The sequence below is a fragment of the Tachypleus tridentatus genome, chromosome 2 (assembly GCF_004210375.1).
Source record: "Tachypleus tridentatus isolate NWPU-2018 chromosome 2, ASM421037v1, whole genome shotgun sequence".
In the NCBI taxonomy this organism is placed as follows: domain Eukaryota; kingdom Metazoa; phylum Arthropoda; class Merostomata; order Xiphosura; family Limulidae; genus Tachypleus; species Tachypleus tridentatus.
Window position 1 is genome coordinate 83,058,960 of NC_134826.1, and position 60,948 is coordinate 83,119,907.

The following is a 60,948-nucleotide window of genomic DNA, read 5'->3' on the forward strand; positions in this document are numbered from 1 at the left end:
CGGGTTCTCCATCTTGTAACTTATACTTTTCTTGTACCTCATTATAAATTAATATGTTCATTCTAAATTGATAGTAAATAATATATTTAACAAAACACTACTACAAAGTTACCTCACTTTAGCTCCCCCACCCTAATAGTACAGTGGCAATTTCTAATGATTAGAGTGCAAAAACTAACAAAAACATGTGGTGGGCATAGGAGAGATGAATAACCCTTCTATAGCACTGTACTTAACTACAAACAAAAAACAAACCATTCTAACACGATTGATGTATTCAATGAAATCCGATAATTTATAATCAATGTTTTCCATAGTGAAATAACGAATACATTCGCTCTAGCTCGGGGGCCTGGCATGGCCTATCGCGTTAAGGCGTGCGCTTCGTAATCTGAGGGTCGCGGGTTCGCGCCCGAGTCGCGCCAAACATGCTCGCCCTCCCAGCCGTGGGGGCGTTATAATGTGACGGTCAATCCCACTTTTCGTTGGTAAAAGAGTAGCCCAAGAGTTGGCGGTGGGTGGTGATGACTAGCTGCCTTTATGCGAAATTCAAAACAAACGCTCTAGCTCGACATAATTAATACGAAACCCAAAGAGTTTTCTACTGCTTCCCAATATTTATCGTTCACCAACAACAGTCGTTATCTTCACAATAAAAATACGATACCGTAAATAAACAATATCTGTTATCTTCACAATAAAAACAAGATACCGTAAATAAACAATATCTGTTATCTTCACAATAAAAACAAGATACCGCAAATAAACAATATCTGTTATCTTCACAATAAGAACAATACAACCAACAGCTTTACAGTAAATGCATAATACCTATCTTAACAATATAACCAATAGCTTTACCTCAAATAAACAATAACTTTTATCCTCAGAATAAGATCAAGATAGCCAGTAGTTTTACCATAAATAAATAATATCTGTTCTCTTCACAATAAGAAAACGATAACCAGTAGCTTTTCCGTTAATAAACAATAGCTGTTATCTTCAAAATAAGAACAAGATAATCAGTATCTTTACCGTAAATAAAGAATATGTTTTATCTCCGATATAAGAACATAACCAGTAACTTTACCGTAAACACTCAATAGCTGTTATCTTCACAATAAGAACACGATAACCAGTAGCTTTACCGTAAATAATCAATACGGTTATCTTCACAATAAGAAATCGATAACTAGTAGCTTTACCGTAAATTAACAATGGCTGTTATATTCACAATAAAAACAAGATAACCAATAGCTTTACTGTAAATAATCAATAGCTGTTTTCTTCACAATAAGAACATGATAACCAGTAGCTTTATCATAAATAATCAATAGCTGTTATCTTCACAATAAAAACACGATAACCAGTAGCTTTACCGTAAACAAACAATAGCTGTTATCTTCACAATAACAACACATTATCCAGTAGCTTTACCGTAAATAATCAATAGCTGTTATTTTCACAATAAGAACACGATAACCAGTAGCTTTTCCGTAAATAAAGAATATGTTTTATCTCCTATCTATGAAGATAACCAGTAACTTTACCGTAAATAATCAATAGCTGATGTCTTCACAATAAGAACACGATAACCAGTAGCTTTATCGTAAATAATCAATAGCTGTTATCTTCACAATAACAAGATAACCAGTAGTTTTACCGTAAACAAACAATAGCAGTTATCTTCACAATAAGAACACAATAACTAGTAGTTTTTACCGTAAATAAACAGTAGCTGTTATCTTCACAATAAGAACATGATAACCAGTAGCTTTTCTGTAAATAATCAATAGCTGTTATCTTTAAAATAAGAACATGACAACCAGTAGCTTTACCGTAAATAATCAATAGGTTTTATCTTCACAATAAGAACATCATAACCAGTAGCTATACCGTAAATAAACAATAGTTGTTATCTTCACAATAGAGGGCTGTAATCACTATTTCCATAACATTCTGACATTAAGTAATGTCTTCTGTGTATCAGAAAAGGATATCTTTAACTGTAACCTAACAGTAATTAACGCTTACACTATAACATGACAATAATCAATACAACTTAAAAGGAATAACTTCGTTACGGTATCCGTAAAATGACAAATGGTTTGTGAAAGTAAAACCTTAACTAATTGTCTACTGGAAGAGACTGAATGTTATTTAGTTTATCAGCATTCGTTGTAAAAGCGTAAATATTTATCAGATTATCAAATGAAAAGCCGTATATTTCTACAGTAGTTTGAACTTCTTTTATAAATTAATTTTATTTAGTTGTTGGTGTTGTTAAAAGAAATTAATTGTTGAGGAAAAATCAATCGTAGGATTTCGAACATGAATCCCATTTTGTTTTTACAAGTGATAATTTTACTGTTCTTATATGAATCGTAAGTTTGAAACTTTAAGATAATTGTTAATGTGGTTCTAACTGAATCTCTAAAGGGGATTTTAAGAATATGATTATTTTCATGAAACGATTTAACATCTCTCTAAACGTACTTCTAAAACTTAACACCAGGAAGAGTCAAATAACATATATTTTCCAACAAAGACCCCAGAAGAAGAACTGATACTAGAATGTTATAAGACAGTAGTTCACACTCTAGGAGAAATTTGTATAGTATTATTTCTCCGAGGGGGTAAAGGCCATCTAAAGTGGTCACCTGCTTTAATACCACTATACGGTAGTGTGGTCTGTCAGTCAGTCAGTAGACACTTAAATGACATCACACAAGGGATTCTTAACCTTGCAATTTATACTGTCATGACGTCATTAATACACGTAACTTCCATGAATTACGAGATAATTATGCAGGCTGTACGCTACAACCGAGCACGACATGCGAACTTCAATAGCAAGAAATAAAAATATTTGTTACTATTAATTTTGGTTTATTTTATTTTGGAAACAGAACACATTAGGTGCCCTGCAGAAGTATATGCAGTTTGATATTGGTATTGTATTTAGGTTTTAGTTGCTATATGAAATGTTAACAATTTTCGTAGTGTTTTAGACGTTTTGAGATCTTATTACTAATGGGAAATTTATTGTTGTTTTTTTAAATACCAAACAGTTCATTCATTTATACAGTAAATACAATAGAGGTTGAAATTGAGAGAACGGTGAAAATGGATAATAAAGAAAAACAGCTATTCGTATTTTCTGTGTCTTAATTTTAACAAAGCAGTCTTTATATTATTATTTATATATTCCCCTTCTCTGCCCATGCTACGTGTTTATATTATTATTTATATATTCCCCTTCTCTGCCCATGCTACGTGTTTATATTATTATTTCTATATTCTCCTTCTCTGCCCATGCTACGTGTTTGCTTTAGTGTCGACAAACATAAAAAGGAACGTTTTTATGTTTAAATAATTAAAACAACTTTTAAAGAAAACTCTAAAAGTATTAAGAGTCTACGCATACGTCTTCTCTATCACTGATTTAATAATTAATTGTTTAAAAACGTAGTAATATGTGTACATATAACTATGTACACTAGTTTTTACTTCATAGATGGATTTGCAGTAATTTAGTTTCCAAGTCATATACGTTTACCGGACTAGAAAGGAAAACATACTGTGTGTATTTCCTTCAATACGATACGATTAGCGCTAGATTATGCTCAATATACGGGCATTAAATGCCTTATCTGATACGAGACTTGTAGTGTATTTTCCCAGCGTATATAAAGCGTAATCATCTCTTCTATAACGGACAGTAGGAGGGTTTTAATGAACGCATGTTCCTGCAGTTGAACGTAAAGCGGATTCGCTTGAAAAAAAAAGAAAAAAAAGAGATGAGAAACAGACACTAAATAAAACATGTCTTTATAACTCAACCTGGTTTAGTTAAGCATTGAAATCCTATCATAATCGCTCTTAAAGCTACCTGTCGTGAACTATTCCATTCTGCCTCGTTTCCCCTAAGAGTGATCGACTCAGGTATTTACGGGTAAGCCTAACCATAGTGTATTCAGCCACCCCCTGCAGCTTTGGCTGCCTTTGTTTACGCCTATTGACCAATCGTTTTCCGGTGGCAGGATGACAATGCCGGCCGATACAAGAGGTAAAATAACCGATCACAATCTATGTTTCTTGCCCTGTGTTCACCACTGATGATCGTCAAGAGCCGATGAGAACGATTTGTCAACAGCCATTTTGCAGGGTAAATGATTTTCATTTGAAAACGACAATTGTTGTTCCAAACATGTTCATTTCCCTGCCCATGTCGTATAGCTTGGAAATCGAAACGCCATTTTTCTCTGCCAGAGAACAGGATATCACATAGTGGAATCACTGTATATGTTATCGAGGAAAATTGAGTCTAACCGTTGAAACTAGAGTTACGAGAGAATTACCCATATTTATTCAGTGTCTTTAAAGTTGAAAAGAGCCACTTGAACCAATAATATGAACCAGTCACTTTGACGAAATCCTTCCTTCTGTCGAGGGTACGCTCCGCGCCAATTTATCATCAGTTATATAAAAGCCAAAGACAGTTGGAGACATATGGCTGTTCCTAGGTGTGACAACGCAGCGTTTTGTCGTGAGGGTGGTTGTACAAAAAGTGTTCCCCCCTTTTCCAGTTTCCGATTATTGCCTTTCGCTGAGAGGAAGAGATGACCCCTGCAGTGGCTACTTTAGCTTTTCTAATGTTCTCCAATCTTTCCTGGAGTTTGCCTGTAACAGCGACTGAAAGCAGCTGTCTTTTCACTTCAAAACATTTCTTTGATAACTTCATCCTTATAAGAAACACTGACGTCAGTCGGCCGATGTATCGTTTAACAGCTTTTGGTTGATACAAATACTGACTAATTAGGGCTAATCCATCACCGACAAATTCGACTGGTGGTTATACAGAACATAATATAAAACTAATTTTAGAATGAATAATGGAAATCAATGCATAACGAGTAACATATTTCGAAGTTTTATATGAATGAACTTTTATATTCCTCTGCCGTTGATAAATATTTGCCATCACATTTGGTTAAACAGAAAGATGGCATAAACGTGGACTAATCAGTTAGTTTTAGAATTTTTAAAATTATGAAGACACGTGTGGCAGAAATTACCATTACCTGATTGAAACACACTTAAACACAACACATTATCTGAAATGCTCATAAATCTATTAGTTTTAACGTTAATTTTGCCACTGTAGTTCGGATTGAAAGTTTGACTAAGATTTTGACAAAGAAGGGAGTTGTGAAGTGATTTTGGGATAATAACAAAATTTAGATTATTCTAAACAGTCTGTTTGTTTCTTCGTAGCTAAGCGCAAAGCTATACAATGGATTTACTCTCTGTGTGTACTCACCACAGGTATCGAAACCCGATTTTTAGCGTTATAAGCTTTCAGACTTACCGCCAAGCTACTATGGAGCATTTCAAGTTAAATATCCGAGATGTTCAAGAAAAAAGAAATGCTTTTTAATCTTTAAATGAGTTAACGTTTGATTTACAGCCCATCATGGCCAGGTGGGTAGGGTGCTCAACTCGCAATCTGAGGGTCGCGGGTTCGAATCCCAGTCACACCAAACATGCCTTTTTAGCCGTGGGAACGATATAATGTGACGGTTAATCCAATTATTCGTTGGTAAAAGAGTAGCCCAAGAGTTGGCGGTGGGTGGTGATGACTAGCTGCCTTCTCTCTAGTCTTACACTGCTAAATTAGGGACGGCTAGCGCAGATAGCCTTCGTGTAGCTTTGCGCGAAATTCAGAAAGAAACAAACGTTTGATTTTTTTAACCATTAAAGGATGAAGTCGATGTTTAATTACATATGCACAATGAAAACAGAACTTCTATGTCCATACGTTCTTGTGTTGAAAAGAATTTTCCAGAATAATTTAAAACCATATAATGCGTACTTAAAATTCCCAGAAAAAAAATGAGACGATTATCTAATGAGTTTTCAATGTATGTGTACTCAATAAATTGTTTGATTTGAACAGTCACTTTATATCTCTGTTCCTGTTTACTTCGTGTCCATTGGTTTTGTTGGGTAAATAATGTCCTAAAGAATAATCGACTTTTTAACAATTAGTTTGTAAGTTAGTCATTAACTACTGAATTTAGAATTACTTTCTTCAAACAAATTAAAATAACTATTTTTTTATTGCGGTAGTCTAGTGGTTAAAGTAAAGAACTATAATATTCGTAGGTCTGTGGTTCATATTTTTAAGTATTCATTTTCATTCATGTTTCCCATCCAATAGTTTTTAAATGAAAAGACTAAAGTGTTCTAAACTAATTACTTCAACACCTGACGTATTAGGGTTAGTACGTGAGTTTATTATTCTGAGAGTTTTGTTTTCTTATTCGGACCTTCAAAGAACTATTTTTGGACTTTTTTCTTGATATGACAGTTTTTTGAATTGAAACATATTTGGCAGCTTCAAGGAACTCGAAATTCCAACAAAAATTTAAAAAAAAACACAACATATATAAACCATCGAAGATTTCCTTTCATATATAATTATGAACGTTACTAAATACAGCTAGGACACAACTGAAGTACTTATATCTAATACGGTTCCCAAAGAATACAATGATATTTATCTGAGAAGAACCCATACTTTGAGTTGCAGTAATATCATAAGTCAGCGAAATAAATAGTTACTTAAACTGCCAGCCAGACGTTACAACATACCACTACACACGTGTAGTTCCGGGGTTCGCCACACCAGCGCTTATAATAGGATATACGGTTCGATTATTTACATATTAATTAGCTTCCACGATCGAGAGTTTAAGTACATATATTGTGTTGTTTTCTTTTTGAAATACACACAACACATAAACATCCGCCTCCACATAACTTGGTGAAATTTGAAGTTGATCATTTTATCTCTCTATCAGCTCGCGAAGTAATCAGCTGGACAACAAACAATGTAATCATTTGCTGTTAATATTTTGTTGTCAATTTCAGTATCCCGTGTAGAACGTACGTGAATTACCGGAATACAGACAATCGTACCATCTGCTCTTCTTACAATACGGGAGATATTTAACATATTCACGAATGAAGCTAATACAGCTGCATTTCTTGAAGTTTTCAAAACTGAAATTCGTAGACTTTTTTTTAATTTCTCATTTATAATAAATAAAAGACAACATGTTGCTATCATTAAACGACGTAACGCAGTAACGAAAGTTTCTGGTTTTTAACGAGCTAAGTAAATAAAGAAATAGAACGATCAACTGAGACACGAATTTCCTGTTTTATATACAGCGTGTTAGTTTAACAATAGCTTATGATTCATCTATTTAGGGTATGTTACTAACCAATTCAAATTCGTGATGACGAGAAACCCACTTGAAGTAAAAATGTATTCTTAAGACGGCTGGTTAACTTGAAGATGACCTAAGAAGGTCAAAACGTTGTTCTATGCTTTATTTTAGTTATAATTTTAATATCCATACCAGTTAGGTATATATATGTATATATATTGGTACTTCAGCTAGTTATCTACATATATGGGTACTTCAGCTAGTTATATATATATACAGGTATTGCAGGTAGTTATACAATATACACAGATCGGAGTATCCATACCAACTAGGTATATATATGTATATACACACGGGTACTCCAGCTAGTTATATATATATACCGGTATTGCAGGTAGTTATACAATATACACAGATCGGGGTATTGCAGCTAGGTATATATAGACGGGTACTGCAGCTAATTATACAATATATATAGATACGGGTATTCCAGCTAGTGAAAAATAAATTACGAATAGTTAATCATGTAAAAACAATTTAGTTTCATTTTAACACTGATAAAAGAGGGTTTTTTTATTGGCTAATAATTGGTAAGATAAATTTAATTTTACAACTTCGACATCAGATGACAAAATTGCATCAAGGCTACAACTAGGGAAAAACTGGTAATCCAGGGGGAGGACGACTGGTTTTTCTCCTCTACTTGTTACATGGTAGTCATAACATGACGAAACTGTTTCAAACCTCACTTCTCCTTTGCTTGTTACATGGTAATAACAACGTGAAGAAACTGTTTCAAACCTCACTCCTCCTTTGCTTGCTACATGGTAATAACAACGTGAATAAACTGTTTCAAACCTCACTCCTCCTTTGCTTGCTACATGGTAGTCATAACATGACGAAACTGTTTCAAACCTCACTCCTCCTTTGCTTGTTACATGGTAATAACAACGTGAAGAAACTGTTTCAAACCTCACTCCTCCTTTGCTTGTTACATGGTAATAACAACGTGAAGAAACTGTTTCAAACCTCACTTCTCCTTTGCTTGTTACATGGTAATAACAACGCGAAGAAGCTGTTTCAAACCTCACTCCTCCATTGATTGTTACATGGTAATGTGAGCATATTAATTAACTAGATCACGCTAAGCTTTATGTTCTGAGGTCATTATCGCATCGGTAGTACGCATATTCTGTGCAAACCAATAGATAGTTTCGTTTAAGATGTATACGATCAAATTATTTATATAAATATAATTGAAAAAATAAAATGTTTTTCAGTTATAGAAACCACAACTGCAAAACCAGAACAGACGCTTAAAGTTATTTCCCTTTGCTATTATTCAACGAAGAAAACTAGACAAAGTTTGAACACAACCTGAAGAGATACTGTATGATACACATGTTGTTGTTGTTTTTTCCCGTTCACATATCAATTAAAATAATTATTATTGAACCATAGAGACCTACAGTACATGTGTTGGTAACAAGATGTGACAACCGTTAAATCTAATTTAATTTTCATTATGCTAGGTTTTAGGAATTCGACATCCTTTATTTTCGTGTAGCTTAATTTCATTTTATGGTCTCTTGTACGGTGCTCAATCAGGGGTATTATGAATGTTATTGTAATCCCTCCATTTGTTACCGCTTTTCAAGTGCATACATCTGTGTTCCGTTAATATATACAAGGCCTAAACATTCCAAAATAAAAATAATAGTCACTGTTTCGTTACTCCAGTGGGTTGCAAAGCATTTCGCTTTTCCGGAAAATAGCTACATTATCCAATGATATGGATGAATGATTACTATTTAACCGACATCCGTGCGCACGCGAAGGGATTGAGAGAAAAAGGAAGCGAGTTTAGTCAGTATAACTCACCTAGTCCCACGGACCACACGCATTTCTTACCTATGTCAATGCTGTTAAGCAACAATCCTTTGTAAGTAGAAGTCATAAAGAGTACTGAAACATAACAATATTTGGCAATTCCATGTGGATAAGATATGATAGAAGGAGGACAGTGTGAGAATCACCAAAGTCTTCGTGAGTCTTAAGCTAAGCCTATCAGGCTCTGTGGTGATCTACCACATCTGAACATTCTGAGATGTTAGTAAAACACGTAGGTTCAAGAAGTCTTGACAGAAATGAGTTAAAAAACCCTTATAACCCAAGCGCTTTCGAAAGGCAGGCTTTTCTTAAGAGACAAGACTGGTTTTCCAAATTTCAAAATCGTTCGGAATATAGGGTTTTTATTCATTCTGAGCATTCTGAGAGTTACCTTGTGCATACTATAATACGCCACCTAGGGGTGACTTTAAAACTATTCAAATTGGGACTGATTTTGAAGTAGTTTGACACTGTCGGTGACTTACTACTCAGCCATTTTGTTCTGACTGACCAATGTTCCGATTGACGAAATGGTGTAAACAGAAAACTTTCAGACATTAGTGAGAATCTAATTTGTTCAAATGTTTTAGCTGATTGCGTGTCTATTCGGAAGCCCTCGTTTCTAGTGTTTTCTTTAAACTATGTAATTAACGTTTATCAGAAAACGCCCAACAATACATTTGTTCGTTTTTGAAGTTAAGCACAAAGTTACACAATAAGTTATGTGTGCTCTGCTCACCACGGATCTCAAAACCAGATTTCTAGCGTTGTAAGTCTACGGGGGGTAACAATAAAAACGAGATAATTTGTCCCACAAACAAACAGAAAAGAATGTTTCGAGTTACACACACATACAATAAATATTGCGAAATATAATGTGCATAAATGTTCGTTTCATACTGAAAACCATAACCATTTTCTAGCAAGTGCATAAATGTTCAGTTTTTATGGAAGACTTCTACAAGAAAAAAGTTTGGGAATAATAATACTTGTTTAAGCATTTCTCTGGAAACGGAGAAATATGCCTGGCATGGCCAGGTGGGTTAAGGCGTGCGACTCGTAATCTGAGGGTCGCGGGTTCGCATCCCTGTTGAGCCAAACATGCTCGCCTTTTCAGCCGTGGGGGCGTTATAATGTTACGGTCAATATTCGTTGGTAAAAGAGTAGCCCAAGAGTTGGCAGTGGGTGTTGATGACTAGCTGCCTTCTCTCTAGTCTTACACTGCTAAATTAGAGACGGCTAGCGTAGATAGCCCTCGAGTAGCTTTGCGCGAAATTCAAAAACAAACAAACAAACACACATATATTCACTTGTAAATATAACTATAAAAACTATCTTAGAGACTTCTACTAAGTTATATATTTTAAACAATATTATCGCAGCAAACTAATAGTTATCTAATGAGTCGGAAGGGCTTCAAAGAAAATTCAAGCTTAAAGATGTACGACACATAAAGCGTGATAAGTTAAAGCTTTGTACGATTTTATAGCAGACACATTGGGCTATTTGCTGTGTCCACCAAGGTGCATCGAAACCCTAATTTCAGCATTGTAAATCCAAAGACTTACCGCTGTACCGTCGGGAGACTATAAAACAAAGGATTCTCAAAATGGCGTCTCAGAAGTCTTGGGGGGGAGGTACGTTCTATTTTATGCCAAAGTTACTAAGACCGTCCCGAATTTTGAACTGCTGATCAAAAAGGAGACAATCAGTTGGCAGTACCCACCGCCAACTCTTGAAGTACACTTTTATCAACGAAAAGTGGAATTGGCCGAAACATATAACGCTCACAAAGTCTTGTGTAGCAATCCTGTATAAAGGCGGTAAGAGTTAACTTCTAGCTTAGAAAATGACACAGAAACAGAAACTCAAAATGAGATTCGACGTAATGGCTTTATTGACAGTATGGTACATGAAAATTCTGCACGTACATACAGGACAGAAAATAACTTTAGAGTAAAAGTCAACGCTATAGGAAGACGAAATGCATGACACATTCATAACACTTAAATTTGAGGTTCGATATCAGCGGTGGGTGCAGCGAAAATAGTCCATTGCGTAGCTATGCACTTAAAAACAAACAAACAACTTCTAAATATTTATCTTACGAAACTATAAAACACTGGTTCGTGGTAAGCTATAGAGTAGGGCAGTTCGTGATACATCAGAAATAAGTCTACAAACTTACAATGTTAAAATCTTGGGTCAGATTACCCGCGTTGGACACTTCAGATAGCCCAATGGTGCTTTGCTTCAAAAGAAACAAAGAGACGAATCAATTTCCGCAAATACCATGGTAAGAACACTTAGTCCATACTAAGGTACGTTTAAGTTAACTCAGTTACAAATAAACAGGCTAGGACTAAAACATGTTAACGAAAGATAAATTATTTATAATAATATATCATAATAATGGTTTATAAGTTGATAATGCCGCGTGCAACGGAGTAGTGACAAAACAAAAACAAGTGTTATTTATTTAGGCGTGCATATATTATTACACGCTTATCGACCCTAGGTGATGATGTACTGTAGAGAAAGGTTTAGAAGATGCGCGATATGTCTCTGACCGTGTAAAATAATTTAATACAACGGTTTTTCCTCTTGGTGATATATGATTACATGGATATATTTTAACACCTGTCTCCACGTATAAACTTAACTTTGGGCAACAGATACAAGGTTTGGTGCTCAATCACTCAAAACTTGTATTATTGTTAAAAATAAATCTTTAGCATTGTTTATATTGAGAGAAATCGTTGTTTAGGCTTGCCTTTGAAAAGCTTATAAAATCTCTAATAGTAAACATAATCCATTCATATATATATAATTATAATACAGTAAAATTGAGGTAAATTTCAAGCACAGCTTTTCGTCGAAATACTGTTTATTTGTTTATGGTTTTCCAATATTACTATAAACTCTTAAGAGCAGAGTTCTGTGACACAGGAATATCGGATGTTCCGTAGGTCAAAGGTCAAAGACAATAGTGTCTTTGTTATATTACTACCAGGTCAAGGTTAAGGTCAATGTGACGTGCAGGTGTTGAGTAATTTGAAGCTTAGAGACAGTAATAGTTTTTCTATATCGCTACTAGATCCAGGTTAATACTAGGTAGAGTATAGTCCAGACACTAATGATTTTACAATATTGATTCTACTAAATTAGAGTTAATTTGGCACAGCGTTATTGGTCCATTTAAAGTTCAGAGACAGTAATAGTTTCTCTAATATCACTCTATATTACTTATGTTATCACTTGATCAAAGTTGCTGTAACGGATGCTAAATAACGCCGTTTAATTCGTTTGCGGTTGTTTTCAACCATTACCCTATAATCACTTGGTTGCTGTCTTAGGAGATGTAAATTGGGACAACCGACCATCATATTTTTAACATACGTTCTAAGCGAGAATTTTCATCATGCACGTCAGTGAGCTAACTCATTGACAGCACATTTATCGCGTGCTGCATGCACTGGGACGCGTGCATCGGAGAAACTTACGCCGGAAATAGTAGCAGTAATCACAAGTAAAAGAATTATATAAACAGATTTTTGGCTTTCTGTGAAATCGAAAATATTACGAGTGGTTTTACATCGACAGGTTTTAGTAAGGTGTTGGGAAAAATAAATAAAAAATAAATACAGGTACACGGTACAATGCTTAAAATTAAGGATAAAACTGCTTAACTGTGTATAGAAAATTAACAAATGCATTAACAACTATATATATTCTCAAGTGTTTGTCTGAACGTACAAAACGAGCACAAATCCCCAAAATGCTATTGTAAGCAAAACTCAACTATATTTCATGGTGATATTATAACAATTAGCAGAAGCGCCACCATACGTGCGTCTGTTTGTACTATTAATTATTAATCGTAGTATTCATACCTTATTGGAAAAAAAAAAGCAAAAGTGGGTATTTTCTAAAATAAGTGATTTTTTTTTTTCTGTGAAGTACTGCACAGGAAAAAAAATGTTCAGACTGTGCCTGTAGTCACAGGTAACTAGCTGTATCGAAATGATTCATTGTATAGAGACTACAATATTCACAAAGTTTAATGATATAAACTACAGTTTTTTATACATTAAAGGTGTTATCCTTTACTGAAAAAAATATGTTTTTAACGATTCAAAGTTTCATACTATGTTTACAAATTACACCAACAAAGATATAATGAAATCCTCACGAGGTACTTCCGTTTAAAATTGTGTAAAAGAAATGGTTGTTTTACATGCCGTAATTTTTTTTTTAATAGTCTGAACCTTGAATACCCAAAGTGTGGAATTTCTTATGGATTTTTGTTCATGGTGCCATTCAATAGACGGCACAAAAGTTTTGGTTACATACATAGATAGTGACATACACGTTACGTCTATTATTCATTTATTTAAATCAAAGTCACACTGGGGTAGCCACAGTGTAAACCGCGGAGAAGCGAACCTAGGATTTTAATGCTATAAGCCCGTAAACTTACCACTGTCTCCACTTGGGGTAACCGAACCTAGAATTTTAGTATTATAAGCCCGTAAATTTACCACTGTGTCCACCGGGAACGACAATAAACCTCCATGAACGGAAAAAAAAAGTGTATAATATGTTGACCTCACTGTATCTGATACGCTTTCGTCCAATACCAGAACTCTTCAGTACCGCTGGGATATGACACACACGTGCAGAGCTGAGATATTATCTGTATTAGCAACAATTATATTGATATAATGCATCTATTCGTTTTCCTTATGCCTTTATTACTTGTAATCTGCTCGATTTCACACAGATTTCTTAGCAATCAGACCTGATTTTTTCCATACCAAGTGACAATGACTTTCACAGCGAAAGTGAATATTCAACTATTATATCATGTTGTGGTTACAATACAATGATATATTTAAATCTTATTTACTGGTAACGTAATGGCGACTTACAGTTAGATGTGATTCTTAGCATGTTCTTATGCACCAAACTAGTGTTTCTAAAAGTGAAAGTCGAAAAGTCTTTTGAGGGACCACCATAAAATGAACCGAAAATAAAAATGCTGAATTAATTTTAATTCTAAATACAAGGTAAATTGATAAAAAAATACGTTAAATTAATTAAATGACAGAGCATGTCACTACAGATGTTATTATTTCTACCACAACACCGTGTTAAATTTATAGGTTGAGGGCCTCAAAATGTTTTTATTCACATCAAGAGAACCTCAGACTAAAAGAGTTTGAGAACCACTGCCCAAATTGATATGTTTTTTTAATTGTTTTATTTCAAACGTTAGTGCCTAATAGTGTAAACTGTACGTGTTTTTCTTATAGTAAAACCACAATGGGCCATCTGCTGTGTCTACCGAAGAGAATCGAACCCTTGACTTTAGCATTGTAAATCCGAAGACTTGCCGCTGTCCCACCGGAGGATCATTTTTTTATTTATCAATATCAATTTCTGGTATTACCTTATATTCAAATTTTCTTTATTTTATATTAATACTTCAATACAGTTTTGTCTGTTTTTTTCCGGTGCAAAACTATACAATCATCTATCCGTGGTTTGTCCTCCACGAGGAATCAAACCCTGGACTTTAACGTTGCAAGTTCATAAACTGACCCTGTTAACCGACTGTTTATCCGCGAATTTAAGAATATCTATTGTGAAAAATTACATTAACGCTAATCTTTCGAAGACCATACGTTATTTTGGAGGATTAGGTTTGGTTTCTTGCCAGACACATTAAATATTTTCCACCTTAAGAAAATGGTTTTAAGACAAACTGTTTAGGGAAAAGCTTTTATTTCTTGCGGTGTATGTTTCATTCTGGATGACTACTTTATTATATCTTGATATCCATTTGAGTTCAAACGTGTAATAATTAGTAACCGTTCCAATTCCAGAAATTAAGCTGACGTTATTAACATTTTCTGGCATGTAGCGGTTTAATTTAAAGTTTTGATTTATTATCTCGAATTAAACGCGAAGCTACACAATGGGTTATTTGTGTTCTGCCCACCACGGATATTGAAACCCTGTGTCTAGCAGTGCGAGTCTACAGGCATAAAGCTGCACCACAGGGGAAATTAAAGTGTGTAATTATTTTGGTGTGTAACAAGTTCAATGTCGATAATATCTAACTTGGTTTGTTTATATTTAGCGAAAACGCTGGTTTAAAAGAAATCGAAACTGATAGAAGTATTTTCGACTTTCAACAATTTATGAAATATTGTCAATTATTTTTATATAAATTTTCTACATGTTATTATTATCAAAGGTACCTATTTATTTACCCGATTACAAATATGTAAATGACCAGTGATAAAATTTTTCAAACTAAATTGTCTACACGCCATTGGCTACTAAATATTTATTTAAGCAACCGGATCTACTAAACATTCCGGTTGTAGCAATGCTTATAATTAAATGTAATACATATTATTAGAAAGTGTTTGTCGTTTTATGAGGTTTTATAAAGTACTGGTGACTGTTTATCGTTAATTAATTTGGTTAAATTATAAGTAGCTGGAAGAAAAAAAAATAACTTAAAAGAGAGTAAATTAAATACCACTATATAAATACAATAATAATAATAATTCATTCCATGGGAGCGTTATAATGTTATGGTCAAAACAACTATTCGTTGGTAAAAAAGTAGCCCAAGATTTGGCAGTGGGAGGTGATGACTAGCTGCCTTCTTTCTAGTCTTACACTGCTAAATTAGGGACGGCAAGCGCAGATAGGCCCCGTGAAGCTTTGCGCGAAATTCAAAACAAACCAAAAACAATAAAAAACATAAAAAATATAGTCTTCGTTCGTATTTCCTCGGCGAAATAAAAGGAATCGATAAAAATGGTTATTGTAAAACAAGTTATTTTAACCTGCTACAAAGTTTAGTTTTAACCTAATTAGTATCTTTATTGCAAGGAGACGTCTTAAATACAGGATTTCTAGTCATTCTTTTACCAAATACTTTAACAGGATAAAATATTTTCACTCTGATAAAAATTACATAACGCTGCCCAAGTAAATAAACAGTTTTAGAAATATAAAATAGAGGAATTTAACTTCAAAATTATACAAAAGGATTCTAATATTACGCGTGTATCGAAATCTACAAGTCCACTTGTCATAGGCCAAATATCAGTTAAGCCTTTATTACGTATAGCTTTGTTTTGTTTGTTTGTTTTGGAATTTCGCACAAAGCTACTCGAGGGCTATCTGTGCTAGCCGTCCCTAATTTAGCAGTGTAAGACTAGAGGGAAGGCAGCTAGTCATCACCACCCACCGCCAACTCTTGGGCTACTCTTTTACCAACGAATAGTGGGATTGACCGTCACATTATACACCCCCACGGCTGGGAGGGCGAGCATGTTTAGCGCGACGCGGGCGCGAACCCGCGACCCTCGGATTACGAGTCGCACGCCTTACGCGCTTGGCCATGCCAGGCCATTACGTATAGCCTATATTCGATAAAAGGATACACTACCACTGTAACCTGTATACGTCTTTTGCTTCAGGTGAGTTAGTTAAGGCTAAAGTTTACCGTACCTAATACTATGAGTAAATAAACATATATTCCTATACTACGCTCTAAGGTTAGGCATTACTGAAAACTTTAATAAGAGATTTATTAGATGTTGTACATAATCTCTACTGCACTTTATTTACATGAATTGAAATGAAGTACGCATGCTCGTTTATATGGTAAAAGCGCCATTACGTTTTCAGAACGGATAAAACTAAATGTTGTTATAATAAATTAAATATATTCACATTATTGTTATATAAAATAATTTACAGAGAAGTTACTTTTTTGGCGTCACCAAAATTAACCGGTTACTGTTATGTCACAGTCTTCCGATTATGCTAACAAATACCAGTAATATATCAGTAATATTATATTTAACGAATTTTTAGAGAAAGTTCGTTGCTCATGGGCCAACGTACGTACAGTCAAATAATAATAATATAGATTATAAAATAAACGCACTTTTTATTTTATTTCTGCATTTAATTATTTCTATCAACGTATTATCTTCTTCAAATACTTATGAAGTAGTAGTTAACTTTTTATTGTATGATATGAATGTACATATATCGTATATATATAATTTGTATTCATAGAGTATAAAAATGGAGTTAATAAGATAACTAAATAGAATTATTGTGGTGCTCTGTATGATATAATATGTGTGTGTGGTTTAATATATATTTTTAAAACAAACGCAAAATATCCTAGCAAGCAAAACCAGTTATGCCTCAGACACGTGGGTATTTTAAACTCAGATCTCGAAAACATTCCAATTTGTGTTTTAACGCGTTTCATTATTTCCAAAAGGCTCCCATCATTTGATGTCTGTAAAAGACGTACGTCTGTATATTTCTATACAGAACATTCCAGTAAAATAATCATTTTTTTAGTATAAGTAAATTGATGTCCTAATCTTTAACAGCGTCTATGTGTTTACTTTTCCGTTACTGTTTTTGATTCCAGAGCAGTTTACCAGGTCCTACTTACAGAATGCTTCATCGTACAGTTTCTTCTATTACTAATTACCGCTCAAACAGAAACGCAATATTTCTCGCTTGATCAAACGTTGTAGCTTCGATGTTTACTTACTGTCTTCTTTATTCTCGCCCTCAGGTCGGTTATCTGTATTATATTCAGCGACTAATGACAGTTCATAATGTACCTTGTCGATTCAGAAACTTATGAAATGTGTACTGTAAGTTATTTGGTTTGAAGAAATGTTTGCTTCAATTGCAATGTCGTATTTCACCAGGTCGTAATAATAAAGAACCGGTAGTGGTGTTAAATGAAAGTAGTAGGTTAAACTTTTTTATGACTATATTTCATGGCAAATGGACAAATTATCGAATGACGAGACATCTAGCATTAAACAACAACAAATAAAGACTATATTCTTAAAATGCCAGGTAATTTGTGAAACATACTATTGCCCGAAAGCTAATTAAAATAAAGTTTTGAATGATAAGATAAATCGAAGTAATTTTCACATATATGTTTTGGCGTTACATAATAGAAGAGATGGTATTATGTATCTAATTAAACAACTATATTTACTATGTAAAAATGTACCTTGAACCACAACTAAAGTAAATATACACACATACATAGTGTATATGATGAAAGTAACTTAAAGTATTCCTTATATTTGGGTTAATTATCAACTTGAATGTCGAAACCACATATACCAAGTGTTAAGCTGTACTATTACACGACCGAAACTTGTTCGGTTTGTTACAAACCTTCTACTGAGAATTATTTATTCTAAACATAATCTACCATTAAGAACATGTTATAATTTGTTGTGAAATGCTGAACATTTTGATCATTAAGGATAGTTATATTCTATTTTAAAATGTATATATTTTGCTCAGCCACGACTAAGTTAGACTAAAAACTTAATTTACTTTAGTTAGTTGACATGTATATATACATCTTATCTTTCATCACGTCACACTGAGTACACGTCTGGCAGCGTATTCTGAGTCCAATACAATTAGATCTAAGCACAGTTCACAGAACTCTCTTTTTCTTTTTTTTGTACGTCAATACGTTTGTACGTGACACGCCATAGCCATTGGCTGTACACAGTTGTTTACAAATAGCCTGGTGTCGAACTGCTCGAAGATACTTGGAAGTAAGGGAAACCGCCACAGGGTATAGTGTGTATTACTCTCGTGTTTTTTCTTTCGTTTTAAAACATGAACATGACAACGTTTTGATACAGAACGTAATAATATTGTATGCCTACACCCGAAGCATTGCAAACATAAATGAATAGGAAAGTATAAACAGTGTGCTTTTCTGCATCACCCAACCAGAGCACTGTTTTAACATTTGATATGGACTAACTCTAAGACGTACCCGATAAAAAAAAGGAAAAAATTAAATATGTAAGTGCTCAGAAATACTCATTTATAGTCATAATAATACATTAATAATACTTGGTCATGTGTACTGTACACTACACTATACAGGTGATAGTACATGTAATAATAGTTGATCATATGTACCATAGACTAGAATATACAGGTGATAGTATATGTAATAATACTTGGTCATGTGTACTGTACACTATACCATACAGGTGATAGTACATGTAATAATGTTTGGTCATATGTACTTTTCCCTGGACTATACAGTCTATAATACATGTAATAATACTTGGTCGTGTGTACTGTTCCCTGGACTATACAGTCTATAATACATGTAATAATACTTGGTCGTGTGTACTGTACATCCACCGAGACCATGTCCATTAATCGGGTAGATATGTTAGTAGGATGTCTGGGTGTTCTGAGACAGCGAAGTTTCTGTGTTACCTTTCAGAAAGTTTGTTCGTTTTTTTAATTTGGTGCAAATACTACACGAGAACTATTTTCGCTAAACGTGCTTAATTTATCAGTGTAAAGCTAGAGAAAAGACAGCTAGTCATCATTAATCCACCTTAATTTAGCAGTGTAAAACTAGAGAAAAGACAGTTGGTCATCATTATCCACCTTAATTTAGCAGTGTAAAACTAGAGAAAAGACAGATAGTCATCATTATCCACCTTAATTTAGCAGTGTTAAACTAGAGAAAAGACAGCTAGTCATCATTATCCACCTTAATTTAGCAGTGTAAAACTAGAGAAAAGACAGCTAGTCATCATTATCCACCTTAATTTAGCAGTGTAAAACTAGAGAAAAGACAGCTAGTCATCATTATCCACCTTAATTTAGCAGTGTAAAACTAGAGAAAAGACAGCTAGTCATCATTATCCACCTTAATTTAGCAGTGTAAAACTAGAGAAAAGACAGCTAGTCATCATTATCCACCTTAATTTAGCAGTGTAAAACTAGAGAAAAGACAGCTAGTCATCATTATCCACCTTAATTTAGCAGTGTAAAACTAGAGAAAAGACAGCTAGTCATCATTATCCACCTTAATTTAGCAGTGTAAAACTAGAGAAAAGACAGCTAGTCATCATTATCCACCTTAATTTAGCAGTGTAAAACTAGAGAAAAAGACAGCTAGTCATCATTATCCACCTTAATTTAGCAGTGTAAAACTAGAGAAAAGACAGCTAGTCATCATTATCCACCTTAATTTAGCAGTGTAAAACTAGAGAAAAGACAGCTAGTCATCATTATCCACCTTAATTTAGCAGTGTAAAATTATAGAGAAAAGACAGCTAGTCATCATTATCCACCTTAATTTAGCAGTGTAAAATTAGAGAAAAAGACAGCTAGTCATCATTATCCACCTTAATTTAGCAGTGTAAAACTAGAGAAAAGACAGCTAGTCATCATTATCCACCTTAATTTAGCAGTGTAAAATTATAGAGAAAAGACAGCTAGTCATCATTATCCACCTTAATTTAGCAGTGTAAAACTAGAGAAAAGACAGCTAGTCATCATTATCCACCTTAATTTAGCAGTGTAAAACTAGGGAAAAGACAGCTAGTCATCATTATCCACCTTAATTTAGCAGTGTAAAATTATAGAGAAAAGACAGCTAGTCATCATTATCCACCTTAATTTAGCAGTGTAAAACTAGAGAAAAGACAGCTAGTCATCATTATCCACCTTAATTTAGCAGTGTAAAATTATAGAGAAAAGACAGTTTGTCATCATTATCCACCTTAATTTAGCAGTGTAAAATTAGAGAAAAGACAGCTAGTCATCATTATCCACCTTAATTTAGCAGTGTAAAATTATAGAGAAAAGACAGCTAGTCATCATTATCCACCTTAATTTAGCAGTGTAAAACTAGAGAAAAGACAGCTAGTCATCATTATCCACCTTAATTTAGCAGTGTAAAATTATAGAGAAAAGACAGCTGGTCATCATTATCCACCTTCAACTCTTGGGCTTCTTTTTTTACCAACGAATTGTGGGACTGACCATCACAGCATAACGCCGCCTCGGCTGAAAGGGTGAGCATGTTTAGTGTGACGAGTATTCGAACCCGAGTCCCTCAGATTATGAGTCGAATACCCTAACCATCTGGCTACGCCGGGCCTATGGAGTGATGAAAACACAATTTAGCCAATTTCAAAGTGACAGGTTCTCCAACTCGAACAGCGAATTTACAATGATAAATTCAAGGACTCGATTCCCCTCCCTCGGTGTACACAACAGAGAGCCCGATGTGGTTTTGCAATAAGATAAAAATAAAACTCACACACACTCAAAGTGACAGTCGTAAATAAGCCCGGAGGCAGGCAATTAGGCTATTCGATTACTTTTTTAGTATACCGAATGCTAACAGTTAGAAAACGATGTTAGTTAGGTGTGAGGTGAATTAGTCATTATTTGTCTGTAAAGAGTCTGTACTTTTTTTATGTTCAAGAATACGAAGGAAACATAAGGCAAGGAAGGCATCACAGATTAGGGCGGAATTATTTAATGAACGGATGAAGGCGCTATTTGCGTATGACAATACATCCTGTCACGAAACACGCGGCCTATGCTAAAGCAACTAAAATTTCTAGATACAAGCATCAAACATGGGACTTTAACTCCTGTGGAATAGGCCTGACAGTAAGAATTCTGGGTTCGAATCTCCGTCGTACCAAACATGCTCGCTCTTTCAGCCGTGGTGACGTTTTACTGTTTTAGTCAATCTCACTATTCGCTAGTGTTGATGATTCGTTGCCTTCCCTCTAGTCTTTCACTACTAAATTAGGAACGGTTAGCGTAGGTAACCCTTGTGTAGCTTTGGGCATAATTCGACGAGAAACAATCAAATATATTATGAAATATCTTTCGGACCAAAAGAAGAGTTTAATTCCAACGATTATGGAGTCTGTACTACAAAATTTCAATAGTAATGAGCTTTTCATAAGCGTGTATGTGTTGCAATATACCAGAAATTAATTATTCATGTTTAGAGCAAGTAACATCAAGTAAGAAGGTTAAATTCTTTACATTCAGACGATTTTAGCAACGTCCAGTCATGTTCCAGCTGACAAAGGTGCATCTTGAAAATAGCCCTGCAACGTAGTTTCTACTGCAGAAGGCTCCGTCTGTAAGGCTACCACGACCAAGGCACGCCTCTCCTTCTGAATTCCATTAGTATAGAGGTAAACGACGGTTTTCGAAGCCACAGCACGTCCAGCCGCATCGAAATCCACAGGTGTTACGACTTGTGTGTCTTCATATATAATACCACAAATATCTGTTTCTCTTTCTTCAGTTATTTCAGGTACGCAGTGGTTGAATAGATATATCTTGGAAGAAACTAGTGCTGTCATGACGTGCTTCACTTTTTCAAACAAAAATCCTTTTTAATTACACAGCACAACAGCACAGTGGTATGTCTATGGACTTTAAACGCAAGAAACCGTGTTTTGATACCCGTGGTGAGCACAGCACAGACAGGCCATTGTGTAGCTTTGTGCTTAACTTCAAATAAACAAAGAATTCAGGGGCTCTCATTTGTTACATAACGTGTTTTTTTTTGTTTTTTTTTACTAAGGACGACTTTTCTTTCCGATGTATAAGTATAGAAGCTATTCCCATCTTGGAAAGTTATGAATCTCCAGTTTCAACACCTTTTTTGTGATCTAGGCGTACGAATACTTTTCGTTAGATAACACTGTTACATACCCCTTCTCAAAAATGAACAGTTTATTGTCTTCACAATATGTATGGACACCAAACATCAAAATGTAGGTCTAATATATTCCATTTCACCGAGACGTTACATTAGTTGTGATTATCATCAGACTTTAATCGCTTTAATATATTCATTAGGGCAGTAACCATCAGGGGGTATCCCTATAAAAATCTATTTATCGTTGATTAGATTTTACCTTAGTTAATACATTGAAAGAGAGTCCCAATAATAATAATAAAAAAAATATCGTTGTTGTTCCAAACAAAGAAAACTTATTTTATGCAAACATGTATTAAACTGCGCGATTTAATCAACAAGAAACAGCTGTTGAATTACGAAAAAACATGCCATAATGTCAACAAAATAGCTCCGTTTGACAGTAATGGAACATTCAGTGATTAAAAGAAACAAGGAATTTGAAAGCATGCCAGTTTTGCGTATGCGTGTAATGCACACTTACATGAGTCAGGGATTTTTTTGTAAACGTGGCACTGAAGATACCATTATAAAAAGAAATACGAGTCCTGAAAATTTCGAACTTACCGAATCTTTTCGTTCTGGTTAGGCAAGATTCAAAGTGCTGTTACCTACCGGTTAAAATTTACATTGATAGAAAGCAACGTGCTTATTCGGGTTTTCACGGTAAATTAAAATGTTCAGTTACCATTAAAACAGTCTTTATACCATAATTCAGGCGTATATTTTATTTTTCTTTGTTTTTAATTTTGCGCAACGCTACACGAAGGCTATCTGCGCCTAGCCGTCCCTAATTTAGCAGTATAAGACTAAAGGAAAGGCAGCTAGTTATCACTACCCACCGCCAACTTTTGGGCTTCTCTTTTGCTAACGAATAGTGGGATTGATCGCACCATTATAATACCTCCACGACTGAAAGGGCGAGCATAACCACACAGATATTAAGAAAATATATTAATATGCTATCAGAATTAATACTATGGCTATATAATTAAACCCAATATTTTTCTCATACCAAACACTTTTTACCTGGTACACATTGTGAAAACTTAATTCAACCAAAATAAAATATTCATATATATTTATGAAATCCTTACGTTCTGGAGCACCAGCATGGATTTTTTTTTATCAAATCCAAAATTTGGTCTAAAAAAAGTAAATAAAATAAAATATCACAATATAAAAACGTTATAGGTGAAATTTTAAAATTATTGTTTTTCGACTTAATTAAAATAAAATGAGAAAGAACTTAATTGTCGAGAAGGGATTTTTTACCGTCCATCTTCGACATATTTCTACACTTGACAATAATGATAAGCCAGGATTAGCTTAATTTTCAGGATACTCACACTGTGAATCGTGTGATTTATAGTTCCCATTACCACAAAAACGCGCTCCGCACTTTGGGTCGTGAGATTGGTTTGTTTTGAATTTCGCATAAAGTTGCACAAGGGCGATCTGTGCTAGCCGTCCTTAATTTATCAGTGTAAGACTAGAGGGAAGGCAGCTAGTCATCACCACCCACCGCCAACTCTTGGGCTTCTCTTTTACTAACGAATAGCGGAATTGACCGTTACATTATAACTCCTCCACGGATGAAAGAGCTATCATGTTTGGTGTGAAGGGAATTTGAAGTCGCGACCCTCAGATTACGAGTCGAGTGCCTTAACCATTTGGCCATGCCGGGACGTGAGAACACTATATGAGTGACGATGAGATTTATTGATCAGTCCAACAGAATGAACGCAAAAATGGATGGTTGGTGTTTATTGACCACTTGCTCTGTCCGTGGACCACCCGATTTTTTTATCTCAATGATATTTATACACCACGCTACCGCTTCCTTTTTGCAATTGTGCAACTTTTACATGCACCATACGAAGAGAGCATGTGCACCACAGTTCAAAATCAGGAACATCTACGCATGTATAGTTGAAACTTTATACAGCTTTGCGAGGAATTTTTTTAAACACACAGAAAACAAAAATGACGGGAATGAAATGTGCATTACGAAAGCCCCGCCTGTTCTCTAAATTTGTAGAAGATTCTCGAGCGTAAGATTCAACAACGTACTGTGTGTGTGTGTGTGTGTGTGTGTGTAAAATACTAATGATTACCAACAGAACTTTCGAAAACTTAAATAATTTTGGTTTTCATGACGTTATCTCAAATAAATATTTAGGAAATTCAGAGTTTTCCCCTTAACCAGACTACAGGTTGAATATCAAATATATTTCGGTTTATATTAAAATCTTACTTCTTTATAAACACCACGTCATAAAAATTCCTTGTCGTGTATCATAAAATAATCAGATATGTTTATATGTTCAAGGAAGTACGTGTAGGCCAACGGTACGTTGCTTGTTATCCTGTAAAACATTTTTCTTACAATTATACGGCAAACCTTACTTAGCCTACATAAACGTAAAAGGGCCTGGCATGGCCTAGCGCGTTAAGGCGTGCACTTCGTAATCTGAGGGTCGCGGGTTCGCGCCCGAGTCGCGTCAAACATGCTCGCCCTCCCAGCCGTGGGGGCGTTATAATGTGACGGTCAATCCCACTATTCGTTGGTAAAAGAGTAGTCAAGAGTTGGCGGTGGGTGGTGATGACTAGCTGCCTTCCCTCTAGTCTTACACTGCTAAATTAGGGACGGCTAGCACAGATAGCCCTCGAGTAGCTTTGTGCGAAATTCCAAAACAAACAAAATAAACGTAAAATATATTTCGCGCCATCTAGTGGGTAGCATGACAACTACATGTACTATGAAAGTATACGGAAAAGAATAAAAGCTCGTCCTACAGCGACAAATTTCCACGTCTTGTAGTCATAAAATGGAATGTTTCTGTAATACGTATAACCAGCTGCACGTTTAATGCCATAAACTGGGGCTGTATCACACGTATCACTTTCTATTGTGTCGAAGTATTATTGTTATTTATTTACTTTAGGGGTGAGGGGGAACATGTTATTTGCCATTCTCCATCGAAACTGAGTCGGCGAACTTTTCAAAACTTGTGCCTTTTTAGGCTTTATCCAGATTAAAGAAGTTATTTCTTTTTAATCGCATATTTTCATTCAATTACTCTGCACTTAAAGCTAATTTATCGGGGTTAGCGTCCCTACACCTTGTCGTCTTTTACACCGTTTCGTTTATGGTCAAACCTAACATTTTGTACTGTCACGTATGATGTCCATACTGTACAGTGTCCTGTTTAAGATAAATATTCATTTTCTATAAGTTCATTATCGAATCTTAAAACGTGTCAACTTTAATTAGTTTATATCTGTATTCTTTGATAGATTGTTTAAGCTTTGTGTGTGTATTGATACATACGTATTTGACTAGAAAAGTTTATTCAGAATGCATAAACATTCAAAAACCTTTACTCAAAACGTCATCACCGATGATAAATAAGTTAGGCAAAGAAAAATGTAAATTACAGGTCAACCTACAGTGACGTTAAAAGACCAAGTACAAAAATCAAAGTACTACCCACACCTGCTGGCACACTACGGAATTACTTTTTGTAATCGTAACAGAGTGGAATATAAAAATCCACGTGGAAGTGTTAAATGATTTTTCTTATATGAAATGAATGATTTCATATTTGTGACAAATAATCGTTTTGACTAAAAAAACTCATGTCTGGATTCCACCAACTAACGTTCCCAGTGACATCATCATAGCTTGGCAGTCTCTCAGCTTTCTTTTATCACCAACCTTCTCCAAAATGCGTGCTGCATCTGAAAGCATTCTTTCACGAGCCCCTGGTGAAGACAACATGGGGTATGGAAGATGTCGGCACGCTAGAATTAGAGCATAAGCGTGATCTCTGTCATCTGGTCCTAATTGACCAGCACCTGTAAGTATGAAGGAAAGGTTTGACAATAGTACAAACCAAAACGTTTTATATACTTCTAATTGGACATTCTGGTGTCTTTTTGTCTACGTCAATTTGTGTTTGGTAATAATTAATTATCCACTTCGTGCAAACTGTTTTCTCATCACTCCTGTATTAACTAATATTTATGAGATAAGCTGATTGAAGAAACAAAACTAAACTAATGAGAGAACTTAAACCTAAGTTACTTCTAATTATGTTGTCCATTAGTAGTGTGCACCATATTGTATAAACACACTAGTGTTCGTTGCTTATACTGCAGACGATTTGAATGGTTAATTTTAAACTACAATGTATTATTTCTCTATTTAAATAGCAAACAGAGTCAATTATTATTGGAACATTACAAACCTATTTGGATAAACTATTAACACAAAACATCCTCAAAATACGTGACATCTTTGTTTGTAGGTTAAGCACTTAGCTAAACAATGAGCTACCTGTGTTCTGCCCACCACAAGTATCAAAATCTGGTTTCTAGTGCCACTAGAAAGGATACTCGATATCTACCAGTGGGCTTATTTTAACTTGTGAAGCTGTAAAAAATATTAGTAAATCAAGCTCTCTTTCTCTGGAGTTAACTGAGAACAAGTTTCTATTGATGCCTGATTAACCCTCAAATACATGGGATACCCAACAGTAATTAGTGAGGTTAACTGTAGCATCAAGGATAATTCAGTTAAAACATTTTGGTGAGAATCATATTGTTAAGGATTCTGTACTCGACAAAATCATGGTCTCATGAGCAACTTGATAGGTTCCACATGGATGGCATTTAAAAAGTTAAAACCAGCAAGTTAAAAACTGTAGTGCATTTTTAAAGGCCTTCATGAAGTTACTTAAACATAAAATTTAAGTATATAAATTTTGTTTAAAAACGAAATAAAACTTTTTATTCATGTTCAAGAGTAGCTTCACTTACCACCTTGTAGTAGGCATGAGGAAACAAATTTTTAACAAATCTAATTTTAAAAATAAACAACAAAACTTAAAATGCACTTCAAAGAAATATGCCATCAGACCTTTGGAGTAAATGACAGAAAGTGAAGAGTCCATTCTTTTCCTTATACTATGGTCCAAAAGCAAGTGAGTTTTTGTTGGGTTTGCTTCTGTAATCATCCGAAGAGTGGCTTCATAGAGTGGCAGCTGTCAAGAGCAAAAAAAACATGACAAACATTTGTAAGATTTTGGCAAAATTACCTTTTGATTCTTAATGACCACCAATTAGTTACAACACAGATCAAAAACTAAATGCTCTACTGAAAGAAATTGTATGTGCAACTATTTAAAGTTACCTTTGCCTGTGCCTCAGACACATGGTGAGCCAACTTCCTTAACAGACTTAGGTCGTGCTTGTATCCATTTACGAAACTGAACTTTTTCCTGGTATTTGTACAATTCTCTTTTGCACCTGAATTTTCTTCCCACAAAGATGTCCTTATACTTAGCAGCCAGACACATGCAAGAAGTTGAAAATCCTGTTGAAAATGTTATTATAATTCATACTGTAGTTTAAGTTTTATATTATTTCCTTCCTCTGCAGGTTAGCTGACAAGGAATTGAATTATCTGCTAGAACACTTTCCAATATTACAATTACACTCATTACAATTTCCTATTAAATCTAATCTCCAGAATAATTGTATCCTTTTGAACAATGCTTTTTAGGAAAGTTTGTATACAACCTGATTCCTTAACAATCAACATCACTTCTGGATTACATTTCAATTAAGAGGAAATATCTGGATATAATTTATGGCTGCCTCAACCCCTACCCATCATAGTGTATTGGCACTACCGAAATACTGTTCTTTGCACACTTATGATAAACAATACCACCTCACTTGGTTGTGAATAAAATAAATTGGAAAACATGTCATCTTATTTGACAAAATAGTTGCAGCTATATTAAGAATAAGCAATATATTTTAGGAATAACAGACTAACATAATATTATTGTTAGAGCCATTTTAACTGTTTCAACACTAAGTGTGTCCTTTATATAACTAGAATTATCTCCTTGTCACAGTGGAAATACTTAACCAAAGTGCATGAAATTTAGAGCACACATTTTAAGTAGGATGTAGCCTTAGTTTTAATATTTTTTTTCTATTTTTTCTTTATGTTATAAAAATTTCCAAAACTGTCTTCCAAGAAATTTATTAGGAAAAAAAAAATCAATATTTCACTTTGGGTTAGGAATTCAGTTTTATTTATTGTCATCAGATAAATTCATTCCATATACATCTACATTCATTGGGTTCATATTTATTAACACACTTCTTTCAGAAATTTGTTTTACCAATTGCAGTGGTCACCACTTCCAGCTACAAAATGTAATACAATACAGCAGAAACTGATCATAACTTATTAGTAGTGACCAATGACCTGCCCTTATAATATGACGTGAAATCAGGCTTGGTAACAGATTTTTTTTTTTTTACTTATATTGTAATAAATGTTCAACTTTGACCTTCAAAAGCACTCATTTGCAAAGTTAACCACAGTCCACCACAACAGTATTAACATGTTTAATTAACAATCCTATTACGTTACAGGTAATCCATACACTGAAATAAAACATTCATGTGTAAATTTATATAGAACAGTAATATTTCCTATATAATTTCAATAAAAATACACAGGATTGATACCTTTTGTGACAGTAAATTTGCATTGCAGAAGAACCTTACTGATGAGGCCATTTAAAAGAATTATAATCAGTTAAAGCACAAAGATAAAGCTTTATTTAACACTTACTGTATCAAGCAAATTATCAATGACAGTTGCTTTGTATTTTAACATAACACACTTTGTTAGTAGGTGCCAACTAAAATTAACTAACATCTTTTCACGTATGAAGTTTTCTGTATCTTTCAAACCAATAAAAATATTTAAAATGTTTTCAATTGGGAAAATAAGAAACTTTAAAAAGTCTCAGATGTGAAGAATATTCTCAAGTACTTTAAAGTTCAATTAGATGTCACTGTTATTCTCTGTATGAGAAGTCCAATCACACTCATAAAACCAAACTACTTTTTATGCCACCTTATCTACTCGTCATTGGTGTAATCATAATTTGTTCTAGCCAATATTATTTAGACTTTTTCTGCAGCTATTTTTAAAGCTAAGCTTCACTAATAGCTGTTCACATCACAAGATCTAAGATCATAAGAGGATAGAAATATTCTAAATAGTGAAATGAGAGAGAGAACAGAAGGAAAAACTACGAGACATTTCAAATTACCTTAAAAACATTATACAATGAAAAAAATTAATTTGAAATATAGTTTAAGAGTTATTATTTTTACTTCGATGTGGTTGACTGTTAAGCAAATGTTCACATCCAAAAGGTGCTTCATGGTGCAGCTAGAATTAAAAGGTACCTTACTGGCCAATTACAAGGTGAGGTTTTTTGTTTTGTTTTTAAACAATAATTAGGCTGTAAAATTCATAGCCACTTTATAACCATAACTGAACACAGACCCTCTCCCACCCCTCTCTAGCCTATCGCATTCATGGTCGTCCAGATAGCATTCATTACTGCACTTGCATCAGATGTTCATTTGAGTTAATTGCTAATCCTTGTGACTAATCCACCTGCAAGCTATTCAGTTATATTACTGATTTTGTTTTTAAAAAAAAAGGACATTATGACAATTTCTCTTCCCCCATGGTTCCTGAAAATGTTGAATCACCTGGTATGCGAGATTACCCTAATAATCAGGCCAAAACTATAATTTCACTTTCAAAATTAAATAAAATGGGATCTAAGAAAAATATATTTCCTGTCAATGTTACCCACTTTTTATAAGAATAACTTAATTTATTCTACTTACAATTAGAAAACTTTCAACTTACACTAATCATTCAGTAGTTTTTAAATTTCACCCTTCCTTAGATATAGACTTCAAGGTATGAATAGAAAAACTTTTAAGATTTGAAACGTGAACATTTTTCCCAAAACATACCTGATCAGTAGGTGTTGGAGCATGATAAAAGGCATAGCTTAAACTGTTTTCCAGCAAGTGCCCAGCATCTGTACACAGATCTAAAACAACATCAAGTGGCAATCTGTTCACATTGGCTTGTTCTGCTTTGTATGCTTTAAATAATGCTTCAGGAAGTGGGTTCCTTGAGATAAAAATTAAACATTTAAATATTTTTTTTTATTTGTATGAGGTTGTTTGAAAAATAATGGCAGATGTTTTATACTAAAATGTTAGTCATTTGTAGGGATAAAAAACCTGTCTTTTTTATGACTTCATATATACCATTGAAAAACTAAAGCTTTCTTCTGTTTATAAGTACTTATTCTTTTCTAAAACTTTATTTCCAATACTTCAGACCCTTGCAATTAATGATGCAAAAGAAATTACATTTTTTTTTGCATGAATTCAAAATTGGTCATAAATCACAAATAGCATGTAATATAAACCAAACATGGGATGAAGGAACCACCTCCAAACTTACAGTACAGCATTAGCTCCAAAGGTTTCATAATGTAGATGTAAGTCTTGAAGATAAGGAGGACAGAGGATGTCTTTCTTGCTGATAGAATTGACCAACTGAGAATATTAGTGGAAAGAAATCTGGTTCAAACTTCAAGAAATGGCACAAAAATTGGGTGTTAGCATTTCCACAATTTTCAACCATCTCAAGCAAATTGAAAAAGTTAAAAAAAAACACTTGATAAGTGAATTCCACATGAACTCAGTGAAAATCAGAAAAATTGCCATTTTGAACTGTGCTCTATGCTGATTTTGCACAACAGAAATGACCCATTTCTTGAGGAACTCTCACTTGTGACAAAAAGTGGATCCTTTACGATAACAAAGTGATTTGCACAACAGCTCAACCAAGACAAGGCTCCAAAACACTTTCCAAAGCCAAAGTTGCACCAACAGAAGATTACGGTCACCACTGTATGGTGGTCTGCAGCTGGTATTATCCATTACAGCTTGCTCAACTAGGGTCAAAATATCACTGCAGAGGTTTACAGTCAAGAATTGGAAGCAATGCATAAAAATTTGCATGAAAAAATGCCAGTACTAGTTAATCAAAGAGGACCAACTTTGCTTCATGATAATGCTCAGAATTGGTCTGTTAAACATTGCCTCATCTTTCTTACTTCTCAGACCTGTTGCCCACTGAATACAACTTTTTCAAACATTTGTACAACTTTTTATGGGACAAAAGATTCAATAATAGAGCAGCAGCAGAGAATGATGGCTTTAAGGAATTTTTGAGTTCTAGGACTTCAGAGTTTTATCATAGCATAAATAATCTTATTTCTCATTGGCAAAAGTGTAGGTTCCTATTTTGATTTATAAAGTTGCTTTTGAACGTTTTCATTTCTTATTACAGTTAAAGTTTCAAATCTGACATTCTTTTTCGAAGAACCTAATATTTAATTACAAATAATCCAAGTGTGGCTTATTCTTCCAGTGTAGAACCTATGCCCAGTAAACTGGAAAGATTTGGAAGAAGGTTAATAATTCTTGTTAAAATAGAAAAACTGTTCTTGTAAATAGATCTTAAATGCAGCCTTGGAGTGTTGGGCCTTTTACTGAAAAGCTACTGTACAACAAATATGGTAACACTTAAAATTTGTTACATGGAATGGTAGGAATCTTTAAAAAGCTTTTGCTGTGCAAAGAACATAACTAAAAAAAAACAATAAATGTATGGTAGGTGTTGCAGCCCTGGAAGAAGATGAAAAATAGTCTAAGGCTATACAGGACAGTGAGATGGAGACACTAGCAAGGGTCAACATGCCTGGGTGCTATAAAAATGTGTAAGTACTGAATCACAAATGAATAGGTAAATGTAACTTCACTGTAATTTCTTTAAACAAAATAGTATGACTACAACCCTCTTGCCCCGGGTATCATTAACTGAACATGACAAAATTTTAGTGCCTTGCATTCAAAATGTTAGACTACTTTTTGTTTATATTATACCAATTAGTATAGAATAAAATCTTAGCTAATAATCCATATTTTAATAGTATGTAAGTTCCAAGCTCTTAATTCTACAAGGCAATATGAAAAAAAAAAAAAATCTTGAATTTTCCTAGTGCGACATTTTTTCCATTTCATCAACCCCCACTTCACAAGGCACATAATTAAACAAATTACTATAAAATTCTCATTGCTTGGACAAACCATAACTTTAGTCTTCAATTTATTTTTCATTATATAGCTATTAAATAGAAAATCAAACACCCTTCTGCCAAACCCACCTGCCACATCCTCTCTTTTGGGTTTTATTAATAGCTCTCTCATGTTTAATTATATATTATCTATAATTACTAGAAAGTAAAGCTTTTCATCTATCAAATGACGTATAACAGTGTTCTGAATATTTTTGTTTAGAATTATACATAAAGCTACACAATGGGTTATCTGTCCTCTGCCCACTACAGATATTGAAACATGGTTTTCAGTGGTGTGAATCCACAGATATACTGCTGTGCCACTGGGGGTACGTTCTGAATAGATGAATGTCAGTTTTATTTAAAATACAATTTTGGTTCTCATAGGAACCACAAAGGCTAGCTTGGATAAATTTGTAATAGCACTTGTCATGTAGTTTGGAAGTCAGAAAAATTGTGTTTGTTAGAGAAAATTGTCTTTTTAGTATGTTATTAGTCTATGTTCTCTTATATATTATTTAATTAAATAAAAATTTAGTGCACAACTACTATTAGTATATTTTTGATGTTTATTCTTTATTTTTTATAAAGGTAACTAAAATGGAAAAATAGGGATATTTTAAATTTGTAGATTAGATTGAGTAAAATAAATAATGATAATATAATAAAATTGTTTCATGAGTCACACACTAAAGCAGCATACAGTTAATGTAATTCAAAAGCACAGTGTGAGCTGCAAGTGTCCCCAAGTGATTTAGTTTATAATGGCTTCAGGATAGTACTTAGGCACAGTAAAAAGGGGCAATGAAAAGAACAATAAGACAATAAAATTTAATCATAAATATATGTATACTGTTACAAGCTTAAAGCTATTTAAGATAACCAAATGTTGTTTCATGTTGCAATATGAAGTCATTCTAGAAAGAAAAAAAGGGTAATTTATATTTATTTTGATTTTTCTTTTGGTGGTTACAAGTTTGGTCAAATTGACTGATCCCGATTTGAGATAGGGTAGAGAAAATGAAAAGGTAAAATAAGGTTTTACTCAAAAAAAAAGATGATTGAAATGTATTTTCAAGGTTTTAAAAATTACACAAAGGAAATTTTAGACTTTTAATCTTAACATGAAAAATACTTTTCATACAAACTATTCAAAACAAATATTCAATGTCATCTACATATCTTTTAGTTTATTAAAAGTACTTTACTAAACATATTTTTTGTATGTGAAAGATTGTAAAATTTTGTGAAGATATACACATTACTTTGAAAGTTAGAAGTATTAAATTCATAAAGATTTAGAGTAAAAGCAGGTTGTGGTCAGTCAAATTGACTGAGCCCATGTTGAGAGAGTTAATAGCTAAAATAAAGATACTATACAATGAAAGCATCTTGAAACTTAACTAGAGAATATTGATTCACATCACTGAACTACAAACTGTATCAACAATTATGTCAATACAATCTTCAAATAATTTGGAAGAGCACAAAACAGAACTGACAAAACCAAAGACAACTGTATGTTCTCTGTGCATTTTATTTATTTATTTATTAACATCATGGTTTTAATGAAATACCTGCAAGATGTATTTTTTTCTCACTTCTGTATGTTCTCTAACTAACATTCATTTCTGCCTGTTTTATGAATAACCAGCCATAAGACAAATGCAAGGCTGCAATAAATTAAGGAGAAATTCAATTCATAAGTATGAGGTGAAGGCAAAATACACAGTCAGCTCTTTGATTAATTCTTCTAATACTAGAAAGAAACAATCTTAGTTTTATTATTATTAACTAGTGAACATATAGGCCTATGGCCAACATTTACAGGGCCACTGTAATGAAATTTAATGCTAGAATTACTTTTCTGTACTTTTTCTGGATACAGTTTAGTGATCAATGCTGTTATAATGCAAGTTTAATTTCTTTAAACAAGTCATGAATGGTAATTAGTAGGTCTACTAGTTTACGTGGTCTTACATAAATAAATGCCCAATGTGAGGTATGCTTTTGGGTAACCTCCGTAAGTGTTTTCATGAAATCCCTGGGTTACTTAAGGAATTGGGTTCAAAGTTCTACCTTTATGCAACTCCTAGGACCAATATGATTCTTTTTGTACCACTTAGAAGTTTGTGTGATCAGCAGTTTAGGAGGAGTTACATAACACACAAATACAAAGCCTCAGAATACAGATGTTTTTGAACAACTTACTGAATTCCCAAAAACTTGACAGGAAAGCAGTCCACAATCTTATAGAGTGTTTCAGCCTTCTGATCCTCTCCTTGAATCCAATGAATAGCTACTCCAATTAGTGCTGCCCACCATTCACTAACGCGATCTATGCTGTGTAATTGGAGGTTACTCCCAAATGTAAAGGCTGCTGATCGAAGTGAGCCTGCAGCTTGACTTGCTTCCATTAGTTGCTCCACATAATAGTGTGTGGCAGCTCCAAGTGGCTGGTCTCTATACACAAACAATATATTTTTAAATACAAACATATACAATCATATATATAACAATTTACTTTTTAAATTTTATTTTACTGGTTGGATAATAACATTACTACTAAATATGAAAATACTTAAATGTTCATACAAACAAACTATTAGCAGTAGCTGTAAGTGGGCTTGTGTCGAGAGTTGTTGGAAACAAAACAAAATGAATTTAAATCATTTATAAACAATAATATATATTCATATTTACAATGACTTGTTAGCTAACAATTTTTGATATGTTTAACTTTTCCTATGGGCTTAATCATTCTGACCTCCCCAGTAACCACCAGAAAACCATGAGAGTATCCAAATGATAAGTCTTTAACATGGTACATGTGTCTTTATACAATTTGGCAAACTTTCAGTAAACATTAAAAGTCTTCTGGACACAGGAAATGAGATCTCTTAATTCTTTTAATAAATATCTGTCCATAAATGTTTTATGTCAGAATGGTGACTGCTCCCCTGTAAAATGATTTTAATGTCTGGATTAAAATTACTTTTCTTAATCTTAAAACTTTCAAATTGGATTAATACCTTGGGGAGAAATTTTATTTGTTACTATTATATTACTTTTTACAACCTAGCAAACTTTTAATTTCTACATAATTTCACAACAATAAATAAAAACCAAGATGGTTTGTACCTCTGTCTAGCCTTTTGTCTTTTTTCCTCTCAACTCACCGATGAAATTTAAGCCTATTTTTATGTAATGATGATGCTAGTGTATTAAATAATTTTCATTTATTTGAAGTATGAACATATGAAAACAAAATACTAACATGCACAAAGCAGAAAGTATCCTATAACTATTATAATTTAAATAGTTTTCTAAATAGTCTAAGTGCTTTAAAATAATTTCCTAAGATATTCAATATGAACTTGACAATAGAAACTTTACATTATGGATAAAAGGATAACAAACTACTGGGTGTATGTTAGTATTATATATTATTTGGTAATTAAAACCTTGTTTATTTATTGGTTATAAATTATGTTATATAAAATGTCAGGGAAATTCTGGCAACTTGTGATAAAGAGGATGTGACAGGTGGGTATGGCAAATTTGTTCTGATGTTCTAGTTTATGTTTTTATAATCAAAGATGATTAAAGGCTCTTAACACAAAACTGTGTTAGTAACATCAATACTACAATGGGTAAATTATGTTAAACTCTGGATGTTAAAAAAATAAACTAAACAATAGACAAAATGGCTTAAATAAATATCACAATTCTCATACAAGGGGAAATTGAAAATTTATCTAAATAGCTCTCTTTAAAATTAAGAATTTAAATGAGATTTGATTTATCAACCATGTTTTAATGCCAAGTTTATTCATGTGTGTGTTTATGACAATAAATTAGCTTAATTAAATTTTAAATGTACCTTTGTAAAAGGTCATGACATACACACTTTGACCTACCCCTCACAGACACAGTTAACAATCTTTTAATCCGAGGTTTTTTAATATTTCATTCACAGAAATAATGGCAATTATAGGCCATTAAACCATGTTACCAGTAGTGTTTATAATCAACATCCAATGCTGTTTTACTTGTTTAAATGTTTATAAACTAACATTAAATGGTTTTATGGATGTTGATAAACATTTTTCACAGTTCTCTTTATTAATAAAATCACAGTAATTTTTTTAAAACTTTAATTTGTACTTCATACTCCTTGTCTCACCTTTGATGTCGATGTGAAGACAAACTATTTGATGAAGTAAACAAGGATCTAACAGCTTTCCTTAATATATTCTCTCTGAACTTTCGAGATACATAGGACAGAGGATCACCTGTTGGAATGAAGCAAATTAATATCAGCAGTGTGATAATTTTTTCTCAATAGAGATTTAAATAAACATTAATCTGATTGCACAAATACATAAATATTTGTGGATTGTTTCCAAATGACAAATTATTACAACCTGCACTCAATAACTAGCCACTCCATTGTCTGAAGTAAAAAACCATAGAAAGGAAACACAAACCAACTTGAAAGAGGTTTTTCAAAGAATAGTTTACCATTTTAAAATCCCTAAAAACATCATCTGTCGAGAAATGCTTACATTTCTCAGATACAGAGACTAGCCTATTTTTCATTCAACTTACAGCAGATAACTAAACAATTTCACAAAATTGTTCAATAAAGGGTAAATGTATATTTATGTAATTTTAAGCAAATGTGATAAAATTGCACTATTAAAATGGATGGCAGGAGATTTAAAGATTTCTAGGCTAAAATTTTCCATCATCTACCATTGCACTTAACGATTTTGTGAATTTCTGAGGTTTCACAAATATCATTAAGTTTCAAGAAACATTCTGGGATTAGTTGGGCAGTCAGTCAGTAAAAAGGAACCTCGTATAGTAATTTTAGTTAAACTTAAACATTGTAGCAGAAAAGGTAATATAATATTAAACCAACACATACTGGTGTTTTGTCTCCAAGTCACAACACTTTTCTAACTGAATTTGAGCAAACTTGGAGTATGGCTAAATTTGACAAGAGAAATATACCAAATTGTGACCAGTTCTCTTTATTGAACAATAAAAAAAAATTAAATGCTAAGATTAAATAAAGCATTTTCAACGTCATTCCCCCCAAAAAAGTGTCCAATCTAAAACAAGAAATTCCAAAACCTAAAAAATAAGATTGTTAAATACAATTATAAACTACATAATAAATAAACTACATTTCATTTTGGTTAAGTATTTCCAATGTGAAAATGAAAAATCAGGGGTTAGAAGTCCAGAAAGGGTAAAGGTCACACAGTATTTATATAACATGCATAACTTGAACGAATAAGTAGCTAGAGACACCCTAATAAGTTGGCAAGTCAACTGATATCTTAATTTGAAACTATAACTTTGCTGTGACTACAAATGTGTGTGCATACATTAAGTTTCTTGTTCACTATTTCAAAAAGTTTTGTGGTAAAATTTGCTAATATTATAATTAGAAATAAGTAACTAAAAACCTCATTATATACCAGTATTTTCAAGACAGCTGAAAACTGTGTCATCTTCTTTATAAGACCAACTGTTTGTTAGAAAAAACCTGTATCCATCCGGAAGAAAGAGCCATTGGAAAACTGACACTTGACTTTCTGATTTACATAATTTCTTGGCTTGGCTGAGAAAATACCTCTGAAAATTTTCATTATCTCCATTAATAAAATATTGTATACACATACAAAGATAAATCAATATTAATTTTTACATTTTATCAACTACAAGTTACCTGCAGGTAGGAGTCACCCCTTTCATCCTAGGTATCGTTTACCATACATGTTAGAAAGCTTTTAGTATCTTATATTCTACATTTTGTTAAACTACTTTTTGCTGATGTTAAACTAATTAATATAGCATAAACACTCAACTAATTATCTATATTTTAACAGTATACAAGCTTCAGAATAAATGAATGTAGTTTTATGTTACTATATGAAATCATTTTAGACAAAAAAAAAAGGATAATTTAGATTTTGACTTTTCTGATGGTTACGAGGTCAGTCAAATTGACCGATCCCCTTATCAGTCAGGGTAGAGAAAGTAACAGATGAAATAAAGTTTTACTGGAAAAAACGTTTGAAATGCTGTTAGGAAGTTTTAGAGGTTACACAAAGGAAATATGAGATGAGCAAAAGTATTTCTAACCTTAACATGAAAATTACTTTACACACAGACTATTCAAAACAAATAGTCAATACATTCTTAAATCTTTTAGTTTATTAAGAATACTTCAATAAATAAATTTTTGTGTGTGTGAAAGACTTATAATGTTATATAAAATACTGCCAAATTTTGTGAAGAAATACACACTATATTGAAAGTTAGAAGTATTAAATCTATAAAGGCTTGAAATGACTAAAGAGGTTACGTGGTCAGTCAAATTGACCAAATCTGTGTTGAGCTAATTAAATTGAAAACAAACTGTCTCACATCATTTAGAATTTTTTTAAAATTCTCTGAAGAACTTAAGTTTGAATTGAGAGAACAAGATAATTCTAGAAATACATCAGATATACTAAAAACACAACAAATGATGGGATTCACAAGTGCCAAAAGATCTAATTTGGAAAGCTCATATTCTCAGCTACTGTTCTTTTTCAGCAGAATTTTATTAAACAAATTTCATAAAAATAATCAGCCATAAACCTCTCAAACTTTTGGAGATGTTATCCCTACTTACAGTAAAAAAATGTAAACAGTATGGAAAGCTTTCCTTTATCCTAAGAGCAGCAGTAATGTGAATATGAGCACAAGTTTTTCTAGAAAGAGATTTTCCAGCTATCTCTGCAAGGTTGACAGCACATAATGCTAGGTTGATGCCTTCTAAATGACTCTCTCCATTATAACCTGAGTAGAAACATGAGAAAAGTCATTACAAAAAAACCCACTACACAAGAAATTGTGAGAACTCTTGGAACAAAGACAAGCATACAAACTATTTCCTACATAAAATTACATAAAAATATATATTTGATACTTTTAAAAGTTTCTGAAATATCTTATACAAAAAAAAAAAAAGAAATTCTGTCTTCTGTGGTATTTATTGAATTATTTTTTTATGAGTTTCAAGTGTAATATAGCATTAACTGTACTGTAAAATGAAGCAATTAAACACACAGTGTTAGCAACATCATAGTTTTTGTTGTTGTATTTACAAAATTTACCATTTTGTTTTTAATGAGTTTCAAATGTATTACAGCATTAACTTTGTTATAATATGTAGCAATTAAACGTAATGTTTCAGCAATATTGTAATTATTGTTCGTTACACTGAAATAACGAGTCATTAAAAATTTTGCAAATGTTCCATATTTTCTGTCAAGTTCTTTAATAATTGAACTCACAGGTTATGCTCCTCTAAAATAAAACATCAACGGTTGATTGATTGATTGATTGATTTAGTGTTTTATGGCACAAAGCAGCGAGGCTATCTGCGCCAGACATTCGGTAAAAATGTAAAAAAAAATAAAAATAAATAAATAAATGTAGTAATAGACATAAATGGAAATGAAGGTAAAACAAAAAAGTATAAAACCAATGTTGACACCTAGTCTACAATGTTAAGATAGAAGGCAGAGTATAAGAAGTTGTAAGGTATTTACTCTAGCAAAAAGGTAATGATCATAACCCGCCAGGAAGATTAACAGGTAAGTTCAAGAACCACCGTCAATCACCTGAAGTTGGCCTTTCCAGTCCTGGTTCCGGGTTATGTGTCATAGCAGCTATTATCAAAATGTAAAAGAATAAAAGTTTTAAAAGACACTCTGCAAAATCGTAATAATGAGTAGCCAAATGTCCAGTAAAAAGATAAAAGTCAAGTAAATGGAGTAAAATTTGTAAAAGTAAATGAAGATAAAAGCAAAACAGCAATTAAAACAGAAAATGGTGAAAAAACCAATGGTGACATCCAGTCAACAAAGTTGTAAAGAACTACCTGTAGCAGAATGGTAATGATCCTAACCCGCCAGGAAGACTAACAGGCAAGTATAAAAAACCACCTGAAGTTGGTCTTTCCAGTCCTGGTTCCGGGTTATGAGTCAATATGGCCAGTACTAAAAAGTTAAGTAGTAAAAGTGTGAAATGATATGAAGCAAAAGTATAATAACAACTCGCAAGGATGACTAACGAGTAGTTCAAACGGATAGTTCAAACAGGAGCGTTAGTCACTTGAAGTTGGCCTTTCCAGTCCTGGTGTCGAGTTATTTAATGTTCTGACAATTGTCCAAGGTCAAATTGAAGGAGAGAGATTAAAACTGTAAAAAAGGAACCACAATTAAAAAGGTGTAATGAATAAATATGCAACACTTAAATGAGATTAAAAAGGTTAATGGCCATTAAAAAATTAAAAACATTATCAAGGTGGACAGAGTCACCATCACCAATAACTCTGTCCAATGTTACAGATTGACCCTGGGAAAAAATATGTTTAAAATATTGCCGTCGTTGAGAATTGTAACGATGGCAAGAAAGTAAAACGTGGCTGATAGTGATTTGAGTGTTACACAAACTACGCATTGGTGCATCAGTTCCAGATAAAAGAAAATGATGAGTTAAAAAACTGTGACCAATGCGTAGCCTAGTGAGAACAACTTCCTTCTTTTGAACTTTACGGAAGCTAGATGGCCAAAGTCCAATTTTGGGTTTGATTTGAAAAAGTTTGTTGTCACGTTGCTCATTCCAAGTGAACTGCCAGCTGGCACGGAGCCGAGCCTTGAAGACAACACCATAGTCCATGTCGGAATAGGCATAGGAGTGATGGTGCTGAAGCAGACATTTAGCTGCCATGTCTGCAAGCTCGTTCCCGCGAATACCAACATGGCCTGGTATCCAGAAAAACTGGATTGAAGTAGCTGCTAATGAGAAATGGGCCAGTCGGTTTCGAATATCAGCGAGAATAGGATGTGAGCTAACGTGTAGCGATTCCAAGGCAAGTATAGAACTAAGGGAATCAGTATAAATAGTGCAGTTGGAGTACTGCTCAGCTGCAATATGATCCACGGCAAGAGATATGGCATACAGTTCAGCAGTGAACACAGAAGCTGTAGAAGGGATTCTGCGCGCAACTACTGACCCATAGCAAACCATAGCCGAGCCCACTGAATTACCTGATTTGGAACCATCTGTATAAATGGGAACTGAATGATTGTTTGAAAGATATTCATTGAATAAAAGCCACTACTTCCAATCTGGAGCATCTGCCTTTTTTAGGTGACTGAAAGAAAGGTCACATTTTGGGGCTGTAATAAGCCATGGTGGGATGGGCCAACCTGTGGAATCTGCAATGTTATCCAAGGACAGACCCAATTCATCCAATTGCTCCCGGATGCGAAGGCCAAACGGAGCAATGACAGATCGTCTGTTCTGAAAAAGTACTGCCCACCGAGGAAGGAAAACACATTTCCAGGTGGGATGCTTTGGTAACGAATGAAGTTTCGAAGTATATTGTAAAGATAGTTGCAAACGGCGAAGGTGTAGAGAAGGTTCATGAGATTCAATGTATATACTTTGAACTGGAGAGGTACGGAAAGCCCCAGTGCAGAGTCGAAGTCCTTGGTGATGAACAGGGTCCAGCGTCTTTAAGGCCGAGGGTCTGGCAGAGCCATAGACCATTGATCCATAATCGAGTTTCGATCTAATAAGAGCACGATATACCTTTAACATTGAACAGCGATCTGCCCCGAACTGGTAGAAGAGAGAACACGGAGGATGTTCAGTGCTCTTGTGCATTTGACCAAGCTGCTTTAAGTGTGGTATAAAGGTCAGTTTACGATCAAAGATAAGCCCCAAGAACTTGGTCTCGGGACCACTGGCAGCAAAACTTCACCGATATGAAGTTCAGGATCAGGGTGAATACCCGTCGACGGCAAAAGTGCAGGCATACAGTTTTGGACAGAGAGAAATTAAAGCCGTTCGCCAGAGTCCACTTCCGTACATAATTGAGGGCGGTTTGTAGTTGCCGCTCAATATATCTCATGTTTGATGACTGACATGAGATGTGAAAGTCGTCGACATACAGCCCATTCGCAACAGTGAGAGGGAGTTGTTCAGTGATGGCATTTATCTTTATACTGAAGAGTGCAACACTCAATACACAGCCTTGAGGGACTCCAAGTTCCTGTACAAAAGAACGGGAAAGTGTCGAACCCACACGAACTTGGAATCTCCTGTCCATTAAAATTTTTTTAATAAACATGGGTAGATGGCCACGTAACCCATATGTATGGAGGTCTCGCAAAATGCCATACCTCCATGTTGTGTCATAAGCCTTCTCTATGTCAAAGAATATTGATACAAGATGTTGGCGGTTGACAAAAGCTTCTCTGATAGATGTTTCAAGACGAATTAGGTGGTCTGTGGTGGAGTGCTGTCGACGGAACCCACACTGGGTGGGCGAGAGGAGGTTGTTTGATTCAAGGAACCAAACAAGACGAGCATTAACCATCCTTTCTAGTGTCCTACAGAGACAGCTCGTCAAAGCAATTGGACGGTAGTTTGAAGGAATCTTGGGATCTTTCCCTGGCTTAGAGAAAGGTAAAATAATAGCCTGGCACCAGGCATCAGGAAAAACATTCTCCTGTCAGATCCGGTTGAAAACAATCAGAAGGGCATCAAGAGAAGCAGAAGATAGATGGTGCAGCATGTCATAATGAATATCATCAGGTCCAACAGACGTACTGGCAGACCAATGAAGTGCCATTTTAGTTCCACCAGGGTAAAGGGACAATTATAGTCAAAGAAACAGTCAGTTCGAAAGGAAAGAGGTAATCGCTCTGCCCGAGTCTTGATGGCCAGGAAGGTGGAGGAACAAGCAGAAGTGCTAGATACCCGGGCAAAAGCTTTCACCTAGAGTGTTAGCGATGTTCCGAACATCAGTCACCTCCTGACCATCAGAGAGTAAGATCGAGAGGGGGATAGAATTGTAGTATCCATTAACCTTTCGAATCCTGTCCCATATGATCTTGGAACTGGTGGTAGAAGATATACTGGTTGTGAACTTAATCCAAGATTCCTTCTGGCTGTGACATCTTACCCACCTAGCATGTGCACGGGCCTGTTGGAAAGTAACCCGGTTTGAAAGTGTGGGATATCTACGAAAAGTATCCCAGGCCCGCTTTTGAGCCTTCCGTGCTAAGTGGCAAGCAGGACTTCACCACAGACGAGGATATCGTGGAAAACGTGTCGAGGTTTTAGGAATACACTGAGCAGCTGCATGTGTAATACAGTCAGTTACTGCTGCTACACAGTCGTCTATTGATGGCTGATTTACGATGGCAGGATCAAGTTCTGCGAGAGCAGTGAAAGTGGACCAGTCTGCCTGATCCAGCTTCCACCGGGGCACGCGGGTAGGGTGGCATCGACCACGGCCAGTCTCTCTCAAAAGGATCGGAAAATGATCACTGCCTAGTGGATTACTGTCAACCCTCCATGAAAAATGGGAGAATAATGAAGGGGAGCAAACTGAGAGATCAATAGCAGTAAAGGACTGACTAGGTGCATGAAAGTAAGTGGAAGAACCAGTATTGAAAAGAGAAAGATTGTGATCAGAGAACATCCGCTCTACAGATCGGCCCCTCCCATCAATAATAGCACTTCCCCAAAGGGGATGATGTCCATTAAAATCCCCCTAGGATTAGAAATGGAGATGGCAATTGTTCAACGAGAGAATCAAGATCTGATTGATCATATGTCTTTCCAGGGGACAGGTACAGAGAACAAACAGTGATGGTATGACCCAAGGAAACACAGATGGCTACAGCCTCCAAGGGTGTGTTGAGTGACAAAGACAGGGTGGGCACGTGTTGATCAACCAACAGTGCCACCCCTCCATGTATTCGACCATCACACAACCTGTCATTTCTGTACAGAGTAAACTGCCGAATGGAGACAGTATCAGCAGTTTTGAGGAATGTTTCTTGTAAAGAAAGACAAACAGGATGGTAGGAAGCAATCAGCGTTTTGATCATCCAGATTAGAACGTAAACCTCGACAGTTCCATTGTATCAAGGTGGCCATTTTTAAGAATGGGTAGGTGAAGTGGCTGGAGAACCCTTCGGTTACGACGTCTTTTTTCTTTACTGTCTTTAGTCGGAGGAGGTCTGTCAACCTCCATGGATCCTGCTCTGTGTCGGGTGGGCAGGTTTTTTGTTATTGGAAGGGGAATCCAGTGACTGAGGACGCGAACGAATAATTGTTTTGTCTCTTGTGGTGGGAGAAAAAGATGTATCAGAAGAAATGCCTGTATTTAAAACTAAAGGACGTGGATCTTGAGGTTTGTTGGAAGGTATGGGAGGAACAGAGATAGGTGTGGAACTCGATTCATCAACCTTTTTAACCACGGAGGTCAAAAGGCTTTTCATTTGTTTTGAAAACGATTCTCTTGGAGGCACAGAGAGATCTGTCTGCACTCCCACTGTAGTTGTGGAATGAAGTGCAGCAGCATATGTCCGAGATGGAGTTGTGGACAGCAATTTCCGAGCCTCAAGATAACTAATGTTATGTGTCGTTTTCAAACGCTGCACCTCTTTTTCCTCCAACCATTTTGGGCAAGAATGAAAGTAAGAGGGGTGAGAACCATTGCAGTTTACGCAATGTGGGTTCATGTCACAGTCATAGGCATCGTGGTCCTTGCCTCCACAACGAGCACATGTCAGGGAACCACGACAGGATGTCTTTGAGTGGCCGAATCTCTGACATTGGAAACATCGAAGAGGGTTTGGTATGTATAGACGAACCCTGCAAATGAGATAACCTGCCTTGATGGTGGCAGGTGCATGTGGTGAAGTAAATGTTAAAACAAGGGTATTTGTTGGCAGTGTAATAGCATCTTTGCGAGTGAAGATATGCCTCACTGCAGAAACTCCTTGAGTGGAGAGACCAGCGAGAATCTCTGACTCGGGAACGTTCTTCAAATCCCTTTCAACAATAACTCCTCGTGAAGAATTCATGGTAGCATGGGGTGTAACCTCAATAGGTATATCCCCAATTGCCTTTGATTTCAAAAAAATGAGGTACGTGTGTTACTGATGTTGAAGATTGCTGTTCTGAGTATTCAAGACGTGGTCACTTACCCATTGACTGTTTTTTTACAATTTTATTTAAATTTTTTAGAGGATCCATAGGAAAAAGAAAAAATTTCGGTACCCACTGACCCCACCCACCATGGAGCCCTACAAGGGGACGCACTACAAAGTCACGCAAGGACAATGCAGCAACGCCAGGGTTTCGTGAGCACTATACCCAAACACCAGCATCAGGCACAATGTCCACAACACCCGTTGAGAACTTCCAACACTGGTACTTGGTTGACTCTAGCCCAAGTGGACCAGCTGACTGACCCAAGGGGACCACCCAAAGGCCGCCCGTCTACAGGAATTCGAGGCCAAAGTGGTGTGTTAGGGTTAGACCCCTCAACCACCAGGGTCCTCTCCTCCCCTTCACGGGTCGCCACGCACGGCAAACACGTGGGTGGATGTTTAGATCCCAGAGAAGGTAACCAGATAGAACAGAACCTTCCCTGGGAGGTCCCCTCACCACGTACAGGAATCCACACCAAGGGGAACATCAACGGCAAATATACAAATAAAGTGTAATTGAAGATTAACTTACAGCTCTCCAATTCAGTCAAACCCTTGGTTTTACCAGGGATATGAACTTGTAAATGTTAATACACTTAGGCTCAGGATACATTTACCTAATTGGACTTATTACAAGTGCTTACACTATAACACTTGAAGTGTGTAATTGTTATATGCATACGTAAAGTTATGCATAATTTAAGATAAAGCAGTAAAGCATACACTAAAGGCAAGCCCTGTAATGAAGAAGAAAGATCAAAGAGTGAGGTTTAATGAAGCTACCTCAGAGTTTCAGCAAAAAATAGAAGACATAAGAAAGTAATATGGAACAGCTTCTGTTTACAACACAATCTAGCAAATGCATGAGCACGGTGTTAAATAACAATATAGCTACTTGCGTGCCAAAATGCACACAGCAAATAACCAAGTAAAAACAGAAACAACACAAAACCTACCTAACAAGTGTAACTGATTTAGACGATGGTAAACATGGGCTGTATTTTGAAAATATTCCTCACGCACAAACTGCAGAGTTTTCAGCCCACCTGCTTTCTTGTTCATAAGTTGCCCTATCCATAATCTGTGCAAGAGCTGCCGTAGAATCTGCCAAGTGATGCTGGTTATCAGGCCCACAGTGGATGTCGGTAGGGGTCGACCCAGGACTCGGAGACATAGTTGTAAATGAGAGCTAGCACTAGAATAATCTCCCCTAAAATTGACAAAATATGCTTCAATTTAAGAATTTTGGCTAATTTGCAAGACTTGCTAAGACCAATTTCTACTATGTTAAAAAAAAAGTGTAGACACTACAGATTCATAGATATCTAAAGTTGCCTACATTATATTTTAAAACATTATTATTACATGGTCTTATAATTAATATATAATAATCCCAATAAATACAAGTTAATCACTGTGAAAATATTGTTTCAATATGCATCTCACACACACCCACTCACAAAAAAAAAACCTCAACATAAAACTGATAAAATATTAGAAGAATTTGCTAATAAATGCTGTACAAGTGTTGACAAAGTGTATAAACAAATAAATGTTTTGTTAACAAGATGGAATCCTCAACATCCATGGCACTTGAAATTCTTTTAGGCAGGATTTCAGTAAAGTAATCTAGGAGACCTTGGGTGTGGTCAAACACACCAATCAAAAGGGTTTGACCATCTAAGTCCAAAGCTGTAATTAGATTATATATCAATCAAGACATGATGGGGCCATGAGCTAAATGTCTTTAGTTGAAAAAAGCAAACAAACTTGGAACCATTATACCACAGCTTAAAACAAAATCATTGTCTTATTTCAATAACAACAGCTTGTATAATTTTTGTCTTACTTGTTTTCTAAGAGGTCAATTAATTTATGAACACTTAGAAACAGCTACTGTGGGTGAATAGATTTAGTTCTGTGCACGTTTTTTCTCTAACAATGCAATATTATAGTTCTCTATTAAAGATAAAACATTTTACAGAAAGAAATCTATACCTATCAGGTGAGAAAATCAGTACAACAAAAAATTTCATCTTATTCGCTGGTGATGAGATAGTTTCTTTAACATAATTATTCTCCAGATGCAACTAAAAATTTAGACATATGGAAAAACTGCAGGAAACTAAGTACAAACTTTTTCAATAATGTTCAGTTTCCATAAGTGAAAAAAAAAATGAAAAAGTTGACTTAGCTTCACTATCTTTCTACCAAATTAGCGAAACTCGACACAATGAAACAGGATGACATGAGGAAGGCTGTACAATATTTTGAATAATAATTGATTAAACAGCATTATGATTGGAAATTAAACTTTCATTTCAGATAGACCCAGACATTTATTTATTACAAAAGGATTAAGAGTTTCCTTTACCTTTGCAAAGTAAAAATCTGCCCGTTTCTTATGCTTCCAAAACATCATAGAATGAGGTGATTTTATCTTTAATAATGGCTCCCCATAAATAAAAAGCTTCATCATAATGGCCAGTATTACAGTAAAGTTCAAAATCCAGACCATAAACCATGAAAAGAACCAGTCGTTCCACTTTCCTGAGAATGTTAAAGAAAAAAAAAAAAACAACCTCTTCATAAATATTTTATCTTTAGGTTCAGAAAATTCAGATTTACAAATTAAATCTCTACTAGAAAATGTTATACCATTTCATGAAAACTTAAGTAATTTCAAATCTTTTAATATTACAACTTTTCTGAAACTTAAAAAGCAAAATTACTATAGCTGTGACTACAGCTTAATTAATAAATGTTTGTAAAAACAATTATTGTGAAGGTTACAGAAATATTGCAGAACTAACCTTCATAATCATCAGCTGGGGATGAAGATAAAATAGTTCTACTAGTTTGCAAAGATGACATTGCTTCAGATTCAGTAATGACATTTCCATTAGACAGAAGATTGCTGAATGGATTAAATGATAAAACAGCCAAAACAAAAACACAGAGTGTCATACGAGACTGATCCGATATTCCTTTTGTAATAAAGTTATCTGACTGATCCACTGGTTTAGAAGATCCAACAAAAGAATCACCTTTGGAACAATCTGGAGAATAAAGGTTAGGTGAGAACGGTTCTGAAGAGTTATTGTCTTCTTGTAACAGTTGGGGTTCTTCTGATGGAGATGGAGAAAACTCAGAAACAATGCCTATTTCTGATAGCAAACTCATCTGATCCCCGTGTTCTTTAGTTTCTGAAAACCACAAAACAGCAACTTTTCCTATTAAAAAAAATAATGCTTTTGGAAAACAATATTAATTTTAACACTAAGATTATCTTTCAAAAAGATAACATAATAAAACATTAGGCAAGTACAATTTTTAGATTAACAATAGACTTACTGAGATTTATAAGGGTGTACACACACACACAAAATGTTTTCCAGCAGTTTAATGAAATTTTCAGTATTTAAAAGAAAAATACATAATATTCTGTGTTAGTCAAAATGTGGAAAAATACAATGATAAAAGTAACAATTATTTTTCTTTTTTTCTACAAAGATGCAGGTAATGAAATTGTGGCATTCAGTTCTAGCAAACAGACCATAAGAATGTTAACCCTGGTGACGTGTTGTGTAAGTAAAGATAATTTTGGTGTTACTATAGCGTGCAGTCTACCGAGACATTTAGATCACACTTAACATGACTTTACCCGACATGACTTAAACTGAACTTGCTTCAAAAATTCAAGTCAAGAGAATCATTCTGACACATTTTACCCTATACAATGCTGTTGAAAGATTTCTACAGAAGTGTCATCTTAACATAAGAAACAGTGCTTACATGTTTACGTGAAAACAATTTTCTGGACACACCACAAGAAGCAGAGCCTTGTCATTGATGTGCTAGTGTCATGCAAAAGAAAATAAAACCTGACAGAGGTTAAGAATACAGGCCTTTACTTCGCTGAATAAATTAATACTATTCTAGTATGTAACGGGCTAGTTTACCATTCATAATGAGAATTATACAATGTATATACTATTAACGTGATGCTATTATTCAAAATCTTTTCATATTTGTTTAGTTGCAGTCTATAGTGGCACCAATAATTTTTTTATATTATCAAAAAACATCCACATCATTATTTTACTTTCAGACCAAGAATGTTCTCTGGGGGGCCAAAAGAAGCACTAAAAGCAATGTATAACCTTTAGATACAAGCCAAGTGTATTTTAATGTGATAATACTACACCCATACAATACTACCTTAACTATGGATTATTGTTAATTGTTTTAACAATTCACTAAAGCTTTAGATATTTTATTGTTTTTTGCTGGCATTGTTAAAGTAAGTTCTATATTTACTAGCATAGAGCATGTAATATAAAAAAAAAAATTTGGCCTATGAAGCTGTATTTAAGTTTACTTTTGATAATGAACTAAGATATTTATTTATCTTATGTGTCATAAGCTATGCAACAAAAATGACCTTTGATCTAAAACTGATACAACTGCTTGCATAAAAATTTGTACAGATTTCATAAGCATTTGCAGGTTTTTGGTAGTGGGGCATGAGACAAACCACTGATGGAAAGAGGAAACAAATGTATGTGATCAGAAATTACTTTTAGAATCTCTATATTTATTTCAAATATTCACATATGATAGTTTTAATTAGCTTAAATTACAATGAAGCAATGTAGCAATCAAAGAATCATAATTAATTCCATTCCAATTACAATGGGACTGTTTTTATTCATCAATATTTCATTAATAAATGTTCAAAACCACCAATATCCAACTATTAGACAACTCTTTTACCAACAAATAGTGAGATTCACTATCACATCATAATGCTCCCCATGACTGAAAGGGTAAGCATGTTTGGCAAAGGGAATTCAAATCAGATTATTGTGAGTCGAGCATCCTAGTCATCACGCTAATGCGACATGCAACCTTAATATTTCGTATGAAAGAAACATTTTGTAATTTCAAACTTACGCTGCACTTTGGAAATCATTTTCAAGACCATGTTTTCCTGTTTAAGTTTCTTGTTTGCATTCTGAAGAAACCTGATGTAATCAATTGTCTTCTTCAAGACTGCAGACTTGTTAAGCTATATTAAAAAAATAATAATAATGAAAACATCATTACATTATTTTGTGCAATATTCAGTAAAGTGCATTTTTCTATTAACCCTAAACATTCTGGCACAAAGATGTTAAATCTCCCAATTGTGAAGTCCGGTTTGAAAGAGTGATCTCTCAACTCAGGTAAAATGCTCACCAACCCTAACAGGTTTTAAGATGGGATGTACACTGGTCAAGATAAAGGTTTGGTGGAAATATTCTCCCACATTTATGAAGATATCTCAAAAAAATGTATGAACTGACAGAAACAACTGCAAACTATGTATAGAATATCTGTGCCACCTCCATTAAAATAATAAGGTTTAGAGCTTTATATGCTATACTTACAAGTTTGGTCAAAACCTATCCAAGCAACTACTTCTGAAACTGGTTACGAAATTAATCTATTTCAAAATGATTTTATGATTATAAAAGATTTAAACACAAATATGTTAAATGTATATTTTTTTAAATTTATATGAACAATAAATTTTTCATTTGGGACATTTCAATACATCATATAATGGTCTAATACCACACTAGCCAAAATTATTGAGTATTCTGGACTGGCTCTTACACAGTCAACATAAATTTATTAGTAACTGTCACTTTTCATGGAAAATTACAACTGAAACACCATCACTTACTTATTTAATAAAACTGTTATAAACTAAAACAAGAGTTAAAAAATCACAACAAAAATGACATGCATACAACTACACAAGATGAGCCTGTAACACCATGAAATTTAATAGAATAGAAATACATTAATATTACTTAAAAAGGCCTTGAAAGAATGTTTTACTTGGCTGAATTATTTGCATTTTAATTTGTTATAGTTAAAAATGAATTAAAGCAAGATTGATGAAACTTTTTAGAATGAATGACAAATCAAGATTATTTTTTCTTCAGCAGGAAAAACAACTTAAGAAAGTTACCCCTACTTCTATGCTATCCATACTAAAAGAAGGTTACTTTCAATGAAACACAGACTGTTAATGTTTTTTCTTATTACAGTTTTACTAACTATCGTACCTTTGCATCTTCTCCAACAACTATATGTTTTAATTCTGTAATTTTGTCATTGATACTACTTCTGTACCTTCGTTCTATAATGTTATGACCACTTCGTTTCTCTCCTTTCTCTGGCACAATTTTTGAATTTATTCTATAAAAAGACAGCAGTCACCTTAACAAAAGATATGTTACACTTCTAGGTAAGGTTATACACATATCAGAATATCCTATATTAGAAACTTAATCATGAAGAAAATTAAATAATACATTTTTAATTTTTAAATCCAATATAATAATTCACTGTATTGTGGTTCATACTAATTTTGGTAATGAAACCTAGTTGAATGTTTTAACAATGTAAAATTAAGTCCAACTATTTAAAAAACAGCTCATTCCCAACTAGCCAATTCTGCATTTCTAACAAACTTACAACAGAGCACCACTGTACACAGTGCATGATAGTTAAAACTGGAAGTTATTTATTAGTTGCTGACCATCCTGTATGCTTCTTCTTAATTTCTTATAAAAACGTTTGGTTTAAATTTCATGCAAAGCTACATGTGAGGACTATCTGCTCTGACCATTCAAAATTTTACAGTGGAAAGGTAGTTAGTCATCAACACCCACTGCCAACTCTTAGACTGCTCTTTTACCAACAAACAGCCCCACCCATTAAACTGGTGATCACATTTGGTAGGACTGTGGTTCAGACCCTCAACCCTCAGATTGCAATTCAAGCACTCTAATCACCTAGCCTATTGAAAAAAAACAACACAAATTACTACAAGAACTACTGCATCTCTAAATCCAAAAACAATTTCTATAATTTTATTTCATAGCTATACAAATAAATGTCTAATAAAACTGAGTTTTATCAAACTTTTTATTGACAGAAATAAAACCTCAAAATAAAGACAGTGATTTATGAAACTGACATAGAATAAATTTATAATCAACTTTTGTTAAAGAATAGTATTACCTCATTAAACAATACAAAACATCAATCACATCTGTAATGTGTAAACAATTTACCCATGTGCACACATGTACACAGAAATAGTAGTATAAACAAATATTAATTTTGCCTTTTTTAAAATAATACTAGATACCAACTTGTTTATTGGCAGTTTATCTGGATCAAAGACAATGGGGATTCCAGTTGTCAGTATCGCATTTGCCGGCTGGGTGCTGATCGCAGCCTGAACAGGTGAAGCAATTGTATCCATCGCATTAGAAACGGCCTGAAAAGATGGTGTGACACATACCACCGGGGCAGTTGTGTAAGTAATAAGTCCTTCTTCACTTTTCTTCTTCAGAAGTTGAGCCTGAAGTAACAACTAAAAAGGCACAGAAGAGGTGAAAGTTACAAACATGAAACATGATAAAACATAGTACAACTAATCCAATATCCACCTTGTTTCTTGTTGGCTTTTTTTTCAATTACACAAACAAGTTAATTTTTTTTTTTAATTTCTTGACACTTGTGTAATGTTCAATGTTTAGAGCTTGAAATGTTCTGATTTTTAAATACATATAACTTACTATACAGAATAAAAATTACTAAAAACATCAACAAGACTGGAAAACAGTCTTGTACACTTCATGTTTTGATGTATATCACTGCATTATCATCCTCAGAAGTGTAATAACGTACAACAACAAAAAACACATTACACTCCTGAGGATGAAGCAGAGATATACATCAAAATATGAAGAGTGTACAACACTGTTTCCCACCTTCATATGTTTTTACTGGACATGATCTCATTTTTAGAACTGTGTAAAAATAATCTTTTTATAAAAAAATTTGAGTGTTTTTTTAACAACTTATACCTTAGCAGATAAGCTTACACAAATAACATTGTTCCTTTGGCTGTGCCCCCATCTGAACAGAATTAATATTTTTGCATCTTAACATGTTAGCTTTTATTCTGCACCACCAACACAGCTGTAATGAATCTGTACACAGCTAACTTTCATGTCACTGCATCCAATCATTCAGTAAAATCTTCACCAAACTTATGCAACACACCTTCAGCATGTGATACCATATTAATTTTCTATCTAGTGGTAGGCTGAATGTTATTACTTTGGATTCCAGTTTCATATCTCATAATACTAAAGATCAAAAACATATAATTCCAGCACTCCATTAACTATACTGGTCTAAAGAATAAACAAATTAACATCCATTAAACAGAGAATGTACCTGAAATAGGTTCATTCCAATCAGAATTTTGGAAAAACAAAAAATATTTTGCAATTTTATTACTTACAACTCATACTTTGCAATTTTGCAAATGAAATGAAAATTTGCAATTATTATTAATGATACAAACCCTAAAGTTCTCTGCTAAGCATTTAACTGTTGTGAAAAAACAAAAAACAAATAAGAACCTTACTTCAGTTCAAAGAAATTCTCAACTTGACAGTTAATGCAATCTGGAACAAAACTGACTTGTTTTGGTCCATTTCATTATTTGTTTTGAATTTAGCACAAAGGTACACGAGGGCTATGTTTACTAACCTTCCCTAATTTAGCAGTGTAAGACTAGAGGGAAGACAGCTAGTCACCACCACCCACTGCTAACTCTTTTACCAATGAATATCGGGATTGACCATCACATTATAATGCCCCTTTGGCTAAAACGATGAATGTTTGAAGTGATGGGAATTCAAACCTGCGATCAAAAGATTATGAGTAAAACACCCTAACCACCTGGCCATTGTAAGCCAGGTCTAGTGAAAACAGGAAATAATTATCTTGTTAGACAGGCTGTTATATTAAAGTAATTTCTGGTTCAAATTACTAAGTTCTATGGAGAGGCTTGGAGATTTACTTCTTTGCTCTAGATTGCAAAATTATATGAAATCTGACTAAGATACTCAAACTTATTAAAAGTTATGTCACTGGTATGTTAGATTAAGTATATTAATTACTGGTTACTTTAGTTCTAGCAGCATTAATAGCCTTCTTTGACCTGAACATATTAAAAATTGTTACAATTTGCTCAAGGGGTAAAAAAAGACAAGGTTTTAAATACATCTAAACTTGATGAATTGTACTGAGAAACTGACAATAAGTTTTTTATAATATGAAGTGAAATTACACCTGCTAGAACAGACAATACTTCACCTGTTGAATCTTGTGCGATGGAAGCTGACAAAGTTGTTGGAGAAGTTTCTGTTTCTGTTGGATTTTCAAAGCAGTCACTATATCATCAACAGTTGCATTTTGCACTTGTAAACTTTGCTTTGAAGGAGCCTGAGATGTAGTAATATTCTGGTAAAAAGGTCGTACAACAACACGGGGAATTGTAGGGGTGCCAGACTGAGCCACATTAACCTCTTTGTTTAAGAATGAAGTGGATGTCTGGTTTATGAGGGCAACTGATGACTTAATATCTGTACTTAATCTTTGAGTTTGATTATTTGGAGTAAAATTCACAGATATTGTCCCCTCTACAGGAACATTTCTACATAGTGCTTCAGGCTTGGTGGAAAGGTCTGATAGGTCAATATCAAGTGACCTATTACCAACAGGCAAAAAAGTTAATTGCAGATCATTTTGTTGTAAAGTGGCATCTCTTGCCAGAGACTCAGATGTTGCTCCTACATCATCCAGTTGTTTATCATCCTCAAATTCCTTCAAAGAAGGGTCATATAGGTCACACAAACTGAGCAAATCACCATCAAAAAGCTCTACAGATGAGGTTTCCAGGTCATTTAAAGGACTCATTAAATCACCTATTTCTGGAAAAATAAAAACAAAGTTTGCATAAAATATATACATGTGTGTGTGCTGCTAAAGTATAGGTTTCTTGCCTTAAATGAACACTATTTACACTAGCTGTTGTCCTTATTTCATATTAACTAAAACAATAATAATAAAACTAGTTTTACCAATATTTTCAAATTCTTTTGTAATTTCTTAACACATAAAACTGTATGGATTATGTTTAGCTACTTAAAAGTTATGAATACTCAATCCGAATAATCCTTTTTAAATTCCAGAAATCAAAAATCTCAATTTCTTCACTACTTACTTAGGAAAAAATCATTCAAATCCATCTAGAAATTTTCATCAATTATTTCTTTAAAGGTCACAATTTAATAGATATTAATGTAATAAACTGAATAGAAGTGTGAAACCTTAAAATTACACTTTATTTAATCATAACACAATTCATTCTTTAATTTATGTATATATACACACATAATTTACATCAAGACTACTTGTAACTTAATAGATCACAGAAATGTTTTTCAAGGATCTCAACACATGCATGAAAATTTTTGTGCCATCTGTAACATCAACCCTCTGTTGATGTTAATAATTTAGGTACATCCGTTGTTTCTGGGTCATACTGACCAGATGTAGCTTGAAAATTACCTTTAACTGATAAAATATTTTATTCTTTGCATAGCTTTTACTTTATTACAAGGAATATTAGAAATTAAAGAAACTTGCTCTAATAAACTTCTATATATATAAAGACCTAAAATACAATAGAAATACTAGTATTTTGCTTCTTTCCCCATTTGCAAACCAATACCAATATACAATTTATAGGGAAAGGCTGAATCATTACTATTAATAAAATGTATATGCTTGCTTACTACATTTAATACAATACATTTTAATGATTTGATAAACAATATAGATAAACATTTTCTAGTTTATGTTTTAACATCAATTTTAACTACAATGGTTATGAGTTATTAAAACTCTTCAAAATCCAAATCCTATTCATCATTTACATTTGATTTCAACTAGTTAGGATGCCTAACTTGTTAGCATGTGATTGACTTGTTAAATAATAACAAGTCTTATTATTAAAAGATAATGTTATACGTTTTGGGGATTTTTTGAATCATGAGAAACATTTCCCTGAATTTCAAAAGTTGTATTCTGCTTTTTACACCTTCTAAAATGATGAATCAAAACATGATTTTTGTCAGGAAATTTTTATCTCAATCCCAAACATTACCCCAAAAACTACACTATTACTAAAGACCATTTAATTCATTAATATCATAAAATTCCCCCTACGGTATCACCGATCCTAAATGCAAGGTCAGGTTCGAGCGAATATTTTATTTTCCAAACTCTTTAGTGGCTTCTGCCTGGTCACTAATAAATTAGAAATCAGTCCCACTCTTCAACTGTATCAGATCCACCAATATAAACTTACCATGCACAACAAGATTAAAGGTTCACATTTCATACTTTGCATACAAGACAAACTCCAGTTTTGAAGGATTTTTTAAGCTTCAAATGTTATTGTATATGCCAACATACACAGTACTTCATTTTAAAGTAGTATTATTCTAATAGTCAATGGCCTATGGAATAAATTGTCATCAGATGTGGTGGACACATGAAATTTAAGAAAAAGATAATATCTAAATAATAAATTAGAGTTTTTATTATTTGTAAATTTAGTTTACTGGATGGGACAACTTAGATGGACCAGCAGGTTCCTCAAATTTTTATGACCTTACTGAAGTATATTAGATTTCAAAGGGACCAATGTCAAAAAAGACTTGACCTCTTGGTGTTATATTCTGAAGATAAGAGCAGAAGAGGACATAGGTTTAAATTTGAAAAAGACAGGCTAAACTCCAACTTAAATACTACTACTTTACAAGCAGAGCAATAGACTTTAGGATTTCCAAGAGAATACTTAACTCAATGTTCACTAAGATTCTAAATTTACTCAGTGTATTTAAGCAAAATGTACTACAAGTTTGTTGTAAAGGAAAACACAAGGATATTAGTACTCGAGATATATCTGTGAATTGCAATGTTAACCTGACTCGAATAAGTTAGAAAGCAAAGGAGATGGCTACAAACAAAATAAAAATACCTTTGTCTATTGAACAGTTTTTGCATGAGAATTATATAACTTCTTAAAACCTTGGAAATGCATATTTACAGTTCTTTCAGTTCCACTTTATATTATAACAATTATTTACTCCTTACTACAACAAACTTTATAAATCAGCAACATAGAGTAAAATTGAATTTTATAACTCAGGTGTCAAATAAAAAATGTTTTGAATAGCACTTTACAAGATATTGTATTCACACTTTAAGTCACATTCTTACACACAAAAAAATTAATAATGGATTCTTTACTACTCATATATTATTTGGAAAGTCACAGTATCCACCATTTATTAAAACTATTTAAAGTCACTGAATTCACATTTGTTCTCTTTTTATCATACATATACTTGACTAAGTGATTTAATAAATATTATTTTATCACGTTTCAGACATTTATTTCTCTTTCTTGGGATATAATTCAAACTATAATGATACACTAAGACTGATAACTATATAAACTATCAACTGTTTAAATGAAATAATGATTTGAAAATAAAGTTAGATTAATAACATTAACAAACAGGTTTCACGATTCATCATACAGATACAAACAACTGGACATTAAATGCATATGATTGGTCATCCGCAAGTATAAACTAACATTACAACTTGTAAAGAAATCCAGTAATTACTCTTTGTATCTATAATTAGTTAGAAAATTACTAACACTAACGTCAAATTTTAAAGAGCTGTAAAAATATGAATATTCCAAACTTAAACAGTTTATGGGCCGAATATTATTATTAAAATATTAATTATTATAATACCTTATTATACTTATTATTATACTCTGAATTACAAATTACAAATGAAACATGAACAACTTAGACTCATTTTTATTTAACTAAGGCCTCATTAAATTATTTTTACATACCATCAAATCTCTCTTCAAGGTGTGGTAATTGTACGTCAGATTCCATTGTTTTCTTTTAAATGAATATTAATTTTACTGTTTACTTATGTTTTCAATTTAGGCTGAATAAAACTAACATTAGGAATTATATTAGTTATACCGATAAATTAATATTTTACTACTAACATTAATTTGCAATATCATTAAGTAACGAAATCTTCTACACAATCATGTGTGTTTTATAGTTAGTTGATAAAAATTAAACGTTTATAAAATAAAGTAAGGGATAATTATATTTTACCAATTAGTAGTAGTCCTACGTTAACAATAACAACGAATTACATTACTACACAGACGACACAAATTTAACATTGATTCTGTATGACCACGCAAAAACAACCAATCAAAACGGACCTCTAGATCGAATGATAATACGTCATAAATAAGTTAAATTCTGTGAGTAAAACGCTTTTCATGCAAAAATATATCTCAAGACGTCTGATATGGATATTAAATCTTTTATTAAAATAAAGTAAAGAACAACGTTTCGACCTTCTTTAACTTAATACACTTTACTATTTGAATAAATGTGGAATATCAACAGTGTGCTTGTAGGGCTTATGGTTCGCAACCTGTGCTACTTCGTTATCGCAACGGCCCGGCATAGCCAGGTGATTTAGGTGCTCGACTCGTATTCCGAGGGTCGCGGGCTCGAATCCCCGTCATACCAAACATGCTCGCACTATCAGCCATGTTGGCATTATAATGTGACAGTCAATGCGAAATTCAACACTAACCAAACAAACCGAAATCGTTGTCGCAAAACTCTAAATCATAATTGCTTGGGGCGTTGGTACAATATAAGAAAGATCGTGAAATCACGCTGTTTGATCAAACAAGAGTTAGCGGTGGGTGCTTTTGTTAAAGTGCCAAATAATTCTTAATATATTAGTGTATGGCGTTGAACAAATAAACACATTTTGTGGTGAACTAACACAGCTAGTGGCAGTAGAAAAATCTAATTTAAAGTAAAGAAAATAATTATATTCAGTGATGGCAGAAGTTAAGAAACAAGAATCAGACAACTTCATTGTATAAGAACATATGTAAATGTTAGTGTTATAGTTTTGCTTGGAGTTAAATTATAATCATTATTTTCCATAGTGACTGCCAAACCAGTAACCAGGTTAGTTCAAGAGATCAATGGTCATAACACCTGCATATGAAAATAGATGTGTTCCTGAATCAGGCTTATAGCATATATAAGAGTCCCTAAGTCCAGGGAACAAATGTTAAGGGCAGAGCTGATAACTAAGTACATCATCTTGTACTAAAACTTTAAACAATTATTCAAATGGTTTAGTTTATTATAGCTTCATACCACACTAGCAGTTGGCTACAAAACAGAATAAACTGGCGTGCAAAACTCAAAGGGGTGAATACAGTTTGAGCCCCACACACACACAAAAAATCCAGGTCATAATACGAAAATGATTCTTAATAAATTAAAGTCAAAGTTACGCCTTTTACACGATGAAGATGCATGACTACAATTAAACTTTAGTTTTAGGATTTAGAATTTAGACATTAGTATTATGCCTATTATATTTCTAAACACTACATTCTTTATCTATTCCCTTAGAGATTTTCAAAATTTAGAATAGTTTATAATAATAATATTCCAACGACACTATATTCGCCATATCCATTGTCAACGATGCCTTTTGTTCAATCTAAAGCTATTCAGGCTGGCTGGGCTGTAATTGTGACGCATCAATGGTTACATGATGTGTACTTGAAATTTGTTTTAGTTGTATAAATTGCACAAGGGAATTAAATAAATCATGAAGTTCTTGCATGACTTCAGCAAATATTTATAGGTTTGTCCTTGGTATATTTTGCTCTTTTTTTTTGAAAAACAAGCTCTCACTTTGTGACCTTCATGACGGTCTCAAATGGAGCATGGTTACGTTCTGAGTGAGTTTGTAGAACAGATTTCATAATGCTTTTGCAGTATGAAATTCTGCAAATGCAAAGCCACAAGATGCACACGTTTTCTACTAATTGTTTGGTTTACGTAAAATGTTTGTTGCTTGTAATGATCTCTGTGACGACATATTTATTCTACAACACGGCAGCAATTACGTTTTGGGTGTATGTATACACATATACCTGCTTAATGTACATGTTATCAGGTAAATAAAAATGAACATAAACTTATATACGTTTAAGT

At 33.8% G+C, this 60,948-nt stretch overlaps 1 protein-coding gene across 6 annotated transcripts; it reads right to left on the minus strand.

Moving 5' to 3' along the window:
* Nucleotides 1-26,059: 26,059 nt before the first annotated feature.
* On the minus strand, nucleotides 26,060-59,142 carry LOC143244387 (sterol regulatory element-binding protein 1-like). Of its 6 annotated transcripts, none has more exons than XM_076488954.1 (16): nucleotides 58,737-59,142; nucleotides 55,106-55,722; nucleotides 53,083-53,306; nucleotides 51,988-52,120; nucleotides 50,825-50,939; nucleotides 48,682-49,074; nucleotides 48,242-48,418; nucleotides 46,825-47,076; nucleotides 39,475-39,641; nucleotides 38,273-38,429; nucleotides 36,967-37,075; nucleotides 34,992-35,243; nucleotides 30,595-30,757; nucleotides 27,920-28,102; nucleotides 27,647-27,770; nucleotides 26,060-26,583 (listed from the first exon to the last, which is right to left on the minus strand). In XM_076488954.1, the coding sequence occupies exons 1-16, from the start codon at nucleotides 58,780-58,782 to the stop codon at nucleotides 26,363-26,365; spliced, it is 3,333 nt and encodes a 1,110-aa protein (XP_076345069.1). In that variant the 5' UTR covers nucleotides 58,783-59,142; the 3' UTR covers nucleotides 26,060-26,362. The 6 variants fall into 6 exon arrangements, with proteins under 6 accessions (XP_076345069.1, XP_076345068.1, XP_076345071.1 ...); XM_076488953.1 differs by having other exon boundaries at nucleotides 48,682-49,101; nucleotides 58,737-59,124; XM_076488956.1 differs by having other exon boundaries at nucleotides 59,017-59,104.
* Nucleotides 59,143-60,948: the final 1,806 nt, after the last annotated feature.

Excerpts from the sequence above, each read along its gene's own strand:
- LOC143244387 (XM_076488953.1), bottom strand. The coding sequence starts at position 58,782 with ATGGAATCTGACGTACAATTACCACACCTTGAAGAGAGATTTGATG. Across the intron at positions 52,121-53,082 it reads GATAAACTGCCAATAAACAA|AATAAATTCAAAAATTGTGC; the intron begins GTTGGTATCTAG and ends GTCTTTTTATAG. Across the intron at positions 48,419-48,681 it reads CCCAGCTGATGATTATGAAG|GAAAGTGGAACGACTGGTTC; the intron begins GTTAGTTCTGCA and ends TAACATTCTCAG.